This window comes from Nuphar pumila, chromosome 2 (genome assembly GCF_984573655.1).
Source record: "Nuphar pumila chromosome 2, dmNupPumi1.hap1.1, whole genome shotgun sequence".
NCBI classification, from domain to species: Eukaryota; Viridiplantae; Streptophyta; class Magnoliopsida; order Nymphaeales; family Nymphaeaceae; genus Nuphar; species Nuphar pumila.
Genome location: NC_143250.1, coordinates 39,034,125 through 39,093,274, shown reverse-complemented (window position 1 = coordinate 39,093,274; position 59,150 = coordinate 39,034,125). Strand labels below are relative to the sequence as shown.

Here is a 59,150-nt window from a genome sequence, read left to right as displayed (position 1 = left end):
TACCATCTGGAAAGATAAACTTCCGGACCGGTTTCCAACCAGTCTATAAAAGTAGGTGTTGACTTTGATTCAATGAACAGGTAGGGGCCTCCCTAACCCCAACTTCATTATCAAAAAATAAAAAAAAAATCTAGTTTTTTTTTTCGACAGGGAAAGCTGGGGTTAGGCTGACCCCTACCAGTTATACATCAATAACATTTGGGGATTAGAACTTGCAACGTCCCATGACAATGTACATTCGTTTAAGGGTTTATATCCAGGACTATCTCCATTGCTTTTCTAACAATCTATTGAGTGTTTAATCGATCAAACCCTACAGATGTGATCATTATAGTTTATTAGAAATCGATAGCCCACAATACACCAAATTGTACAATATAAAAAAATTGGTTTTTATTTTGTAACAAACTGGATCCAATGTCGAGGAAAGACAAAGTATAGATCTAGAGATGTGAGAAATAATTAGGAAATGTAAGAATTTAAGAAAAGGCAGAGAATAGATGAAAGTAACTGAAAATATTAAATTTAATCTCAATTTTGAATTCTCTACTTTACTTTCTAATTTCTTAGGCTTTATATTTATAAGGAAAGAAATATAATCTTAATAGACTCTCTAAATTGATAACCTTCTAAAAGATAACACTCATCCTAATCTAATAACACTTGGATCTTGGATTCAAGATCCAATACAAATGATTCAAATACTAAAATAACCAAACTAAATAATATGGATCTCAAATGATCCAAATACTAAAATAACCAAACTAAATAATATGGATCTCAAATGATCCAATGAAGGATGTGGGCTCGAATATGTATCGCTTCACTCTTGCATCATTCTCTTCGGGTTGGAGAAAGACTTGCCTTCAAGTCTTGGTCTCACTTACGCTTCTTTCAATCTCATTCTACCGTGTAAGTTCTAGACCTACAATACAAAAGTAGATATCGATGTGGGTCCACAAAGTGAGTAGCCCGAACTGTTCGGGTATGCATCTGAAAGCCCAAAATAATATTTTCGAATCATTTGTAGTCTTTTGGATCCTTCTGCTGACCTAGATCAAATAGATCCAAAGGCTCTAAGGTTGGTTTAATCCAATGTGAAGGAGTCCATGAGCAAAATAAACTGGACTCTTTCATCCCATGTTTCAAATGCTGGTTCAAAATATAGCTGTGGATAAAAAAACTGAAAGTCATTAGGTCGATCGAAGAATGAACCAGAGTTTGAAGGTCAGAACTGAAGTGTCTGACCTGAATATGGTATGAACTGGCTTAAATCAGCCTTGAGCCAATGTGTGTGGTCTCTGACCTGGCCCATATCTGCTCCGAACCCGTTTGAATTTGCCTTAAACCGACCAAAAACTCTATCGAACTGGTCTGATTCAGAGATCAGACTGGTGTGGTATGCTGCAACAGCATTGAACCGGTTCAGTCTATTAGTTCAGAAAATTGTAAACAGGTGTTTGGGAAGCTAGTAGAGGCACCCCCTTCTACCAGGGGCGTAGCTAGGATTCATGCGAGGGGGGGGCAAACAGGGGTGTAGAAAAAAAAATTTGTGTGATAGTCGGGGGTTCGGGGGCAGCGGCCCCAATTTTTTTTTTTAAGTAACTGAAAAATACTAAATTCAATCTCAATTCTAAATTCTCAACTTTGTTATCTAATCTGTCAGGCTTTCCCTGTATTTATAAGGGAAAATTTTCAAACATAATAAACTCCTTAATCAAATAACCTTTTAAAAGACAAAACTCATCCTTTTTCTTGAATCCAAGATCCAATACAAATGATTCAAATATTAAAATAATTAAACTAAATAATATGAATCTTAAATGATCAACAAAAGGATGTGGATCCCGATATGTATAGCTTTGCTTCTGCATCAATGACTAAGCAATAAACCAACATCAAGACAGAGGAGAAGGGTCATCCTCAAATGATCATAACAGTGCAAGGCAACCCATAAAGTAAACAGCCACAAGAACTCTGATCATCTAGTAGGGGCGACTAGTAAGCATCACTAAGTTGACAGGATGTTACAAGTTCGAAACTCAGGGAGGGTGTCCCTTGCTGACGGTCAAAGCTTTCATGTGTTTTCCTATGAGCTGGGGGGCCCCTTCAACCAAAACTATAGAGACAAAAAATTGCAGGCACTGGCATTCATAGAACTTAGGCACAGGCTTCTGCAATTTTAAAAAATTGCAAAGTACGATTAAGATATCATTATTTTTCTTAATTCAATATGGCTAGGACCTAATTAAGGAGTAAGGGTACACAACATGAGTAATGGTATGTTGTGTCCCTTACTTTCTTTTTTCATATAGGAACGGGAAAACCGCCCAGGGGTGTAAGCCCGGGCGCACCCCTTGATCCCTGGGAGCTACCGGCTTCGGCTTAGGGAAGTAACGCCCGCAGAAATCGAACCCTGATTGCCCCTCTCTTAACAGTCGAGGATCTTTCCAACTACACTACCCCTCGGGTCTATGTTGTGTCCCTTAAACAGGCATTTCATGAGTTGCTTGAAAGGGAAGGCAGGCCACATGGGATGCTTCATTTGTGGACCATGCCAACAACTTGGAGACTTCCCTTTGGCATGATTTGTCCTGTCAATGATACCATTGAATTGCATGGCCTACATGTAAGAGCCATCATGTCTTTTTCATGCCCCCACTTCTGACGAAAATGATCTAGAGGCAAGTGGAAGAAGGAAAACTTTTGATGAATAAATAAACTCATCCATGGAAAAAAGTTACAATAAAAGACTGTGTGAAACTGTGAATGCACACTGCAAAAACGATGATGGTTGTGAGAGAGATAAGATCATACTGGATTTTGATACACTTGAACCAAGATTGCTATCTTAATTTATGTAACACATTTTGGTACTAAATTATTATCATCTTTGCTCCCTCCCAATCAACTTGTAATCTATCTAGGTTCTGGGTTGTCAACATCAATAAATAAATCCTTGATTGGATAGTGCTATTTGGCATGGAAAGTCATCAAACTGTATAATCATCCTATGTTGGTGAGTTGGAAACACAACCTGCCAATTAGCTTAAGGATTTTTATTGAAGCATATGATGGATCATGTTGTTCAATTAATATAGAAAGAAATTGATGCATCAATTTTAATATGCTTTGCTTGAAAGGGATCCCTAATCTTTGGGATGACCTAATCAGTTGTTGATGCTTGAAAAGGATCCCTAATCTTTGGTTGTGTGGGTGGTGATAGAATGACCACACTTAAAGCTTTTATTTTATATATATATATATATATATATATATATATATAAAATAAAAGCTTTAAGTGTGTGTGTGTGTGTGTAAACTGAACATATTAGGCCCTCTTTTCTTAGAGGGGGGTCATGATGCCTTGGGAAGATATAATAGAGGGGTATTCATCTTTTGCAAAGCAAGCTTTATGATGGGCAGATAAAGTTTTTTTTTTTAGAGATGATGGTCTGATAAAGTTTGTCTACTTGTTTTAGATAGCTTTCCGTTTACCCAAATTATGGGTCTCTATGGGTACTAATCATGTCCCATGAACATCAGGCCCAGGCCTGTGCTGGCCCGGGTGCAAACTCTTATATGACTTAATCGGGTTTTGGTTGGCATCTGACTTGAATGGTTCAGGTCTGGCAGTTCTATTGATACATGTGGGTTCTGTGTATTAGTGCTTTACGGGTCTGGGTCAGTAGTCATTTCTCCTTGCTCAAGTAAAAACCATCCATGTTCATGGTAGCCAACTTTATAATAAGAATTTCTTCTTGAAGATGGTCACTCTCCCAATTCCAATCCTTTTTAGGACTTGGCTTGGATCCGTATACATCGAAGCTATTCCAACAGCTCAGACTTGGACTATGGGGATCGCTGGAATGCTTGTTGTGAACAAATACTTGGTAGGGTCCCTTCCCAGATCCAGATCCAACCTGGCGTTCCCTTGTTAAATTCAAGGTATGGAGTATGGACCCAGATGATCGAGCGTTGGATCCTAGCCTAAGAAACAATATTTTTGGCAGGAGTTACTAGATGGGTCCAGGTCTGTTCATATCAAGCTGGACTTAGTTCAGGATCCAACCAATTCAACGAACAAGCTGAAGATGGCACCTAAACCTCTTTTTTCCCAAGTATGGCAAATTTATATTTAGTACCTCAGGTTCCAAATATTTAAGATAAACACCTAACCTTTTTAGAAATTGCTCATATGTGCCTGAATTGCTTTTTTTCCCCTAAAATTACTCATCAGATCTACAAAAGTGGCATTCAATGGTTTAAAGAAAAAAAATGGTGGGCATTGTCATTTTCGAAAAGTTAGCCACACTTTTTTTTTAAAGGCAAACTGGGGTTAGTCCGACCCCTACCAGTTATACAACGATACCATTGGGATTTGAACTTGCAACGTCCCAACACAAGGTGACGTTCACTAGCTGTTCCTACAAGACAAGCGGAGCCCCGTTGGTAAAATTAGCCACACTTAGGCGAGTAAGAAAAGCAAATTAGGTGGTCATTTGAGAAAGTTAAGAGCCTATCATATATATTTGAATGGTCATTTGAGAAAGTTAAGAGCCTATCATATATGTTTGAAACCTGAGGCTGGTAAATGTAAATTTGTCATATGTTATGTTAGGCGCCTATATGTAAATTATACTTTTTTCTAATTATTTCAATTCGCCGAGTTTCTTGGTTTGCTCATTTGAAGAAGAGTAATGGATCCATTCATCAATAATTGCAAGAACCCCATGAGAGGGAGCAGAAGGCCCCCTCCTGCTCCCCCTCTAAGTCCTCCATAATTTCAAGGTCTTCACATGGAGGGGAGCAAATGGGCAGCTCTGTACTTCTTTTTTGGATCACCCCTCAATTATTTTCTTGATGTTCACGCATCTGAATTATTCCAAAGATTAATGGTTGTAGATTGTGAAGAGTTATGGTGAACCATCGCATATTTGTCTGTATATCTGCTACCAATTCTGAATTCAGAACATGGAGGCACTGCAGTGCCTGTAAAATTTCTGCAACTTATCTCTATATCATTGCTCTTTTCCTCATCTAATGGTTTATATGGGGAACCATTTGTGGATTCATAAAGTTATTAAATTTAGTTTGATTTAGGAAACTGCATGACCAACTAGTGAACCAAGGCTCATTTGATTGTGTTTTGCCTTCTTAGTTAGTGGTGACTTGGTTGGTCGTCTGATATGGGACGACCATGGTTCGGAACCCATGGAAACTGTCCCTTGCCACAAGGTCAAAACTAGGTGTACTCCCTGATAAGCAAGGGATCCTGCCAATGCGGGGTCACTGATAGGGATTTTCCCTTTGGCCTAGCTTGAAAAAAAAAAGGATTAGTCCGTGATGTGTGTTCATTACAAAGTGTCCCAGATTCCCAAGGGAATGTTCTTAAGCATGTGAAATGAAACTAATTTCATGACCAACGGGAGGAGCAGCTAGTGCACGTCACCTTGTGTTGGGACGTTGCAGGTTCAAAACCCAATGGTATAGTTGTATAACTGGTAGGGGTTTGCCTTTCAAAAAAAAAAAAAAAACTAATTTCATGAACTCCAGAAATCCTGCTGCCAAGGAAAAAACACAACTCCCATGACCTAAAATACAGAGGGGTGAGTTTGGAAACATGAACAAGTTCATGAACCCCTATGTTTCTGCTTCTATTGTAGAATTTGGTCCATCAACTGGTCATGCTTCACATGATAGAAGTGGACATATTATGCTTCACATGGTGCCCATAGCCTGCATGCCCAGAAGTTTGTACCTCAATGATCAAGGCATCTCTAGTAGCCCTTTTGATTTTTTACCTCCAAAACTACCAAATTACAAGATAAATTACCATGGCTTTTTCTTGACTTTTTTTTTCAGTCATTCAAGTCGGGATCAGGTTTTGTTTATTGCCTTGGTTCTCATATCCGAGGCACCTGAGATTGGATCTCTGATCCACGGTCGGGCCAGAGATCTCACAATTTGAGGTTCTCGGATCATCGAATCTAATGCCTCTGTTTGGGAAACTGAGGACCAAGCATGAACCCCACACCAGATCTAGATGTGAGAAGCAAGATGATCAAAGGGAATAGATCAGGTGAGTGGCACCCCAATGCCATTCATCCATGTAATGAACGGCACCTGAAACATCATGGCCAGATAGCATACCATTTAGATGCCCCCCACAAAAATTTTCAGTGCCGTTCATGATTTAGATGAATGGCATCTGAAGCAAAGAGAACAAACGGCTGAAACCAATGGAAAAACAATGGGAGTTGGGCTGCTGTTCATCAGATGCATAAGGTTGTGTTTGGAAACCTTGCATTGCATTAAGATGGGAGAAGTGGTTTCCGTGAATTGGTAAAACATGGTTTTGGATGCCATGAGTTGTTTGGAAACTCTTTTATTTTCAAGTGGTTTTGCCAAGCAATTGGCATTGGCTATCAAAGAAGCTTGAGCACCTCACTGCCAAAAAAAATGGAAAAAACGAAAAAAGAAAAGTAGGCCATCAGCTGGCCATTTCCCGGCAACCCATTGGCCCAATGGGTGCTCGAGAAATGGCCGACCACAAGAAAAAAAAAATGAAAAAAAGAAGCCATCAATCGGTCATTTCCTGGCCACCCACCAACTGAAAAATGGTAGGGATGGTGTCACCCAGTGTGGGTGGTCGGAAATTTGCCAAAATATGTTTGATGACCAAAACTGCAAATACCCAACTTCGTTAGGATCTTTTTACCCTTTGCACGTGGGAAACTCATGAAGTTCACATGATATATTGTTTCACTCATTGGGTATCACAAACTCTAATTTAAAAGGAGGTCCGCAGGGTTTTTTTTTTCAGTCTTTAAGAAGCGCACAAAAAATTGTTATTTATGTGGTCTTCTATTTTAATCATAAAATCTCAAATACCTTAATTGTATATTCTATACCAAAGTTGCAAAAAAATCATGCGAACATCTTTTATTCTTTCTTTAACTGTAATTTAAATGCATGTTCACACATTTTTTTGCGGTCTTCACAAAGCGTGCAAAAATAAGTTTTGTGAACCTCCTTATGATAGTAACTTCGCAAATACCTTAGGAAATTTGCATATATCTTGTACCTATAAAATGCAATATTCTTTCATGTTTGCAGTTTTTTGTGGTATAAAAAGCGATTGTATGCACCCCAGGACTATTTTCTCACTTTCTTTGTGGTCTCTAACTTGCTTGATCTTCAACAAAAAATATTAACGACAACTATATCGAGTGATTCATCGGCGACATTTCATCATTGCATTTCGACAAGATTATGATATACTTCTGGGTCTAAAGATGAGTTTCATACAAACAATATATATATGTGCATCTTATTTTATTTTTATTTTGAACTTTTTCCTTTTTGTTAGAAATGAGAGTCCCATGTGTATTTGTGTATGGTTGTTTGTTTGTCTTGTATTTTATTTAATATTTTTTACGTGATTTATCATTTAGGGATTACTATATTTAGAGTTTTTTGATATATATATATATATGTGTGTGTGTGTGTGTGTGTTGTAGATGACTTATGTGTGTTTGTTTGTCCTTTACTTAATTTTTGATGTTTTTGTGTTGGTATAATGAGGCTAGGTTTGACTGTACTAGTCTAATGTGTATTTATTTTTTGCATAGATAGTTAATGATAACCTCAGTATTTGTTAAACTACACTATCGTCTCGCAGATGATCGTACCTAAAGATCTTTAGTGGTCCCTTAAAACATTAGTTTTTTTCAAACTTTAAGGATATAAATTATGAGTTCCACCATTGTTTTTTAAATATTTTAGGTTTAATGTTATTCAAATTTTGTATGTTTAAAAAAGGACAAGAAATTAACATAATTAGGTTAAAATCATATAAATTCGTCATTGTTTTGCAAATCTGTATTGATGGTTTGCGAAATCACAAATAACCGGAGGAAATAAGCACAAATAACATTATGTTAGAGTATTGATGGTTTGCAAAATCTGTATTCATTTGAAGTTGTTTAATGAATTCTTTTTTTTTTATGTAGACATTTTTAATGAATTGCTCCAATGTCTTATGTCTTCTATGTATATCTTAGATAGTTCATGATGATTACTTATAAACTAAAAAGAAAACATGGTAGCAGAAAGTCATTCAAACCCCCATCCCCAGCTCCAAGCAAGGAAGCAATTGTGATGCCCGAGGTACTTCTAAATACCATGAGTTATGTTTATGTGTTTATATTTAATTTCAGGTAGTGATTTTGACATGTATGCATTTATATTCAATTTTAATTGTTGATGAGAACAGGTTGGCAAGGAAAGTCAAAATGAGTTGAAAGAGTATGAATTTTACGAAGATACTTTGATGGATAGTGGCGTAAGTGTCAAGTTTGCACGTTCATTTGTTTGTTCTCTTGTTATGTTTGTATGTATACTCAAATTAATGAATCTAATACGAATGTATCACATATGTAGTATTTAGCAAAATTCATAGAAAAACTAAAAAACCCATAATTGAGACATGGAAAAAGAAAAGAATGTCAATGACCCTTTACCTTACCTCTTATTTATTTGCGAGTGTGAAAATAGATGTTTCATTTGTTTAACTATTGACTAACAAAAATAAACTTATAAACATTGACTAGTCATAACAAATGCTCACAACTAAAGGACAGTAAGAAGGGGCTTGCACACATAACAAACATAAATTTAGGGTGCCCAAAGTGACTTTAAACTCGATTTATGTTGTAGATCTTATTTCATGTCAACTGGGGAAACATGCATTGGGTTCTTTGGGAAATGGATGTGGAGGTGAAGGAATTCAAGTTGTATAATCCAATTCATAGCACAACTTGCACAGATAAGAACGCCAACAACATAGTAAGTTAAGATTACTTATTTAAACATGATCTTATTGTTCTCTTGTACTTAGTAGGTTTAATATTTTATTGCATGAATAATTTTTTGCAGCATGAATGAGCTATGATTGTTACTTTGAGTGGATGGCCTCACTTATAGATGATATTTCTTAGTAAAAAATGAGTAATTACTTTGCTTATATGTTTGTTAATTCAATTAATGTTCTTTACATGTTAACTTGGAATATGTTTATTATAAATATGATTGTGGTATATTTATCCTTTTGTATATATACTACTTAAGCAAAAATGAGGAATTGACCTTTATCTAGGCACATATTTATATGTCTTTGTTTATGATGTTTATGAGAGGTAAACTATATTAGTTGTTTGTTAATAATCATTTTTTCATAAAGATGTCACAAAGTGCATGAATCATATGATCTCATTCTATAAGAAAACGAGGAAGGATGTTAAGAATGAGGTAAAGAACAAAAAAAGACTGCAACAGAAAACAATGGATACCAAAAAGGCAGAGGCTGCAAAGACGAATGTTGTAGAGACAGATGTTGCAGAGATGTGGGCAATTTTGGGGATTATATGTTAATTAATATTATAATTTATAAATTGTCAAACTTTAAGGATGTAAATTAAGAGTTTCAATTTGTTCTTTAAATATTTCATGTTTAATTGTGTCAAAACTTATAGTTTATTAAAATTTTCATGTTTAATGAGTATAAATTTGTCAAACTTTATGAATTATTAGACATAAGGATGTAAATTATGAGTTTTGTCATTGTTCTTTAAATATTTCAGGTTTAATTATATGCAAATTTTATATGTTTAAAAAGGACGTGCAAAACATAGGAAATTACCATAATTAGGTTAAAACCACATATATTTGTCATTATTCACAGTAATTTTATGCAGAGTTCTGCATGATTGCAACTCTTTGTTCGCAAAACTGTTTTGCGAAAGTCCTAAAATTTTTTATGTTCGCAAAACCGTTTTGTAGAGTTTCACATCCTCTCAACTCTTTGTTGTGAAACATTTAGGTTAAAATCACATATCTTGTGTTGAAATCCCATGTAAGACCCGTAATTTTTCAGTAAAAATTCTGAATAAAACTAAGAGATATTTTATATAAAATTATCATATTGACCCAGAATGTGAAACAAACTAATTTCATTGAGCCAATTATACTTAGGATATATATATCCTCAAGGTGCTCAAGTAATCAATGAGCTATAACTCTTTTCCCGGACAAAATTAAAAGATTTCACAGAGCCAATTTGCTTTGTCTCGTCGAGATGAAAAAAATGGTGTACTCATATTTTTTTCACAAAAAATATCGACGAAATCCCAAAAATATACGGACCCCACAAAAATATTTCACCAAAAATATCTTATGGCCCCACATAAATATCTCATAGAAATATCAAGTGGGCCCCATAGAGATATGGATGTCATTTAGTTACTTTACCCTTAAGTTTTGATCTTAGATCAGGTGGGCTATCTAGATCGAAACTAGACTATATGTGGATCCAAGATCCACTTTTTTAAACAGAAGGAGACCCTTCTTAGAAAATTGCCCCCCCCCTCTCTTATTACATTTTCACTCTCTAGCCTCTCTCCCCTCTATCCACTTTCTTGGTTCTAGCCTAGACTAAGCCCACTTGCAGTGAGCTTAGACCTGCCTAGCCTAGGCTGATCCCAGTTGGGTTAAGTCAACTTGACCTACCAGGTTAGCCTTTCTCTCTCTTTCTTTATTTTGGTCTTAATCTAGGTCACGCTTACTTAACCTAGACTGAGCCTACTTGAGGTGAGCTTGTACCCACCTGACCTAGATCGAACCTAGTTGGGACATGACCCTTTAGCCCTGACTGTTTGACCTCCTCTACCATTTTCTTGACTATGTCCAGCCCATCTAACGTATCCTAACCCACTTGAAGTAGGTTTAAACCTAGTTCTACCAAAACTAGGTTTAATCTGATTTTGGTCTAAACCTCATCATTTTGTCGCGCAGTCGAGTTCTGCAAGAGACGCACTTGGTTGTGACCGTACCAGATATAAATGATATGTCGGCCATGACCTAAGAGTACCTCAACTGCTGCGTTGAACCACCGCCGCTGATTCTTGTTAGGTTTGCAGGCCGATCCCTCTCTTTCAAGTTATTTTATAAAATAACTATCGTGTATGGTAGGATTTTCCTTCTCGTACACCTTTCTAAAATAATATTTGGTCCTAGTTCTTGGTTCATGCCCTCTAGTGCAACGCAAGCTTGCTTCGGTATTCACACTCGTAGCCTTGTGACTATCGCTCGATATTTATGGTGAACTAAGTGCCATAGAGTCTTAGTCCTTGGATTACGCCCTCTACAACATCACAATCTTGTTTCGGTGTCTACACGTGTATCCTTGCAACTAATTCGTTATTTACTATATATGTATATATATATACTTTGCTTATGTATTTTGTCTTGTCATCGCATTGTATGGCGTGAAGGCTCCTGCTTTCCATAATATATATATACTTTGCGTATACATTTTGTCTTGTTGTAGCGCTGTATGACACCAAGGCTTCTGCTTTTCGCAATTTACTTGGCTCAGTGCATGGTTTCATTCACCAGTTCTTGCTTACGCATTTTACATCGTTGTCATATTGTTATGTGCACAGGCTCCTGCTTTTACTAAATACAGCTGCACTATAATAAGCATACAAATGACGACTGCTCTCTATTGCCAAAGTAATGCCAAATGCCCTCCCTCGTTCAAAATATTGTTTGGTGAAAAAAACCCTATTGTAAAGGTTTTACAATTTGTGCAAAACTGCTTTTACGGAAACATCTAAATTACCAGCATATGATCTAACTAAAGTCTGGGTTTTCAATAAACCATGGAAGATACAAAGTACGCACAATGGTGCACATCTATCCCAAAACGAACGTAGTGATTTTCTCCTCAATTAGGGAAGATGCTGCCAAAATTTCTGATAAGATGCTCATCGAGCTTAAAAGAGTGTGGCACTTTTTCCGTTAAATGGAGGAGATGCTGCTAAAATTTCTGACAAGATACCCTCCATAGCAAAAATAAGCGTTGTGCTTTCTCCATCAAAGAGATGAGATGCTACCAAAATTTTTGGCAAATTACCTACCTGAGCTAGAATGAATGGTACGATGATGCCCCTGTTGTAAGAACTTTGCATGAATAGCTTGTTCCACTCCCACCTTCAAGGGAACCATACTCGTAAAGGTTGATGCACCAGAGTGGTCGTTGTGCCTTGTTAGGCCAGTGCTCGATGCGGCTAAAGTCGCCGAGCAGTCGATTCAAAGTGATCCTTGTCTATGCATGCCCATGTGACATATTGTATTACTACAACACTCGTAAGGGCCATTGTGCTAGAGTTGGTTGTCCACCCGTAAGGGGTGAAGCACTCGTGAATGTCGTAAATGCCAAGAGTGAGGTCCTGCATGTGAATAAAACATAATAGTAGTTCTTGACCACACAGAAACCAACCTGTGCTTCGTAAAACTAAGTGGGGTTTGGGGTATATATTTTCTTGGTACAGAATGCACTAGATTGCTTATATGACACTCGACGTCCTAATAAGAAAGATTATGTTGTTGAACCTCTTCAGGACTTGAGTTCACTGTGGCATGACAGTGTTGGTACCACCTTGAGCGACATGTATGATGTTATGGACCAAAGAGTTCAGGTAAACTCCTGTCACTTGAAGGTTAGGAGGTTGGGTTATCCTTAAGATCTAGGAATTGAACCTTGCTATTGTAGTAGAAGGATGCTTCCGAACTGGTCTGATGGGGGTCTCCCGGCATGAAAACTGTTGCCCCACTACGGACAGGGTCACTGAGGCCTCTGAGGTATACAAAATACATAGCATAATAAACCTCTAAATGACTTTGTTTGATGCCGAAGTTAAGTTCTCTCACATACCAAGGGGCGAACAAGTAATTATCGAAATAATGCATTAATAATAGGTACAACAATGAATGAATATGTGTTAGTGTTACGCATGCATCACCTTGTGCAAGTTATTGATATTGGTACACTGCTGGACCAATCAGGCAAAGGACCCAAGTTGTATCTACATGACTAAGCTATGCTCGAGGAGCTCTTGCATTGCTTCATGGGATACCGTTATGCTAAGTCGTGCAGACTTAAGCTACAATGTTCCAACTGTGGCCCTAAAGCGACTTCTCATGTTTTCAAATTTTATACTTATTAGAATTGAAATGCTTTCCTACCAGACCACCAATGGTTCTAACCCCATTTTATGGGGGATACTGGTATTGAACCTGCGGTGTGATATACGGAGTAGGATGGCATCGAGATCCATGGTTTCTCCAAACTATGTTAGATATTTCATTTATAAAACTAGTTCTATAAAATACTGCTTTACCAAGGAGTGTTGTTTGTAATAAATAACTCATTTTGGCTTGCTTATATAGAATACTTTGGTGGTCAATGAGTGCTTGGCCACATACCTGTGACTTGCCCGGTGTCTTCTAAAACCGACAACTAACTATCGTCTATTTTTGCTGCTAAACACCTTTTCTAAATTTTGCTGCAGAAAAAAAAAACCATGAATTTTTTACTAAGTTTTGTTTTGGAAATCTAGGGCATTACATCACATATGAGAAAAAAATGCTTATTTTGTGTTGTGAATGTCACAGATTTCTTTAAAATCGCATATATTCATCATTATTCGCGATAATTGTTTGCCAAGTTTTGCATAATCACAACTCTTTGTTCGCAAAACCTTTTTTGCAGAGTTTCGCATCCTTGCAACTCTTTGTTGCAAAACATTTGGGTTAAAATCACAAGTGTTGAAATCGCACATAAAGGAAAACACTTATTTTGTATTGTGAATGTCCCAAATTTCTTTTAAATTGCATGTATTTGTTATTGTTCGCAATAATTTTTGCAAAGTTTCGCATGATTGCATATTGTTTGTTGAGGGGGTGACTGATGTTCGCATATTATTTGTTGCAAATTTACCAAAAATTGTAACTCTTGATTATTATTACCAATAATAATTTATGGAGTTCCCTGAAATCGCAAATCTATTAATTTATGTTAGAATTCACCTGTTATAATTCAATTGATATTTCTTTTTATAATTTAGGAGACATTTTCTTTTATAATTCAATAGATATTTACAATTCAGTAGACATTTTACAATTCAACAAACATGTTATGTTATAATTCAACAGATATTTACAATTCAGCAAATATTTTCTATTACAATTCAACAGACATTGACATTCAAATTTAAAACTATATACAATTCACCTTTAATATTTAAAACTACATACATACATTCTCAATATACATTTAAATTGTTATAGTTATTCAAAGATAAACTGTGAAATTGAAATTTAATTATAATTGTATTTACAGACATTTACAAAATATTGTTTACTTAATTGCAATGCTTTTACAATTACAAAACACTATTCAGTTTACAATTACATTGATTTACAATAAACCACTCTTACATTCAAATGTTTACGATTACATGGATTTACAATAAATCACTCTTACATTCAAATGTTTACGATTACCTTGATTTATGATGAATCATTATTATATATATATAATCAAATACATAAGTCATTATTGTGGATGCATTAAGCACACTCATAGGTCTTCGATGACCCAATCCTTGTTAGCGATAAGGTTAGCTTGAGTTCTTATAATGGACTCCTTTGCTTGAAGCAACTCCATCAGCATGCGTATTTCAGCTATTGCAAGAGTCAACTGATCATCAGCTCTAGTTGTAATCCTTACATACTTCAGACTCCTCGCCCCAAGTTCCTCCTCCTCAATAGCTCTCTTTGCGGAGGGACTACTTGCAAATTGGATGTTGGCAGTAGCTACATCCTCATAATCATCGACAAGTACCATAGAGAACAAATCGATGTCTTCATCGCCAATGCACCAATCTTCAAGTTCAGAGATGAATAGGATGGGGTAATCATTTGTCCTATCCTTTTTATCAGTAGGACAATTTTGTCAACTGCGCCAGGGCGACCGTTGGTTGCTGAATATAGCCAAATTACTAGACTACTTGGTTGGACATTTAGCGCTCAACTTCATTCATGTTGTGCAACAAAATGTCCATTCTCACGATGGCCTTTGCTTGCACAATCATATCCTGATTCTCCTCCTCCTCCTTTGTGTTTGCGTAGGGGCACCACTTTACTTACATAACAAAGTTTCATTCATGGTTAGTCCTATATTGCATTGCTTATAAACAAGTATGAAATATTATAAAAAATACTTAAATTTTTCCTGTCGTAGTTCACAATAATTTTAAGTAATGGCATTGACCATGTGATGACCAAACACTCTGCGATTAGTCCCTTCTTCATTGCTTGACCGACTCCACATTACAACACATAAACTCAGGGAGAATATGACCTCTCATAGGCCTTCCAATAGATATGTGTTGTCATATCTAAACATGCAGAGATTCATACAATGATTAACACATATTAATACATAATATATTACATAAAAATGTTAAATAATATTTTAATTTAAATCAATAATTTAGGTACAAATAAAAGAATAACTACCTCCAACAACACTAACATGCTGGTGATACTCATTCTTTTAGTCATCATGCTACTTAGACCTGCATAGAGGTGTGCAAGTGCGCCTGCTCCCCCATACGTATTGTACGATGTAATTAAAGTCTCTCGCCAGTTCAATATATGAACTATAGACCGACTTTTCACCACTATCGATGAATACACATGTACCCAATAAGTAGAGCAAGAATGCGCTTAGAATTTTTTTTCAGATATTAATGGTTTTCCCTCTAACACACGATAGTTTCTCCTTCAGTCTTCTCATCCTGTTAGGGTCAAAGTGATTCATCAACCATGATAACCTTAACTTTTCTCCTAGGAACACATCATCCTTTGCTCTAAATAAATATACATATATGCTTCAAATCTCTCCATCGATGTTAACTCACTAGCTCCTCATGATACTTAAATATGGTGATTTGTGTCACGTCCTCCAACATGATGGTTATCTTAATATCTTTGAACTGAAATGTGTCATTTGTCATATTATAAAACTGCACACTGACCTCTATGAGGAAGTGATTGATGTTTCATGGTGTGATCTCTAAGAATTTTTGAAAATATATATGATCAAGCATGTCCTTTGCATCCTCTGATAGAGATAGAAACTATTGTTGTGCTTGAAACAAGTAGAACCAATGCATATGGCATGTATGACCACTCTCCTCGCCTTGCAGCTCTTATAATATATATATATATATGATAATTTAATAAATGATCAAATATAAAATAGAAAATGATTGCAAACATCATAGAAATATTTATATATAAAATAACAAATGACCAAAGTACCTCTTCAGGAGCACCGTGCTTTCTTTTCTGCTTCAATCACTTCCTTGAAGTTTGCACTTTCTTCTCTACATCCTCCTCTTTTTTGCAGAGTTTCTCCTCCCCTTGCCGATGTGCCTCTTCCCCTTACTGAGGTTCCTCCTCCCCTTGATAAGGTGTCTCCTCCCATTACCCTTGTTGTGGTGCCTCCTCTGCCCCTTTATCATCCACATTCTCTATGATTGTGTCTTCATCTTCATCTATTCGATCATCGAAATTAGCAATAACCTCAAAGTAAGTGCATGGGTCAAACTTCTTGTTCATTGAGTCTCCTCAACCTCTCCCTCCTTAGATGCTTCCAAGATGAAAGACATGATTGCGGCAACAAACTTTTTATCTTATTTGCACATTCTGCTTTAGTATTTGCATCAGGTATGAGTTGTTAACTGCAATTTGACCAATATTTTAGATGTTTTTTGTTACTTCTTTGGGGGTTACTGATAATTGAGCTTGTATTGTTTGTGGTAAATATCGAACAATCAGTATTTTGGCCACGAATCAGACTCTCTCTCTATCTACGTGTCAAGTTTATTACATACATGATATTATATAGAATGACCCAGTAAATAATTTTTATTCTATGACAGTTCTTGTTGGGCTCCAACACTAGCAGACAATATGGGTGTGGGCCCATCAAACATAGACTTCTCAATTGCCATATTGTGTGAAACTTTACAAACTCAATACTAAGAAGCACAAAATTTAACCTTTGACATTAAAGTATACACAACACTAAGAAGCATAAAATTTATTCATTAATGAGAATAAGTTATTAGTTGCAGTTGTCATTACTGTACCAAGCAACAACAACACTGCATACAAAATAATTTAAAGAAAATTAAGCATACCAGAAAAGCTAAACTAAAAAACATGCTTAAAAAGCATCAAATGATGTTTAATTGTATCATATAAGATTTTTTTTTTTGCAATGCCTTAAGCTATTAAACCAATGTATGGTTAACTCGTTGTCTCATTGTAAAAGCAAGAGCCTCAAGCTATTAAACCAAGTAGTTGAACCACTATCTAGTTGTGTCAATAAAACCTAATGTTTAATGGTAAACTAATATTGATATAGTTTCCTATATTTTTCAAATGGTTGTAGGCATATTTTATGTATAAAGGATAAAGCGAGGTACAAGAGAAGATGCAATAATATAGAAAAAGTTGAAATATATAAACTCAATGATCTCAGTATTTTATAAATACTGAGAAAAAAGGTTATCGAAAAACTCATAAAAATGTTGTGCTTACTAAAAAACTCGTCGTTAAGAATGTGCTTGCTGAAAAATTCATTGTCGATAAATCTGAAAAACTCAACGATGAAGTACTGTCGATGAATCGCCGAAAAAAGTGGCCGAAAATAGTTGTTGAATTTTTTTGGAGAAGATAAAAAAAATTGAGAACCACAAAGAAACCCTAGAATATACGAAAATAGCCATGAGTATGGACAATCACTTTTTATACTATCGAAGAGTCACATTTATTATAGTAAGAAAACCGTAAATATGAAAGAACATCACATATTTAGATATGCAGTATTTGTGTAGTTAGTAACATATTTGCGTCTATCCACACAATTAGATATGTGATCTTCTTATAAAATATATGATTTTATTATGTTATTTGCAAAGTTACGATTAAAGGAGGTTTACATAAGTTATATTTGCACTCTTCGTAGGATCGCAAAAAACAAAGTATGAATATATGTTTAAGTGACGGTTAAAGAAAGAAAAAAGTTTTCTCAGTCTCTAATGACTTTAGCATAAAAATATACAAAATTTTTAAGGTATTTGCGAAGTTACGATCATAAAGAGGTTCACAAAACTTGTTTTTGCATGCTTCGTGAAGACCGCAAAAAAATAAGAGTGAAGAACATAAAGAAAGAAAAAAGAATGTTCACACGGTTTTTTGTGACTTTGATATAAAACATGTGATTTTATGATTAACAAAGAAGACCGTAAAAATAACATATTTTTTTGTGCATTTTTGAAGACCGCAAAAAAATGTGATTATGCCAATTAATAAAAGAGGATGAGGAGCTTCTCTATGTTTTATGACAATTAAAGAAAGAAAAGAGAAAAAGTTGAGAGAGAGATTCATATTAAGTGGCAGAAACATATATATATATATATATATATATATATATATATATATATATAGAGAGAGAGAGAGAGAGAGAGAGAGAGATTTATGGGAAGTGGGAGAGACATTTTAGGTAGGAGAATTGGCAACTAGAGAGAGAAAAAAAAAACTTGAAAATGTTAAGATATTGTCATGTAACACTTTCAGTTTTTTTTTAACATGGAGAATACCCAAACAAAATTTTACTTACATCATCAACATTCATTGCAAGTATATCATTTAAAAAAAGTCAATATGGCATCTGATTTTGTCACTTGTTGCCCTCACTTCTGCTTTTATAATATTTAGGATTCATGCAGGTACTCTGCTTGTTGTACTTAAAATCTCACTAATTTATATGCAGTTTAAATGTCACATTGCAGTCTTAAAGGGGTGTTTGTTACACGAAAAGCCACTTTCCCTTGGAAAGGACGTACATGAGGGAAAGTGCTTTATGTATGAACCCATTTTTTACAAGAAAAAGTTTTTTTCTTCATTCATTATGTGGGACCCACCACATTTCTTAGAAGCAAGGCCTTATTTCTTATGAAAGAGAGCTACTTTCCTAAATAAAGTGGATGAATGGAACAAATGCCCCATTAGGTTAAAGGAGCACAAGTGGTGTTATCCCCACCTAAGATGACGAGGGACCAAAAGTGGTTATGGCAGCCTACTTTTCGTATAAAAGAAGCAAAAACAAGACCCTGTAGATGCACGCAATGGGGAATTATCTATAATGAGTCTAATTGGTTGTATTGATTTCTATCATTATATTCCCCATGACTTTGACCGAGTTTGTACATTTTTCATACAATAGGACACAAGAACACAGATTTTTTATTATTTCTGATTAAAATTAATAAATAATAAAATATTGTCCATATATGTCGAGGTGCGTCCCATCGAACCTGATTTTTTTTTAACTCAAGCTAAGGGATAGCCTCCTCAGTATACGAACTCAAGACCCTTCAGTTCTGTGCGACGACCTAACCATCCAGTTATCTCATTTGATTCCAATGGTATCATGAAGTATAGAAGAAGAAGCACAAGAGGATTCCAAAGGAAGCAATTTTGACTAGGGTTTCATATTCCATCATCCGTACAGCACCCTATAAAGCTCTCATGCGGTAAGGAAACTCTGGCCTAATCACCAATGAATGATGTGTTGAACTTCATATATCATATGACCATGTCATTGAAGTGGGAGGCACAAGAAGAAGACTAGATCAACAACAATGGAACCACTGTTTATTAGGGAGGAGACTTGACACATGGATAGAGAAGAAATATGTAAGACCCGCGAATTTGCTGAGAAAAAAAAATTTAATACATGAGATTTTTTTTAGAAAAAAAATGTATATTTATGTGGATCTCTCTCTCTCTCTCTCTCTCTCTCTCTCTCTCTCTATATATATATATATATATATATATATATATATATATATATATATATATCGTAATTACATTGAATCCCTAAATTTTATTCAAAATGCATATATTCATTTGAATCGAACCACCAAAATTTTTATAGGGCTTTTCATTATAGACATTGTTACATTAAATGAGTTTTTAGAAATGTTTAAGATTTATAGGAATTTTAGAAAGATGAATTATAAACACTAAGTATAATCTCAAAAGAATATGAATTTTGGAAAGCAAGGCCAAATGAAATTTAATGAAAAATAAGAAGGTTTTTAAAATTTTTGAGACATTAGTATAGGGCCAACGTCAGCCTAAGGGCACGGACGCACTCTAGAGTACAACCCACGCCATTTTGAAGTGACCACAAAAAAATAATAATTTAAAGCTTTGAAAACCGCCCAAGGAAGGGGCGGTGGCAATTTTGAAAGAAAGATAAAAAATATTTGAATGTTATAACTTCGTAAGGGGCGTGGGAGGCAAACTTGAAGTATTTCAAGTTTGCCCTTGCCTAGAGGGGTGTGAGACTCACCCCAACCGTTCCTTTCTAGGATTAAATCCTAGCCCTTCCTTGCTAAACCCTAGACTATTTAGCTTTTGAGAAAGGAAGAGACATTTTTGGGCTCTCTCTCTCTCCCTTCTCTCTTTTCTCTCTCTCTCCCAACCGTGGACCCTAGAGGCTCCACCTTGTGCGTTGACCATACACTTCCTCTATCATCCGAAGGGAAGAACACCACATGGTTCTAGGTGAGAAACTTGTTCTCCATGGCTCCCTTTTTGTGAAAACCATGTACCTCTCCATGAAGGCCATCCTCCCATGGTAGGCTATGCCATGTGTGGAAAATGGCTGAATTAGATGTTTTCATGCCAAGTTTGTTCGCTTAGCTTATGCCTTTGATGCACGAAACATGCTCACACACGTATGGCACCGCGTTTCCTTTTTATAATGTTTGTTGCAAATCGTATGGTTGAGTAATGGTTTCCTTGCGGTAGTGGTGCTCTTCACGGTGAACATGGGCCAAACCTCTATGGTTCGGTCTCCCTAGTTTCGGTTGGGTTAACCCTCCCTCTTGAAAAGACCTAACCGATGATGCCAATCCATGACAACAATCGTGGGTAGGTGTTTCCAACCAGTTTTCGGGTGTCCACATGCCTGTCGCGTCGGGAAAAGCTTGCAGCACTCACCCAACAAGTTGGGTCGGCTTTGGTCTAGGGGCTGCAGCCATACCCCGGGCCAGACCTAGTCAGCACCCCCGGTTCTCTTTTTTCTCATTGTGTAGCGCAGTCCAGGCCAACCCAACCCAGTTTTCCCCTTTTTAGTCTCGATGCCTTGCACTTGGGCACACCCGAGCTGCTGCCGACCTTGGGCTAGGGACCCGGGATGTTGTCCTTCCACGACAGCATGCCCAGCCCCTTCTGATCGACATTGCAGGTTTGCTGCAATTTTCTGCAGCAATGCCTTATTAGATGGGGACCGACCTGATTCAAATCAGACCAGTCCGTACCCAGTGCATCTGAACCACCCCTTGTAGTTTCGCACGCAAGACCAGATCTGGATCGTGCTCGGTCTAGACCGATCATGTGGTTGGTCGCGGGGACCAGTTAGGTCTAGCTTGCGGCTTGGTGGCCTTGATGCCTTGCGTTCTGGGCGTTCGGTTCCCCAGAGAAGCAGTGGATCAACAACTATCCTCCTGGCAGCCCATGCCGCCTCCCCCACCCCTAGTGTTGATAGACCTGGGTTCTGTCTTGTTCTGGCAGCAAACCCGAGCCTGTTCGGTTGGCAGTCTGGGTGCTGCAGAGGCGTCCCTGGCCTAGGTGTGCTGCAACAACGCTTTGCACCCACCTGTTCGGGGGAGTTAGAGCCGAGTTGCAGGCTGGAGGGTTGCTGCCTTGCTAGCGCACCCATTTGGCTAAGCTGAATGGGGTGCAGTCTGTGCAACTGCCCTATTTGGTTCCTTGTTGAGACAACCCGAGTTTTGTCCAACAGTTTTTTCGAACCCCCACTTATGCCAAACCGGCATGTGCCGGTATGCTTTTTAGTTTAGGGAATCCGACCCTTGGTCAGTCCCCTTCACCAACCGCAAATCCCCACATTGATGGCACCTAGGTGACAACACCTTAGGTGCTGGTTTTCCCTACAGACTAGCGCTTCGTGTTAGCACCTTATGTGCTGTGAAACCCTGCAGTAATGGGCGGTATAGCAGCCAATCTCTTGTTGCGCTTGACAGCAAGCCTATTGCTGCGAATGCCTGGTAATTTGGACATAGCTGGCAGCACTTTGTGCACAACATATGTTTCTCCCACATCTTGGCACATGTTTGAACTTTGTTTCAGCACTAGGATGTTGTGTTGGGCAATATCCTTAAAATGTTTGACAACAAGCCTATTCCTGTGATTTACTTACTGCACTTTCATTGTATATGGCAGCATATAGTGCTGCGATCTTTTTCTGCACACTTTTTACTTAACCGGCAGACGCACCCAATCATAGTGTGATCCATGAAATTGAACCAGAAAAAAGGAGGGGGGGGGGGGGTCTGCCCGAATTTACATGTGTATATATGTAATATGTACCTATACAAAATTTTTTGTGAAGGGTTTATGGTCAAGAGCTTAACCGACCAGCTCTTATTGAATCACCTCAATCGGTAAGTTCGTGTTTAGCACAACTATCTAATTCTCAATGTTTCAGCAAAGTCGACTCATAAGATTTCTGTTATAATCAACCAAAAAGATATATATTGCACTTCCTAATTTAGGAAACTGAATGTATGCGAATATATATATATATATATATATATATATATATATATATATATATATATATATATATATATATATATATATATATATATATATACCCAAGGGGTATGGTTGTAATGAATCCTCGTACGACAAAACTTAGTTTTGAAACCCAGTTGAGCCAACTTTCAACTTATGAAGGTAGTCTAATATATTCATATACATATAAATTGTGCCTAAGAGTTTGAATATGAATGCATATGATAAAGAAGTGCTCAATCAAATTAAGTTCAGTATCAAGTCTCACTTAGATGTTTGAATATGAATACATGATTTACAAACAATTATTTTCAATGAATGTATGATTTTCATTGAGATCTATTTCTTAAGTATTCGGGGTAAGGTCAATAATGCAAAAGTGCTTTGATCACCCAAACTGTGCATTGGTTGCACTCTTAATTATAACACTTTATGGATGGATTTCTCTCATGCTCAATTATTGTGAATCTTATTGTGTGAACGTCCTAAGATAAAATCGCAATATACAAGGTGTTTGAGCATATGTGTAGAATAGCATGTGACTTATTAAGTGATATAATTTGAAACACTTGTAGCATGCTTGGCAAAAATTGAAAGTTCACATGCACTATTGGCACATCCTGTCACTGAACTAAAAATATGAGCATGTTGGTGTCATAATAGCATGATTATGCCATGAAATACTTAGATTGTTTTGCATGCTATCTTCTCTGAAAAGAAAATAATGATATGTATTATATCTTGACACTTGTTTTGTCCCAAAAATGAAAACGGGACCTACAACACCACGATAGGGATTATGACATATTGTTTGGGATCTTGTGGAATGTTGAAACTCCATGGCGAGTTATATGTGGGTGATGGACCCACCTCATGAGTCGTGCTTACTTGTTTAAGAATGTCATGTACCCCTAAATGTTGAATGTTGATGTCGCCTTCACCGAAGAAGTGCTCCCCTTGGCTTTGTTGTGCCAGAGCACGTGAATGGACATGCATGACCTCGTCATGTTGTTCATGTTGCCCTGCGGGGAACACAGGGCCAGGTGGGCTCAAGTACCTCGGAAGGAAAGAATGTTGCTAAATAAGCCTAATTAAGATAACCGTCCGGTTGCCCATTCATAAAACGGTTCACCTTGAAGAAGGTGGATGGTACAGCTCGAAGTGATGCGGTTTGTAGGTACCCCGGTTATCACATAAAAGGAAATAGCAGACGCCAACGATATTTTTTCATAGAATGTGAGGTTCCTTCGCGTACCCGAAGGAGTAATCAAGACAGAACAATTAAGCAAACTTGTTAACTGCTGACTCATGAACTTGATGATTTCAGCCATAGTTAATTGCCTAGTTGCTTACTTGCTCAATTGCTTAATTATATAATTGCTTAGTTGTTTACTTGTTCAAATGCTTAGCTTCACTATCTAAAGCATGCTAGTTGCTTGATGTTGTCACCTATTGCTCAGTATATATATTTTGCTTACTGTTTCTTACTTATAGTTGCACTTGTTTAATTATTGCAAATGTTTCTAACTGTTCCATCATGCTAAAATTACTTATGTGTTTATAATGGTTAGCCATGTTGATAGTTGTACATCATGCTATTACTGCTTATGATTTTTATAAAATGAAAAGTTATGGATTGTATCTCACCAACTCGCAAGAGTACTGACCCCGTTTTATGAAGATACAGGTGATGATTGCTAGTGGTGTGATGGCGATCGATGCACGGCCGAGACTTTGGACCCACACTTTGAACATATACGATCTTGGCAGTTGGTTTTGGGAAAATCTCCAGTTTTGGGGAGACATTTTGTAAAGGAAAACAATGTATACCTTTTAGTCTCATTTTTGTAAACCAATAGTAATGGAACGTTTCTACTTGTTCATCCTGTAACTTGCTCAAAATTTTCAACTGTTTTCCCTTATGGTTTTTCGTTTGCACAATATTTCAAAAAAAAAATTACTCAAAAATCTAAAGATTTTCCAAGTTGGGATTTTGGGGCGTTACAAAATCTGCTATGTGGCCAAAAGTATGGGTGACCGACATATACCACAATAAATCCAGCATGAGTAAGATGAAACTCAAAAAGTTATGCTTAAATAAGAAGCAACCAAAACCTTCAATGGGCAAAAATATTGCAAAAGAAAATATTGAAAAGCATGTGGCCAAACTCATGTCTTTCATCCTGGAAGCATCTAAGGAAGAAGATTAATGTATGCAGACAGTAATGAAGAAATTGGAGTCATTCATTGTGTCTAAGGTTGTTGCTAACCTCAATGTCCGGTTATAGGAAGCAAAAGATGTTGCCACCTGCAATGGTAGTAATGAGATGCAAAGAGATAGTATAAATACTGTGAGAAAGTGCATGCTCCGAGAAAGAGGTCACATTGGCAAAAAAAGGTACAGTGCTAGTGGACAAATACTTTCTTTATTAGTTATTGTGTGCAATATGTTTATAAGATATTTGCAATCAATTTTAATGTTACATTCAATCATTCACTAAATTGTCATATATATGTGTTTGTGTTAATTCTTGCAATTCAATCTTTAAAATGTTATATGTGTGTGTAAAGCATGTATGTACGATCACTGTTTTGAATAAACAATTCATTGATTAAGCTTTCTATATGTGTGAAGCATATTTTTAGGATAACTAGTCTGAATATAGACATACATTCATTAAATTATCGTATATGTGTGTGTATGCATGTGAAGCATGCTTATAAGATAACTAGTTTAATTCTTGCAATTCATTGATTAATTTAGGTGTGAATTTGAGTTTGAGTTTGAATTTCAAATAAATTTTACACTCTAAATTGAATATATAAGATAGTTAGCTTGTAAGATTATAATTTGAAGTTCAAGTTGGAATTGAATTATGAGTTTGGAGTTGAAATTAAAACTAAATTTTACAAAACAGATATCTAGAATATGAACTTTGTATTTTACAGAGATTTTACTTAAATTTGGATTTTAAATTTTAAGCTTTGAATTTTGACTTTTAAACAATTTAAGTTTGAATTTGATTTTCAAATAAATTTAAAACTTCGAATAGAATTTGAACTGTGAGTTTAGATTTGAATTGTAATTATGGGCTTGGATCAAAATCTAAATGATGAATATGAACTCAAATTCATTTTTGAATTTAAATTTGATATTGAGTTGAGTTTAGATTTTTATATGATACTTGAATTTAAATGTGTATTTTAATTTAAATTTTAAATTTAAATTTTGAAACTGAGTTTGAATTTCAAATTGAATTTTTTGCTTAGATTATAATTTGAATTGTAAGTTTGGACTTGAAGATGTTATTTTTGAATTTTAAAGTTGCATTTAAAATTGAATTGTGACTTTAAATTTGAATTTGCATTTAGTATTTAAATTAAAAAATTGAGTTTAAATTTGTATTTTGAAAAATTCCTGCTTAAATTTTACAATGTGAATTTTAAGCTTCAAAAAAAATTGAATGGTGAGTTTAGATTTGGATGTAAATTTGAATTTCAATTGTATGCTTGGTTTTAAATTTGAAATATAAATTTATATCAAAATTTTAATTTTAAGTTATATATTTTCCTATGAGTTGAGATATTTGACTAATTTTATGCAAATTTTATTGCGATTGCACGATTCATAGGCTTAAGAGTATTATGATCCAACACCCCTTGTGCATCGATTTTACTAGTTTCAAGCACATTCGTGGTTCTTAACACTATAGGAGGAAGTGACTTACTAGTTGAATCAAATATATATTTTTTAAATTCTTGGATTTCACACCATGACAAATTCATCATAGTCTCATACATTTTATGGTGCAATTATGAAACCTGACAACTGACATGTTTAAGATCATCACCTTGAAAGACGTGACACACATCACCGAACTAAAGTACCATGAGCTAGTGAATGCACCTCGGTTTGGAGATTTGAAACACCAATGTAAAGTCTTATTTGGATCACTCAAAGATGCATTCGAAGGTGAAAGGTTGAAGTTGTCCTGGTTAAGAAAAACATATAACAACAAGTCCAGAAGAATGAAGGGAAAGATACCCTGTGTTGGAGAGAAGACTGGTTATAGGGTAGAGAGAGAGGGAGTTAAGGGCATTTTTGCTCTACTTTTTGGCACCTGTTTATTTATCGACAGTGGTGGAAAGTCAATTCATGCATCATATATGCAACTGCTGCAAGGCCTCAATAACATCGTTGAATTTGCAATGGGAGCAACTTCTCTTACACACTTTGTATGCAACATTGAGTCAAGTGAAGAGTGAGAAAAAAACTTGACCAACACGTTGGTGTTGTTGGATGTACAAATATTGATTTGATTTGATTGATATAAAAATATGATTTTGTTATCTTTATGTACTAATTTTTGTATTAATTTATGTATTATCCTTGAAGATTTACAAGAGCTTTCACAAACTCATACAACATTGTTCTCTAGAAAGGATAGAAAGATCTCTAGTAAGGATAGGGAACTTGAAGAACTAAGAGCACGAGGGCAGTAGTTGTGGCCTCCATAACAATCAACTCTATTGGTTTCTATTGTATAGATACATTTACAAACAAATATAATTTGTATATTTTTTCGTTTGTATAAACTTTTGTTTCATTGTTTGAATGTATATACTATGGATATGTTGATGTATATACTATAGAGGTGTTGTTGGAGGTATGAATATTGATTTGATTTGATTGATATAAAAACATGATTTTGTTATCTTTATATACTAATTTTTGTATTGATTCATGTATTATCCTTGAAGGTTTACAAGAGCTTTCGCAAACTCATACAATGTTGCTCTCTAGCAAAGATAGAAAGATCTCTATCAAGGATAAGGAACTTGAAGAGCTAAGAGCATGAGGGCAGTAGTTGCAGCCTCCACAATAGTCATCTCTATTTGTTTTTGTTGTATAGATATATTCACAAACAAATACAATTTGTATATTTTTTTTATTTGTATAAACTTTTGTTTCACAAACAAATATAATTTGTATATTTTTTTATTTGTATAAACTTGTGTTTCATTGTTTGAATGTATATACTATGAATGTGTGGATGTATATACAAATTATAGCAAGAATGTATACAATGTAAATATTTGTAATAGGTTCATTTTGAATAAATGAATGAAAGATTGTATGGATGAGCAAGTTCATTTTAAATAAATAAATGAATGATTATAGGAGCATGTTCATTCATTTTGCAATACATGAATAAATGGTTATATGTGCAAGTTTATTTTTTAATGAATGAAATGAATATATGTATGAGAATGTTTATTTTATAATAAATGAATGAATGCATGTATGGATGTAAATACACACCATAGTGTGTAAAACCATGGACATTCACACATCAGAGTTGCGAGCATCAGATCATTCGCAACTAAGGACAACCTTATCAATTGGACAACATTGCACATCAGAATGGTGAACCTCATGACATTCTTAAATGAGGACAACCTTATCAATTGGATGACATTTGCACATCAAAATGTGTGAACATCGTGACATTCACAACTGAGGACTTAACATTATCAATTAGATGATATTCATACATCAGAGTGTGTAAACCTCAGGACATTCACACATAAGATTATGCAGAAATTCTTTTTTAATAGAAAAAAGGTTCACATATAATCAACACATATTTGCGAACTTGAAACCATATTTGCGAATGTGGACATGTATTTACGGATATCCATCTTTGAGAGTTGTGAAGGTCGAGACGTTCACATAGAATATTTACGAACTACAACATGTACTTGTAGATGTATTTTTTAACTTTGAATTATTATATACTTAAAGTAGATATGCATGAAAATAAGGTGTGAAGGTCTCCACATCTGCAAATATATGATGCAAACATGAGGACCTCATCCTCATCGCAGACTTGCAAAGGTCGAGACATTCACATCAAATATTTGAGAACATAGGCTTGTATTTGCAAATGTACTCATTTTGTGAACTATTGTCTATATTTGTAAATATAGGCTTGTATTTGCGGATGTACTCTTTTTGCAAACTATGATGTATATTTGCAAACATAGGCTTCTATTTGTGAATATACTCATTTTGCGAACTGACTTATATTTGCGAACATAGGATTTTATTTGTGAATGTCCTCCGTTTGCGAATTATGACCTATATTTTCAAATGTACTCATTTTGTGAACTATGACCTATATTTACGAACATAAGCTTCTATTTATAGATGTCTTCTATTTGCGAACATAGGCTTTTATTTGCGAATATAATCCGCTTGTGAACACAAGTACATAAATCTTTCACGGCAACAACCAAACACAAATATTGCAAGTAGTTTTATATATATATATATATGAAACTTACTTTAAAACCTAACTGAAAGACAAAGAAGTTGACCAAAATGATGTTGCAATCTCATATGAATGTTGCAAGATGCTTTCACAGGAATCGCCACAAAGGAAAGAGGGAGAGAGGGAAAAGTGTTAGGGTTCTAACGAGAAACAAACAAAAAATGGAAAACAATATCTTTATATATGAATCAGCAAGCATACACATTCACAATATGTACTTTGTGATTGTCAGTAGATATTTGTGAACCTCATCAGAAGTATTTAGTTAAACAAGGTTTACATGTTATATTGGTGAAGGTCGTATTGTTCATATGAATGTCATATTGTATTTGCGAAAGTCTCTTCAGAGTGAGAACGTGAGAAACATTCACAACAGGTGTGAAACTCCTTGAAGAGTATTTACTTAATTGAGGTTTGCAGGTTATATTCATGAAGATCGTACTGTATCTATGGATGTTCGCAAAATCTCCTTTTTATTAAAAGGTTATAAACTTCTTACAACGTGCCTATATATCACAGAAACCTCATTATGTTCGCATGTGCAAATGAACAAAAATATCGTAAAAAAGTCAAGCATCAACGATTTTTGGATATTCAAAGATTTTATCAAATTGCTAGGTATTTCAAGAAGCACGCCATTTTGCTAAGACAGTCAGATCATTTTCCATTGAAAGAATGCATCTATTTTGTAAACAAGCAAGTTTGAACTTGATTCAATAGGTTTAAAGTTCAAATTTTATTATTTTTATTTTTGATTTTTTTTTTATGAACCAGCTCAAATTCATCCATTCAACCCGGCTCAGCTTGCCATAAGAACAGCCAAAGCTTGAACACCCTCTCTTTGGTTTGTTTGGCTAGTTTACCAACCCTAGTACAAAGGTTGCAGAAGTGGTTTGGCAATAGGCTTGCGGACTTGATCGGGTAACCTGATAGACACTGCAGGGAAACATATTCTTGGTGACATGCAAGTATAAAGGTGTGTGTCAAGAATGCGCAGAACAGAGTTATGTTTCGACCCATAAAAGGGTCATACCCAGTGCAATGCCATACCCTGCAGACTGGACAGGATTCTGAACTTTTAAATTTTGCATAAACTAATTATTTTCAAGACTTAAACTTGAGTTTCCATTGATGGTCATCCGGTAGAGGCGCCTTGTGAATGTCACCAGGTTGACGAAAGCAACAAGTTCGAAACCCATGGGTGGCACAAGGTCGAAGCTGCGTGTACTTCCCTGTAGGCAGGGGGAACCTCGAGGGTTTTACCACCCGGAGGTGATGAGGGGGTTTCTCCCTTGGACTATCCAAGAAATAAAAACAATTTTACCATTACACCAAAGACAGTATTCAAAGAAAATAGGACCATCAATAGGTCGGGTTCTTCTTCAACACAGCTGACCTGAGTGTTATATATTTTTATACAATAATTATTTTTCCACATTAAAAACCGTCTCACAAACCAGTGCACACCAAGTTACAGCTCAACAGATCAACCATGCAAAGCATTTTTTAAATTGTTCTTTACTTTGTAATAGGGCATCACACGGAAGAGTTTTGCATCTTCAACCATAACAACGAATAGGGTCATTGCAGCCCTTCTCTGCAGACTGTTTAGAACCAAAACGGCCACCCTTAGCAAGGTATTGTTGATGGTATTCCTCTGCAATGTAGAACTTTGTTGCAGGCAAGATCTCAGTAACAATCCTTTTGTTCAAGGCCTTCTGATGTTGTTCCAGCGATTCACGAGCAGCTTTCTCCTGCTCTGGTGTGTAGAAATATATCCCAGACCGGTACTGGGTGCCCACATCGTTACCCTGAAGCCAAATCCAAAGTTCTTAGCAAACAATGAATGTTTTTTTGACAGTTAAACAATGAACTTTTATAATGCAAATAAAACCTATCACGAATGTAGTTAAGCTATTGCTGGAAGAATTGAACGTCTTTTCTTTAAACTCAGACCAAGGGTCTTTGCTCTATCCCTTGTATCAGTTACCAGTCCAAATTGTAAACTCGTTGTCTGCTGGAACTTGAACAGGAAACAAGGAGACAGGGAGTTCAATCAGTATGTCCTCTGTGATTTTCATTTCAGCTCAAAATGATCAATATTGGTTGCCTATCAGAATCTCAAATGGTAACCACTTAACCCTTTCATATATGGATTCTTCAGTGAAGTTACATGAGGGTGTTTGTAATCATCTCGTAACAAAGTCATCCATCATAAAAGACGTTGAAATGAATGACAGTAACCTTCCCTCTTGGAGCCAAACTTGAATGGTTCAACCTGCTCCTTTATGTTTTACCCCTAGTCTTTCATCTTCTTTCTTTCCTCTCTTTGAACCCTTAAGTTGTCCATTTCTTTTTTCTTCTTTAAATCCATTGTCAAGTCTTTCATCTTCTTTCTTTCCTCTCTTTGAACCCTTAAGTCGTCCATTCCTTTTTCTTTTTTAAACCCACTGTCAACAACGCTTCCTCAGCTGTAAAATGAGTTGTGCCACAGGGAAGCCTCTCCCAATACACATCGGCGTCGAACCCACTCCATTGTCTCACCTATGGTTGCCATTTTCATTGCAAGTAATACCAGTCTCAAGATCCCATCAAAATTTTGAGAATTATAGAGGAAGATGAAAATCACAGATCAAGGCACTTGGTGTTAGAACATTTTAGAATATTTCTTGAATTTTTAGCAGCAGCTCCTTGTCTCCAAGAGACACTTTATCAGTATAATTTTCACTACAGAAATTGACTAAGATTAACTACAAGTTTGCAGCAGATTGACTAAAATGATCCCGCTACCAACAGACAGCCTAAACGCTTTTTTCCTTTCTCCTCTTAATTTTGTCCTCTTATTATTCTTTCTCCTTCCCTTCTTTTCTTCTTTTCTACTTTCTACTCGACATGTCAAGTCTCAACATGTAACTAGAGACATCACCCTCGCTTGGAACTAAACCTTCAAGTGTGCTTCAGAACATGAAGCATGCAGTTTCAGAAATCTTCCTGGTCTGCTTCCTAGTTCATTCCCTGCCTCATGCTTCACATTAGAGTTCAAAAGCATTTTCTTCCTGCTTCAGCTTCCATATAGTTTTCTAATTCCGTTACCCTTCCTAGCAACCTTGGTCTCAACATCGTACATGTTAAGTACCTAGACCCCCCATCAAGGTGACCAGACCATTGTACTCTGGAGAGTCTGGACCAAACAAAGACTTTGCATGGAGAACTTGGCGAGCAACAACCTATTGAGTTCATTCATATTGCCTCAAGCACAAGACTGAACACTAGTTTTATGGGTAATGTGAATCTCTGTAAGTCTATTTAAAGAATCAAGACAGCTGAACCTAACTAATGATTCAACTTTCAAGGAAACCTACAACTAGATCCAATTGTTTAAATTTTCAAGTAGACCTACAGGCAAAACATTCAAATTATGTGTGCAACTAAGATGCTGCTGAACTACCTAAACCAAGGTTGTAAGTATCGTATCATTACCCGTATCGGTCGGGCCCAAAGTAACACCGTATTGTATCATACTGTAAATGTATCGTTAAAATTTTAATAAAAAAATTCCAAAAATATAAAAAAAACAAGAAAAAACAGAAAAAATTAGTAGAAATTCTAAAAGAATCATATAACATGAAACAATGATGAATTATACCAAATACAACCATAAAATCACATATGAAGCATTTATGTCTCTATGATCCGCATAAGACATCATTAAACATCAACTAATATAGAATCATAGATAATATTGCATGCATATCTCACAAGAACAATGCAAAATATTAAATATCTTGCAATTAATAACATGCCACAAGACCCCTACTTTCATATTACATAAATAAAAATATTATGTCAATAGTTGCACTCAATTTTCAATCGGTTTCCACTCATTACTTGAGTGCAACATTGTCATGCCGGATCATCTTATGCCATCTTTGTTGGAGGAGTGTAGAGTTTGATTTCTACCTTAACCCATTTTCTTGAATGAAAAAATGGTGCAAAGGCACTTTTTTTACCTTAACCCACTTCTTTGGGTGAAAAAATGGTGAAAATGCACTTCTAATGGCCTCTAGACAAATGGAGAAGTCGGCCCTTAAAAGGTATTTAAAACCCAAAATGAAAAAAGTAACTTTCGCCCTTTTTAACGCGCGTTGAAGGTGTATCGTATGATACACCTTGTATCGCACAATACAACATGATATAGGAGTGTATCGTACAATACACCTAATACAGGTATGATACACACTCGTATCGCGATACGAGTCGGTATTGTATCGCAAAACCCAAAAGTAACAATACATATCATACCGTATCGTAAGATATGGTACGATACTTACAACCAGTGTTGTGAAAAGCGTTGAGGCGTAGCGAGGCGCTCCACCAAAATCTGAGGCGAGGCGTAAGCCTCGAGGCGTAAAGCGTAAGCCTCAAAGTTTTTTTTTTAAAAAAACTTTAAAAAAACTATAAAAAATATCTAAAATTATAAAAAAATAAAAAAATCTTTATTGATGAAGCAACAACCAATATGAAATAAAAAATCTCAAATAAATACTGAAAAAATATGAGATTAACTTGTAAAAGTAACATTAATGCAACAACTTGATCTATATAAGTATCTAAAAAATAAAGCATGGGCATTTATTAAATTAAAAAATAGCATTAACAACGAAATGCATCTTAGCATTAACAATACAATGTCATAATTAGAAAATGCATGTTAGCATTAACAACCAAATGTTAATATAATTACGACACCATACAGATAGCAGGCACAAGAAGGAAGACTAACACAGATTAACCATGAGATGATGAGATAATAAAATTACTAAATTGCATAGTAAAAATATACAGAACACTTTTTTTTAAACAAAAGTTTAAAAGTGATATTTTGTATGGATTTTAACCATTAATTAATTTCAGCTTTCTGTTTGACAGCTCCAGTGGAAAGTTGCCTTGAAATGTGTTTTCAAAAACTTAGTCGTTTTTTGCTGCATTCTCAGAAATCAGGAGATCCTCAGAGATTACACTTTGAAAAGGACACTCACCATCTTAGGAAATTTGCGACTTCAGCACTTGTAGCTTGCTGATACAAACTAACGCATTTGATTTTGACTTGTTTGCATTTCTTGTTCACCCAACTGAACCAACAACCAGACACTCAAGCAACTCGGCCTACAGTCCAACCCAGCAGATGGGTTTCAAGCACCAAGAACTAATAGTTCATAACCAGAGGGTCTCAATGAGGCAGTAGCCAAGAATCCTCTTCCTCTCCGTCTGCACCACCGCACCCCTTGAGGAAGTAGCCAAGAATCCTCTCCACGCAATCGATGTCGTAAAGGGTCTCAATGAGGTAGGAGTAGCTCGGCAGCAGCAAATCGTCCAGCATCGCCTGGTCCAGCTGCCCGGCGATCTTCCTCTCCAGCTTTGTCTGGCACAACTCCGACACGCTCAGGATGTTCGTCGTCAAGAGCAGCCGAAACAGAAGCCTCGTCGTCGTGGTCGAGCTGCTGCTCTTCCTCACCAGCATATGGCTCACCACCGTCTCCAGCAGCTTCCTCTGATCGTCCTCCGTCGCGACGGAGACGGAGTGCGAGGACGGCACCCTGTTCCGTCGTGACAGGCCTGGAATGAACTTCTTGGCGTAGCACACCAACAACCCCTCGATGCTCTCGATGCACAAGTCACGAGCTTTCATGGCGGAGATGACCCTCTTGTAGAAGGGTAGCCCCAGAAAGGTGAGCTCATTGTACCACCAGTCGAACCTCACCGGATCCCGGTGCCGAAGGCCTGTCTCGATCTCATTCCAGAGGATGCTGGCGCCGGGGCTCGCCATTAGATCGCCGGCGACGATGGTCCTGTTGTCGTGCACAAAAACGAGAGGGAGGGAGATAGGTAGGAAAAAATAAAAACAGGTCGGTTGGGCTTTGTTTAAGCCCTATTTTTTAGGTCGAATGAGGGTTTTGACCCTCATTTGACCAAATAAATGGAGCGTGTGCGCCTCAGTCCGAGGCGCGCATCGCCTCAAGGCGTGCACCTCAAGGCCTATGAGGCGCACACCTCAAGAGTATTGCGCCTTATGCATGCGCCTCAAGGCACAAAGCCCCTCGCCTTGAGGCGAGGCGCGCTTTTTGAGCCTTGAGGTGTGTTTTTAATAACATTGCTTACAACACTGACCTAAACAATCTTTCGGTCTCCTAACCTCTTATCTTCACTGAGCCATTAGACTCCCCGGGCCTAGCCCATCCCACCTTCTTACCGTTATAGACATTGAAGTCAAATTTCACCTTGATACTACACAAATGAGTAGAACTACAGTCTATACTGACTTGATGTGTATATTGAAACTATATTTTCCAGATAAAAGTTATTTAAACAATAATGTATCTCAGAAAGCAAGCTGGAACCCTTCTCTTAAGTTGCAAAAAATATAACAATGGTATCAGCTAAAGCATGAGCCTGCAGATGTTTCAACTCTAAATTGGAGAAAGACACAAACACAGTTTGCTCTATGCATATTCATTTTGACTTATAACGGAAGCTTCTACATCTATTCAGCACCCATGTAATTTCTTCACAAAGATGCCTACCTTGAACACAATACCTAAGCCACTACAGAGAAGGTTGGAATGCACAAGTACTTGGCAGAAGCATGATTAGGTGTTACGCACTCCCACAACATGGGTTGGACATCTAGACTACCATTGACAATAGATGTTTAAGTGATTATTTCTTGTGTGATGTGTCATGCCTTTTGGAAATTTAGCATCATAATCTCCATATAGACGAGAAAATTACCATTCACGTACTCATAAAGCCTTACCTACTTGCTCATAATGGACCAATCCGGAACCAAGATGTTCATACATGTAACTTCTACGATGATTTGTTCCATTTCATTAGACAACTTAATTGTTTTAAAATAAACTTAGTTTTTTTATTGAGAAAATAAAATTTCAGTTTCATCAAGTTTGACTTGAAGCAAAATTTATGCAGTTAGAACCTACACTCAACAGAATCAAACTATGATGGTCACCTATGGACTAATTTGAGAGAATTTAAACCATCAAGAAGTGTTCTCAACCAATGGCTATTTATGCTCCATTGGGTTTATTATTCATTTTAAATAAAACCTGCATCCAGTTGGTGTGTGGCCTGTTTGTCTGATTCGGGTTTTCTGAGAAAAAGCTTCTTGTTTACTCATTTGCATTGACATTCCTTCGAGAACAATAGACTATATTTGGGCTTAAGCAACTTCCATGATAAAGTATTACAGCAACCAATACATAAAGCAATAGATGATAATGAGCTACAATAGCTTGGCTATCCTAAAGGAAGAAGATTTAATTAAGGGACCATATATGTTTTAGTGTTACCCTCCTGCCCCAGAACTGATATTAAACAATTCAGCAAGTTACAGATATATATTCGAACAATTTGAATCCACTACACATTCCTTTGAATTGAACAATACAGATTCTTTTGATATAATATAGGCCAGCACCATTACCAAATTAATAAGTTCCCGATTGACTCTTGACAGGAGAAAAATAAAAGAAACAATATTATTTAAAAAAACACTCATGATCAACCTCTAGAGACGGCCACCATAACACCGCACTTTTCGAATAAATAAAAGCCTTTATAGCAAGTAACTCTAGAGACCCAACCAAGTTAACAGCTAAAACCAGATTCTCTCTGTTGCAACAATTAAAATTCAGAGCAAAAAATCAAAACTTTAATCAATCCATAATAAGCAAAACTTCTGACCAGCAAAAACCATCAAAAGAACTTCCATAAAAGATCCAAAAATAAAAATCCAAAAAAGCAACTTCTCTAATTTCAAAAATAGAAACCCATTCCACCCCCTGCCCCCCCCCCCGCCCCTTTTAAGAACCTTCCCAAATTTCAATAAACACCATAATCACAAACCAAACAATCACGTTCCACCAATCAAGCATAACAAATAAAATTTTCTCAAAGTAACGCTTGCATCCAACATACAAGCCAACAATCACAAAAAAGTTCCCCAAAAAATGGCGGAAAAAAAAGAAGACTTGAACGATACCTGGCGATTGAGCGCGGTGGGATCGTGGCGAGCCCAGAAGACGTCGAACAGCGCCTCGTAGGCGCACTCCCGGGGGTCGTACTCAACCCGGACGACCTCTGCGTGGCCGGTCGTCCCGGAGCAGACGTCTGTGTAGGTGGGTCTGTGGAGGGTACCCTGGCTGTAGCCCACCTCCGTCTTTGTGACGCCATGGGACCTCTGGAAGGAGAGCTCGACACCCCAGAAGCATCCGGCCGCGAACTGGGCGAACTGGTGGCCCGGAGCAGGGGCGTCGTCGTCGGGTCCCTGGGCCAAGGAGCCCTCAGGGGACGCGTTAGCTTCCCTAGGGCTTCCGAACCCTAGCTTCCCCAGCCAATTCATGGAGATGAGTGTTTAGGGTTAGGGTTTTTCGGGGAGGGGGGCACTGTCTCAGGAGGAGAGAAGGCGTGGGGGAAGGGAAGGCCGAATGGAGAGGTCCTGCATTTATATTTATAGGTTCTGTTGAAGGGTGTTGTGCTCCCTCAAAAAAACAATATATATATATATATATATATATAAAATTCCGTAAATATGTATTCTAGAATCTACCAAAGCAAGTGAATACCCTTGTGCTTTTCTTGGTTTTGGTTATTTGGGCCTTTTAAATTAAAAAATATTAATAATAATAACTAATTCAAATTATGTCAGAGTTAATCGAACGTTAAACTCTTTATATTAACTTTAAGGGCATTCAGTTTATTAAAGTAAACAAACCAATCTCAAAATCGGAATGTGACTTATATTCTTGACAATATGTAGTTGTTTTTTGTTATATTAAAGAGATGGTATTCGCTTTTCAATTGAATTATCAATTATGAATATACTTTTGTTCCTTTTCTAAATTTGCTTTTATCCTTTTTTTGAAAGAAAATGTATAATCTGTCCTTAAAAGTAATTACATGTTTTTTAACATGTCAGTGTTTAAAATTTACACTAAATGTATGTATGTTTGGATAAGTAAATGCTAATTGGAATCGTCAGTGTTTAAAACATGTCAGTGTTATTCTGATTTAAATTAACAAAGAAAACATTCCTCTTTATTTTCTTTGTTTAAAATTAAAGAAAAACCATTTAATAGCAATTTATTGCTTTTTTTATAGGAAAAATTTATTGCTTTTATTTCAAAAGATATCACGGTTTCCCACTAACATTTATAAAACCCAACAGTTAAAAGTTTCCTGCAAACATTTAATGACGGATTATTGCCATTTCATTTGAAAAAAGACAAAATGGTTAGTTAAATTGGGGAATGCATTTATTTTATTGAAGTCTTTTAAGGTTAGTTAAATTGGGAAATGTCTTTATTTTAATAAAGTCTTTCTCATTTTAGGAGATTTTTTTTTGTGCAATAGGAAACATTTCATTAAAAAAACTTCTTTGGTCTTAGTTCAGGTATTCTCTAGGTATTTTAGTTCAGGTATTCTCTAGGTATTTTATTGTGATATTTTCAATTTTAAAACTTCTTTGGTCTTCTTTACATGAAGAATAGAAACTCCTCATTTATTTTGGACAGGAGGAAGTTGGAGAGACTTGGGGGAAAAGATAACTTATAATATTGGTGGATGCGTCTTGCGGTACAATTCACACTCTCCACTCAAAAAAAAAAAAAGAATATTCCCTCAAAAAATCCAATTCATTATGTATGGACAATGACAAGTAGGATAAAGTCAATAATGCAATAATAAACACGAACCTATATTTTAAAGTATAAAATGATGAAAACATGTAAATTAGATCAAAATTGGCTTTCGGCATTTTTTCACAATTTTGATCTTGCAGATGTGTTCATGAATCAACACCTAAATCACATTCTTTTGATCAAATTGTTTTTTTGAGCCTAGAAAGTTAGAGAGAATTTTGGACCATTGATTTTTCAAACCATATCAAATTTACCCACCATACATAGGAATTGAAATCAAGTGCATATATCATATTTATATGGTCAAAATAAAATAAAATAAAATAAAAACACACTTTTGGCGTGTTTCTCTCTCTCTCTCTCTCTCTCTCTCTCTCTCTATATATATATATATATATATATATATATATATATATATATATATATATAGAGAGAGAGAGAGAGAGAGAGAGTAATGAAATCCACAAATGTTTTTTGAGATAAATGGTAAACTCGCACTATCATGATTAAGAGATCTTGAATTGGAATTCCACAAGGTCCATCTTTGGCTTACCTTAAATAATTAAAGGAAAAAGCAGGAAGGAATGCTTCCTTTTCTCCCTTTTCGTAATTATGTCAACAATACACTAATTATTGTTATATATAATGTTCACATCAAGTCTAGGAGACTATAATTTAGATTTTATTCTACCAAAATAGTGTTTCTTATATTGGTAAACAGTTAATATTATTATTATACAATTAAAACACCATCTTCTTCTTCTCACTTTGTCTTCTTTATCTATCCATGGTTGTAGATTTTAGTGTTTTTTCTATAATCTTTTCTTTTGAGAAGTGAATTTTTTCTATAACCTCCATTCTTCAAACAAACAAAAAAAATGAAGGTTCATCCCAAGGTTGTTAAATGCGATGAGGTGAAGCGAGGCGTTGAGCCTGCACTTCGCCTCTGAGGCGTTGAGCCTGCACTTCGCCTCTGAGGCGTACGCCTCAGGTACTGGTATGGAAGTGAAGCGGTGGGAAGGGAGGCATTAAGAGAAGGACCACGCGCCCAGCTGGTACGGAAGCGAGGGATATGCCGGTCGTCCGGTGGTCGAAGAAGACTGAGCAGCAGCTGCAGCACAGCAACTCCGGTGGTCGGTGGTCACAACTGGTCGGAGGTTGATGAGGGGCACATCACAGCAACGCCTCAGTACCTTGAGCGTGCGCCTCGCCTCTGAGGCATACGCTTCAGGTACTGAGGCGTAGGCCTCTCACAACACTGGTTCATCCTCATATTAAGAAAGAGAGAGAATCAATTTAGGTGAAAAAAAAACAAGAATAGAAAGTTCGTTAATGATAAGAAGATTAAGTGCTATATTTGCTTACAATAAATACAAAGTCATCAATGGGTAAGGACTTTCCTGACTAGAGGTGACATTTATAAGAAAATAATAAGATATAGGCTCTCCAAAGTAGGTCCAACTAGATAAGCAGATTAAAATTTGGCACTAATAAAGGTACATAACTAATGAGCTGAAAATTTCATGAGCGAGCATAATACTCTTATGAATGCTTCTTCAGAAAAGCCCCTTGTTTATCCAATAACATACGACCCAAAATTGGCCTCATAAGAATCATCATCATTCTCGATATGACTTTATACAACACATTACAAAGTCTTGAACTTATTTGGAATAAGAAGGTGGTATTTTTCAAACAAAATTTTCTTTCTTAAAACAGTCTTGAACTACCTTAGTGAGTCTATGATATCTATGATAAAAACTAGTAGGAAACTCGTCCAGACCGGGAGCTTTGTCTCCATCGATTTGAAAGACTGCATCTCTAACTTCTTTGGATTGAATTGGTTGAATGATTTTCCTCATAAGAAACCGTTAAACCCTTTGGCATTCCTTCAAGCATACAACCACTACAATTCTCTTTAGCAAGGATATTTTGATAATAATGCAGGAAGCCTGCTGAATATGTTCAGACGATGACAAAACTAACCCATCATGATCAAGCCTCCTTATGGTGTATTGCTATCGGCGTCCTCAAACCATAGCATGTATAGGAGGTATTACAATCATTATTATTGAGTCATTGCACCCTTGGCTTTTGTTTCCAATATGCTTCTTCCCGAAGGGTTGTATTTATAACTCATTCCTGAGAAGAGATGTTTTTTCTAAAGCTGGCAAATGGGTGTATTGAACTCATTCCCAAGAAGAGATTGTACAGGTGACAGATCCATATCGGGTCCGGAAAGCTTCCAAAGTGAGTGCAGAAGAACTCTTCATGAAGTCCCATGTTGATAAGAAGTCTCACATGGATGAGGTTGAGATCATCTTAATGTGAATCTCCTACTCAAACACGAGTCTCAACATGTTTTGAACTCTGAGAAGATAAAGCATTGTAAAGTCCTTAACCAGGTTGGGAACCCTCTTGTAAAAAGCCTATATAAAGGAGGGATCGGCTCCCCCTATCAGTGTGAATTGAAAGAAAGAGAGAGAGCCTTTTCAAGGACGTAGGTCAAGCTTGACTGAACTACGTTATATTGTGCATCGTTGTGTGAGTGTGTCTCTTGTTCCTGTGTTTTCATGGTATCATAGCCTGTCGGATCCTTTGAGTAATTATGCTTGTGTTGTGCGCTTCAGTTTGTCTGTTAAAATGGCATTAAGCTCATCCTCCCTGTCTACCAATCTGGCAGTGCAATGGAATGTCTTTTCGTCTATGGTGTCTCTGAAGCTAGACAGAGACAATTTCTTATTATGGCGCTCCCAAATCGAGTTCATAGGACTTTATCAAATATGTTGATGGCTCCTACCCTCCACCAATCCAGTTTATGACTGAAGGAGACTAAGTAAAATCTAATCCAGAGTTTGTTTCATGGAAAGATCAACTCACGTTGAGTAGGATCAAGGCCACTGTTATGTGCTGGGACAAATTATCCGTGTCCCTTCTACCAGAGAAGCATGGATTGATTTGGAAAAATTCTATGAATCACATTCAAGTGTTAGAATCCTTCAATTAAAATGTGATCTTTAGAACGTAAGAAAGGAAGAAAAGTGCATGATGAAATATTTGAATCATGTAAAGTTTTTTATGGATTCCTTATGTGTTGTCAATGAACCGGTCTTGAATGCAGATCTGGTTCAATTTACCCTAAATAAATTACCCCAGGAGTATGAAATTTTATTACTACTTCCTTTCTTGAAAAACTTTTGAAATTTTTTGAGATTTATGATCTCACTACAAGAAAAATGTCAATTAACGACGAAAATTTGCGACAGAAATAATCCATTACAATTTAGCGACGAATTAGCGAGAGAAAATGAGATGTCCCTAACATTGAAATTTGTTTTGGGATTAGCGACGGAATAATATCCATCGCTACTTAGTGACAGATATTATTTCATCGCAAAACATGTCGAAACTTAACGATGGCATAGCGACGGATATTATTCCGTCGCTAATTAGCGTCGGTGTTGGCGACAAAATTGTTCTATCACTAATCTGTCGCTAAGTTTCGATGTAAAACGCTCATCTAGGGTACAAAATTGTGTTTGCTCTCTCTCTCTCTCTCTCTCTCTCTCTCTCTCTCTCTCTCTCTCTCTCTCTCTCTCATCTGCGTTGCTCTCCTCAGTCACCTACCGCTCTCCGGCGACCGCCCCGGTCACCTACCACTCTCCGACGACAGCCTCGGTCACCTACCACTCTCCGGCGACCGCCCCGGCCACTTCCCGCTCTCCAGCGACCTCCCCGACCACCTCCCACTCTCCGACGATCGCCCCGGCCACCTCCCTTTCTCTGACGACTGCCACGACCCTCTCCACACCTGTTATTCCCTTTACCGCCCCTGCGTTGCTCGCCCCGGCCACCTACCGCGCTCCGGCGACCGCCCCGACCACTTCCCGCTCTTCAGTGATAGCCCCGGCCACCTCCTACTATCTGACGATTGCCCCATCCACCTTCTGCTATCCGGCGACCGCCCCGACGATCTTCGCACCTGCTCTTCTGCCGATCACCCCCGTGCTTCTCTCCGGTGATCGCCCCGACCATCTCCGCCCCCGCTCTTCTGTCGACCGCCCCCACTCTCTGGCGACCCACTGATAGGAAAGTATGCAGGTGAGCTCACCTCTCGTACTCACGCCTCCCCTCTGTCCCTCTTTCTAACTTGTCGGCAGGGGACCCACCCCCTTGCCGCTGGTATTTTTTGGCAGGGGATCTGCCCCCTCTGCCGTTGTTATTTTTCGGCAGAGGGTTGAACCCTCTGCCCTTGTTTAAGCAAGGGCAGTAGGGGATCGCCCCCCCTACCGCTGTCATTTTTCGGCAGGGGGGCGGACCCCCTGCCCTTGTTTAAGCAAGGGCGGCAAGGGATCCCCCCCCTGCCGATGTTATTTTTCAGGCAAAGGGGCAGACCCTCTCCTTTGTTTAAGCAAGGGCGGCAGGGGGGCGGACCCCCTGCCCTTGTTTAAGCAAGGGCGGCAAGGGATCCCCCCCCCCCTGCCGATGTTATTTTTCAGGCAGAGGGGCAGACCCTCTGCCTTTGTTTAAGCAAGGGCGACAAGGGATCCGCCCCCCTGTCGTTGTTATTTTCCGGCAGGGGGGCGGACCCCCCTGCCCTTGTTTAAGCAAGGGCAGCAGGGGGGATCCCCCCCTGCCACTGGTATTTTTCGATAGGGGGGCACCCCTCTGCCCTTGTTTAAGCAAGGGCGGCAGGGGGATCTTTCCCCCCTACCGTTTTGTTTGCTCAGCTGGTAGGGGCGGGAGCCTCCTTGCTGCTGGTATTTTCCAGCGACAGGGGGATCTGCCTGCAAGGGGCGGAGCCCCCCTACACTTGTTTAAGCAACAGCGGCAGGAGGATCCTCCCCCACTGTCGTTGTGTTTGCTCGACCGGCAGGGGGCCCCATACCCCTGTCGCTGGTACTTTCCAACAAAGGGCTCCTGCCTCCTACCCTTGTTTAAGCAACAACGGCAGAGGGATCCGCCCCCTACCATTGTGTTTGCTCTGTTGGGCTCGTACTTTTTTGTATTTTTGTCTTTGACAGGCAAGAGTAATGTGCATTGCAGGTGCGTAACAAAGCAAAATGCTCGATGCTTAATGCTAAGCATCGCATGCGGCTTAAAATGCTATGCGAAAATAAATAAACAAAATGCAAATCGGGTAAATACCCGTGGTGAGTAAGTGATGCAAGTGCATCACATGTTATTTAATTTCTTGGATGAACACTTTTATGTTCACACACTAGTTGTGGATATCTAGGACTGCTTTGATGGAGTTTTGAGATCATGCTGAGCATGATTTTAATATATAAAAATAGAAGTGTTCTTATTTTTGGAGTACGGATTTCATGCTAGGCATGGTAGTAGTTAGTGTGATATTGAAGTGTGTTTGTTGCAGGTACATGTTTGACATTGTTTTGATATGAGTGATTTGAATGTATTGCAATGTATGATGTGTTTGTATCCATGCCTGCATGAAGTTATTTTTCATTTGATTATGCCTTCCATGTGAAATTGTAATATGAAAACATTCTTCAAATGAATGTATCATTTTATGGAATGTGATTTCATATTTCTAAATATCCTCATGATGTGTATAAATATGATGTGATAGTGTTACAACCGAAAATATTGAATTATCAATGCATGCATAATAGTTCATGAAATTGCATTTTATGTTAAACATGTTTGTGGTATAAAGGGGAAGAAAATTTATGCACTAATTGAAACAAAAAATTGCTCACAAACAATCATTAAACAAGAATTAGTGACTTACTTAGGCACAAATAATAGTGTAACTTTATTCAAGTGTCATTGGTTTGATCTCATAACAACAAGAGTCGACAAAGCCTCAGGCATTGTGGAGGTGAATTATAAATCAAGGTTTGAAACATATAAACCATTCATATTAGTCTGGCAAGCTCAACAAGTTTACTATACTTCATATCCGAGTACAAGGAAGTCAAATAGAAATGAATGGTGGGCAGTTTGTAAGGTGAAGTCTAAACTATACCCCGAGTATGATCAATTACATGAAGACAAGTTAACTAAAGAGAGTGATTATTATCAATCAGATGATATGTATGACTTTCTTATGGTCACGATGTCACACATGGTTTGTATGTCACGTCTCCATTATCCGATGGCACATGTATGAAAGAATGTGATCCAAATGATATACCAAGTGGATGGGCACCCAATTAGAAGAAGATGAAGAGGAGGAGGAAGAAGAAGAATATGAAAGTGAAACAAGTGATGAAGAAGCATACTCGATCTAGTGAAATACATGTTTGAGTGCTATGAAGGATTTGAATGTATTGCCATGTTTGATGAGGTAGTAGTTAGCAGGATATTGGAGTGTATTTGCTGCAGGTACATGTTTGACATTGATATGCTATGCATGATTTCAATATATTGTCATGTTTGATGTGACTGTATTCATGCTTGCATAAAGTTATTTTCGATTTGAATTTGTATCCATGAAATTGTATATCATGTAATTGATCTAAATAACATTTTTATTTGTTAGAATATGGTTCGTGGAGGTCACAGTGGTCGAGGACCAAGTAGAGGCCATGGAACATCATTAGGTAAATGTCTTTGTGTTATATTTAAATATAGGCATTCATTATATTTTTGCTTATATGATTATATAAATATTGTTACTTGTTAATCGTCTTTATAGGATCCCAGCTCAGTGATAGGCAGACTCAACCTTCGTCTTCACGCAATGCTTCAATAGGTATATCATTTAAATAATTGTATACTTGATTAGTTTAAATATGCATTGTGTGAATTTCTAACTCATTGTTCTATAAGTGATGTTTCGCCTACACATGACCTATCTACACCAGCTACTCATACACATCACGAGACAACGCCAGATGCAGGGTCTTCTCAGTGTGACACACGATGACTCATTCAAATAGTGTATATTGATAGTCGACCGTAAGTATTTTATTATCACTTGTCTAATATTTATCTTATAAATAGTGTATATCGACAGTCTATTGTTAATGTGTATCAATTCATGTGCAATGCAAGGTTCGAGCAACAAAAAGAAATACAAGAAATTAGGAAGTCACTACTGCAGCATCTTCCAGGACCGGTCGTGCAATGGAAAGAGTACCCGACGGAGGTGTTGGACAAATCAATGTTCTCATTCATGGTATGCAATCGTTTATCATAACTAATGTGTTTCATATTTAATTTTTTGTTATACTCATGTGTGCTAACTTTCTGAAAGTATTTGTAAGCTTCCCATCGCTTTGCGACTACGAATAAGGAGAAAGACGCTAGGGTAGTATGGCAAAAGGTGGTTGCCAATCGATTTGCCAACATATTGCACAATATGAAGACTACAACAACAACAACTATGCCGTCATCCCAAAACAATTGGAGTCAGCGATATGAACCAAAAAAGAAAATAATTCTGGGTCTTCCACATGAATCCTTCTCCTCTAATCATTTCTATCCAATGTCATGTCCTCGGTGAGGTTCAAAGCATTCATATTCTTTCCTATCATCTCCATCCAAGTCTTCCTAGGCCTACCCCGACCTCTTTTAACTAATATATTTTCCCATTTCTCCATCCTTCTAACTGGCGCATCATTTGGCCTTTGCCAAATATGTCCAAACCACCATAAACGATTCTCTCTCATCTTATTTTCAATGGGTGCAATGCCTACCTTCTTACGTATCTCCTCGTTTTGAATCTTATCTTTTATTGTATTTTCACACATCCATCTAAGCATACGCATCTACACTCATTTTTTGAATATGATGTCTTTTGGCAGCCCAACATTCCGTACCATATAGTAAAGCATGCCTAATAGTCGTCCTATAAAACTTTCCTTTCAACCGCAATGGCATTCTACGATCGCACAATACTCCAATTGCACTTTTCCATTTCATCCACCCAACCTTTATCCTATGATTTACATCTCCATCAATTTCTCCATACTTTTGAATGATAGATCCCAAACATTTGAAACAATCATCCACCGGTATTTCTTGCTCACCAAGCTTCACTACACTCCCATAACTACTTCGTTACTTACTAAACCGACATTCCATATATTCTCTCTTACTCTTACTCAACTTAAAACCTCTTGCTTCTAATTCTAATTTAGCATTAACCCCAGCTCTAGACTCATCAATCAAAACAATATCATCAGCAAACAACATACACCACAAGACATTTTCTTGAATTGATCTCGTAAGCTCATCTATCACTATAGCAAATAGGAAAGTGCTTAAAGCAGATCCTTGATGTAACCCAACCGTTATAGGAAAATTGGTTGTCACCCCTCCACAAGTGCGGACATTGGTTACTACTCCTTCATACATATCTTTAATTATACTAATGTACTTGAGAGAAACACCTTTCTTCATCATTGTCCAGTAGAGAACGTCACTAGGTACTCTATCCTATGCCTTCTCCAAATCAATAAAAACCATATGCAAATCTTTGTTCCTCTCTCTATATCTTTTAATAAGTTGTCTAAGAAGATGTATAGCTTCCATAGTTGATCTCTCAGGCATAAAACCAAATTGATTCTTCGATATCATGATAACCTTTCTCAACCTAGACTCAATCACCCTCTCCCAAAGTTTCATAGTATGACTCATGAGTTTTATACCACGATAGTTTGTGCAATCTTGTATATCACCCTTATTCTTCTATAGAGGCACCAAAGTACTCTTTTTCCACTCATTAGGTATCTTATTTGTCTGTCAAATCTTGTTAAAAAGATTTATCAACTATTCTAAACCTTTCTCTCCCAAGCATTTTCAAGCCTCGATAGGTATACCATCTGGGCCAACTGCCCTTCTTGATTTCATTTTCTTCAAAGCCTCTACAATTTCTTTCTTTTGAATCTTGCACATGAAGTCACGATTCATCTCATGAAAAGGAATGGAGAAGTCTCCATGATCCTGAGCATGACTTCCATTAAATAGCTTATCAAAATAATCTTTCAATCTCTCCTTAATCTCCTCAACTTTGACTAAAACTCTTTGCGTTTCATCTTTGATACATCTAACCATACCCAGATCCATCGATTTCCTATCTCTCATCTTTGCAAACCTATAAATATCCTTCTTGCCCTCTTTGGTATCTGATCATGCATAATATTTGCAATTTAGTAATCATTATTTATGCATGATCCATGTTAAAATTACTATAAAAACCCATTTTTATCGTTAGTTTTAAGAAACTGCATTAAATTGAATTTTATCATAAAATCAAGTTTTCCAAAGCTTTCCCTGCAGTTTTAGTGTTTTTATTAGATTTAGATTTTCTTAATTGTAGTTCAATTAGTTTAGGCTTGTATTAGCTAAATTTTAATTAGTTTAGTAAGTTTTGATTTTTTAAAAAACATGTTTTTCATAAGAGACCTTGTTTTGGAAATTAGCAAAAATCTTTGCACTCTTTTTGAAAAACCTGTTTTAACCTAATTAGATTATTATAAACTCATCTTTTCCAGCCACGGAGGTTGTTTTTTCAGCAGCCTTCACACCCCCTCCATCTTGCCTCTCTCTTCTCTCTCTCCCTCTGTTGTCGATTTCTCCTCCTCTCTTCTTCTCCCCTTCTTCTTTTTCCTCCTCCGTTTCATCAAACTTTGAACCCCTTCGTCATCGGCAACTTCTTCTTCGTCGAAGCAGCGTAGATGCAGCTGGATCAACCATCTTCTCTTTTCAATCAGTCCATTGAAAGCGAGCCGCAAGGTGATCTTCTTCTCCCTCTTCTTCGTTGTTTCTCTTATTTCTTTTTTTTTTCTGTGTCTCATTGTGGCATATAGCATAATCAGTGTTATTTTGTTCATATACATCATACTCAACATACATAAACTAGTTGCATATTAGAATAGGTAGTTGACGTCGTTCTTAGTGTTTATTGATTTCATATGTTAGATAATATCTCATTAGCTGTTTATTGATTAATTTATTTTATATGTTGTTAGTTATTAGTTGTTTATGTGAATAATTATTTTACTTCATAGTTGTAGGGTAAGACATTAACTCATTGCATAGATTAGGTATTCATGTAGTTTATATTTTATAGATTAAGCAATCATTGTTTTATTTTTTTAGGTATTGCACACAATATTCAACATCAATGAAATAGTTGTGTTACAAACGTTGAATTATGCCAACATTAATTCATAGGTCATAGGGTAAAGCTTTGATGGTGGGCATGTCTGCGTTAAAATCTTTAGTCGGTTGCATGTTTATCGCTTTATTCATATAAGTCATTTTTATTAGCATCAAACATCAACGTTTTCCCCTTATGCACTAATGCATGACCTATTGTTTTATTACTTTGGTTGGTTCAGCAGTTTGTTAATTCAGCCACAAAGTTTTTTTTGTTTGTGTGTTCAGTCTATAACTCAGCGTCAAGAAAGCATCCAGCATGAATGATGCTAAGCTAGATCTTAGTTAGTTTTTGTTATGTGATTTACTTGTTAGTTGACATTGCAGTGCCTAACTATTTCGTTTAGAAAGTTATTTTGTTTAGTTATGATCGTGCACTTCTGTAGATGGGCATCTAGTAATTTATTGTGAGCAACTAATTAGATTAATATGTCTTCAGCCAACTGGTAATATTCCATTAGAGTTTTAACGTGTTCTATAGTAGTAAGAAAATTTTGTTCTTTGTTAATAGTTAATTTAGGTAAGAATTTTGATATTCTCGTCAGCTCATAGTAAGTTATGTTAGTCAGAGTTTAGCAATTAAGGTAGTTAATTAGATTAAGATTCATATATTCATAGCATAGTTAGTTTCAAGTTGTTACAAAGTGTTCTTGATTAGTAGTTAGGTGGTTTTGGTAATTTGTCATTTAGTGGCTTGATGTTAGTTACCTTAAATCTAAGTTTTTGTTGATATTTAAGTTTACATTTGGTTTAGTTTTCGTCGTACTGCGTTGTTTTTGTGTTTTTGTGTTTTATAGGAAAGCATTGGAACGTGCGGTAGAGCCTTTTTCATGCCCTAAAAGTACCCTCTGAGGTCCTCGCAGGCTCTCAGAAGTGCTCTTAGGGAGCCCTCAGAAAAGCAAAAGTTCAAGAAAACATACATTACCTCAATAAGGGACAAGAAGACTCGAAGCACTGAAACATTTTCTTTTCTTTTTAGATTAGGGTTTTATTTTATTTTATTAATTGTTTATAATAAAACCATTTATTTATTTTGTTTAAGCCCTCTGCATAGGGTCGTACTCCTTTAATTAGTTAATTATTTAATTATTTCTTTTTATTTTGGCAATAAAGAGTAGCATAGTTGTGTGTTTGAATACGAGTATATCATGTTCCCTGAGATCGATCCGGACTCCACCACTTGTGCGAGCCAGTTTTTATTATTTGGTGTCTAGCTTTCACATTGCTTTCATATAAAATACGCTTTTCAAAACCATTTTCGTAAAACTCACACCAGTATCCAACTTGTCATGAATCTCCTTATATACCTTATCCCTCGCATTTCGAACTACTTTTTTAGCTTCCTTCTTTACTATCATATACTTCTCCAAATTCTCATTATCACGACTCTTACTTAGATTTTTATAACACTCTCTTTTAACCTTAATAGCTAATTTGACATCCTCGTTCCACCATGATGTATCCTTACCTAGCGGTGCACCGCCTTTAGACTCACCCAATACCTCCTTAGCCACCTTTCTCATGCCACTCGCTATCTTATACCACATTGATTCTGAATCATCCTCGAGACACCAATCAGCTTTCTTAATTACCTGTTCTACAAACATTCCTTGTTTAGCTCCTTTGAGTGCCCACCACTTAATTCTAATATCTATCCTATGTCTATCCCTTTTGCGGTATTGTTTAATTCTAAGATCTAAAATTAAGACTCTATGTTGTGTAGCTACACTTTCTCCCGGTATAACCTTACAATCAATGCAACAACCCTTATCTCTCTTTCTAAGTAGGAAAAAATCTATCTGACTCGTATTAACCTCACTTTTAAATGTTAGTAGGTGAGACTCCCTCTTCCTAAACCAAGTGTTTGCTAAGATCATATCATAGGATAAACCAAAATCTAAAATCATTTCTTCACTTTCGTTTCTTTCTTCTATACCATAGCCTCCATGGATACTCTCAAATCCATCCCTACTAATGCCTACATGTCCATTAAGGTCGCCGCCGATGAAAAGCTTTTCTCCATAAGATATCCCTTGTACTACTCCATCTAAATCTTCCCAAAATTGGCACTTAATGGAATCATCTAAACCTACTTGAGGTGCATAAACACTAATAATATTATTAATATTCATACCTAATACTAATTTAAAAAGTAAAATCCTATCACCCTTCCTACGGACCTCAACTACATTATCTATAAACTCACGACTCATAACAATCCTTACTCCATTCCTATTCCTATTTATTCTTGTATACCAAATCTTATATCCCCAAGGTTCTAGCACTTTTGCTTTCTCACCTACCCATTTAGTCTCTTCTTGACATAAAATATCAATCTTTCTCCTACACATAACATCTACTAACTCTACCAACTTACCAGTTAAAGACCCTATGTTCCAAGTGGCTAACCTAATTTTATGGTCTTGGACTAACTTCTTTACCCCCACCCGTCCAACAAAGTGAGGGAACCCTTGTCTATTTGACACCACATCCGGGTGCCGGTGTGACGCGTCGCTTCTGGGCGACGACCTGGCAACCCTTGCCCATTTATCACTGCCTCCGGGCTTATAGAGTATAATGTGTCGCTCAGTAGAGAACGCCCCAACGAAATTCTCATATTAGTTCATATTCATAGGGTATGACTAAGTTTTATGTTGTCTATCACTGGCCTACCGCAACCCTCCTTTATCTGGGCTTGGGACCGGTAGTGTATAACTAAAGAGTTATGCACAATATGAAGACTGCAGCAAAAAAAACAGTTGGTGGGATAGATGATCCACTGTAGTGGAAGGGCCATGGGTCTTCTACTATCAGAAGAGATTATTGAGAGGGCATGTGCGACAAGTGGGCGAGCAATGAATTTTGAAACCGCTCAACAAAGGCTGCACAAAACCGAGCGAAGATGCCCGATGCCCATCTACACAAAAGTGGATCTAGGACTTTTGGGAGCCACCAGAAGAAAATGGTAACTCATCAATATGTATATATATATATACATATATATGTATATATATATGTATATATATATATATATATTGTCAAATTTGTAAGTATTTTTGTATACTTATTAATCAATTTTTTTATCATTTAACATTGCAGGAAGTAGAAAAAGAAGACATTGTGCCTTACAAAGATATGTTTGTTGAAACACATAAACGTAAGAGCACGAGAGATTTTGTATCAGAGAAGGCAAGAGCGACATCGGTATGTATTTATTATATTAATAAACATTATAATATACAAGTTACTATGAATTACGTTATCATAAACATTGTAATTCTTAATTATTAATTCATATTCTAATAATTACTTTGTAGGAGTCATACGAGCAACAAATGGTACAGCAATATGACGATAACTCAACTCAGCATCCACCTTTTGATCCTGCAGCATGGGTGACTGCAACTGCTGAACCTAAAAAGGGTTGTGTGTTCAGGTTTAGGAGTAACATGAACACCACAATAGTCATTGCCTCCAGCAGCCATGACTCTCAGAGTTCTCCCACTAGCATCAACTCTCAACGTCTGATTGACCCTGCTATGTTTTGGGATGGTGTCTGTCAGCGTCTTGAGGACAAAATACAGTACTTTTTAAATGAAGTCATTCCCAACATTGTCTGTAATGAGTTATGCAACTTTTTTCAGGACAAGAGAATTTTGTTTGCATTCAACATGTGCTCCGGTGCCCGTCAGGTATAAAGATTCATGTCATTTATTTTATGTCGTTAGATTTTAAGCTAGTATATGCATGATTGAATACATATATGCATGATTGCCTTACTATGAATTTTTTTGACACCTTATAACACATATATGCATGATTGATTCACTATACAATTTTTATGACACCCTTATAACACATATACGCATGATTGAATCACTATGAAAGTTTTTTACAACCTTACAACACATATCACTACAAAATTTTCTTAGTGCCTTATAACACATATATGCATAATTTAATCACTATAAAAGTTTTTTGATAACCTTAGAACACATACAAGCATGCTTTCATCACTATGACAACCTTATAACACATATGAGCCTGATATTAACATATATGAAAGTTTTGTAATGCCTTATAACACATATATGCATGATTGAATCACTATAAAATTTTTTGACTACCTTAGAACATGATACGCATGATTCAATCACATATAAAGTTTTTTGATTGCCTTAGAACACATATGAGCATGATTGAATCACTATGAAAGTTTTTTGACTGCCTTATAACACATATGAGCATGATATTAGCATATATGAAAGTTTTTTTACTGCCTTATAACACATATATGCATGATTGAATCAATATGAAAGTTGTTTGACAATCTTAGAACACATATATGCATGATTGAATCAATAAGAAAGTTTTTTGACAACCTTAGAACACATATATGCATGATTGAATCACTATGAAAGTTTTTTGACAACCTTAGAACACATACAAGCATGCTTTCATTACTATAAAATTGTTTTACTGCCTTAGAACACACATATGCATGATTGAATTACTATAAATTTTTTCTTAGAACACATTTATGCATGATTGAATCAATATGAAAGTTTTTTGACTGCTTTAGAACACATATGAGCATGATTGAATCACTATGAAAGTTTTTTGACAACATTAGAACACATATAAGCATGATTTCATCACTATGGAAGTTTTTTGACTGGCTTGTAACACATATATGCATGATTGTGATACATAACACATTTATTTGACAGCCTTATAAACCATATATGCATGCGTGAATCACTGTGATATTCTTTGACAACCTTAGAACACATATCTGCATGATTGAATCACTATAAATATTTTTTCCAGTCTTAGAACACCTTTGAATTTTGTTAATGTCCTTCAGTTTATTGCTAGTCTATGTGTCATTCAGCCATTTACTTTGTTGCATTAGATTAGGTGCATTGCATATAATTTATTTTATTATATTTTGTTTATAAATACTAACATTTTGGTTCTCTTATAGGATGCTAGAGATGATCAGCGTAGAGGAGTTGATAGAAGCATGGAGGGAGGGGCAGATCGAGAAAATGAAGAGGATGATGCCCAGAATCTTGGCGAGGATTAGATTCATTTGCTTAATTTGTTTGATGTACTTGTAACTAATTATAACTTGTCAAGGACTGTATTTGGTTGTTAAAGTTTGTTTAACTTAGAACTTGTGTTAAATTTGTTCCACCTGTATATGTATTTTTTATGTGTACTTTGTTTTTTATAAGCAGGTTATATGAATTGTATAACGAGAATTTTTTCTCGAGTTTTAGAATATTTCAAAAAAAAAATAATTTTTTTTTTTAAAATAGCGACGGATTAGCGATGGATATTATCCATCGCTACTCCATCGCCAATTTAAAGCAGTCGTTGGTTTGCGACGAAATTTAAGCTATCGCTAATGGCCGTCGCCAAATTGGCGATGGATATTAGCGACAGATACGTATCCCTCGTTAAAGAGTAGCGACTGATTAGCGATGGATTAAATTCTGTCGCATAACCAAATCAGTCTCTATTTAGCGACGGATTACCGATGGACATGATCCACCGCTAATCCATTGCTACTTAGCGACGGATTGGTGACAGATAAATTTTGTCGTAGTTTAGCGACCAGGGTTATGCGATGGATGCTATCCGTCGCTAATTCGTCACAACATCCATTGCTAACGTGTTTAGTGATGGATTAGTGATGACTTAGCGACAGATAGCTTCTGTCGCTAATACACATTTTTCTTATAGTGTCTCTTGCTAAATCAAGAAAAGAGACTTCAAATGTTAAATCCGAAGTCTCTTTAGCAATCTGATACATCAGTCAGTGTCTTTTTCTCTCTAAGAGGGCGGGGTCGTGGTCGTGCTAGAGAGGAAGAGGGTCTGGTCATTCCAATCCTTCCAAAATTTTTAGAATTTTGGTGTCAAAGATAATCAGGGTCTGCCTAGGCCACCTCAACGTGAGGGTGGACAGGTGATTTCTCAGTTCAGTGGTTGCAAAAACCATATTTCTCAAACATGTTATGATATTTCCAAAGCGTTCTCAACTACGACATTGAATAGCATGCAAGACTCTACATGGTATTCAGATACAGGAGCTACCCATCATGCTACCTTTGAGGATCAAGGTATGACTAACAAAAGTGAATACCAAGGGAAAGATGGTATTATGGTTGGAAGTGGGACACACCAACCTATCTCCAGTTTAGCTAATCTTTCATTGAATTTTGAAAATAAGAACTTTAAGTTGAATGGTGTTCTTCATGTCTCTTCTATTAAAAGAAATCTTTTATCAATAGCCAAGTTTATAAAAGATAATCATTGTCTATTTCAATTTGATATTAATAGTTTTTGTGTAAAGGATCTATAGAGTGGGACTACTCTTCTAAAAGGATCGAGTAAAGGAGGACTCTATCTGTGACCAATTGGTCATCATGGAAAAGAGAACAAGTTTCCTAAGTTAGTTTTGCTAAAATTAGTAATAATAAATTTAGATTTTCTCATGAAGTTTGGCATTGTCGTTTGGTTCATCTTGCTTTTAAAGTTTTGGAAACTCTTAGAAAAAACCAATCTATTTTATCTTTGAATAATAAGGTTGATTTATGTTCATCGTGTGCTATAAGCAAGATCCACAAATTGGCCTTCTCCTTTGGAGCTAATTCATGCAGATCCTTGGGGTCTCGCTCTTGTACCTTCTCATAAAGGGTACAAATTTTATCTGATGCTTGTTGATGAGTTTTCAAAGTTTTCATGGCTATTTCCTCTATTTGAGAAATCTTATGCATATTCATGCTTCATAAATTTCAAAAATATTGTTAAAAAGCAAATTGGCAGTCAAATCAAGATTTTTCATAGTGATGGAGGTGGAGAGTTTGTAAGTGACACTTTTACTGATTTTTTAAATAATTGTGGCATCAAGCATTGGTTGTCGTGTTCTCACACTCATGAACAAAATGATGTAGTAGAAAGAAAACATTGACATGTTGAAATGGGTCTGACCTTATTATTTCATGCCTCTTTGGATCATAAATTTTAGATAGATTCCTTTAAAACTGCAACACATCTCATTAATCATCTCCCTACACCAAATCTCAATAAAAAATTCCCATTTGAGCTCCTTTTGAATCGTGTCCCCAGCTATGAGCATCTAAAGATTTTTAGATGCACATGTTACCCATATTTGGTTTCATATACAAAGTCTAAACTTGATCCAAAATCCAAACCTTGTGTTTTCTTAAGTTATGGTCAAATAATAAAGGATACTTGTGTTATGACCCTATAACCAAGAAAACCTTTGTCTCAAGACATGTCATTTTTTATGAAGAACGATTTTTTTTATGATAAAAAGAAAGAGCCCTCTACCTATCAAGAAGTGTTCACATGGATTCATAATCAAAGAGTCAATCTTCTCAAGAGTCATATTGGTCATGAAACGGTAGAAAAGAGTTATCTGTCAGTCCTATTCTCTTAAATAACCCTGAGGTTGCTACCTTTAATCAACTCATTAAGTCATCACATGATCCTAATCTTGAGATCACTACCTTTAGTCAACCCATTGAGTCATCCCATGGTCCACTATATCATATCCCAAAAATTAAGTTTAACCAACTCAGTGAAGTAGCCAATAATGATATTCCTTCCAGTCCTATGTCCCCATGGCTAAACCTAATCCTTGATCTTACTTATCAAACGCCTATTAGATATCACCACACGGTTACCATATCTCAGGATAGAACCCTAAAGCCAAGACTATTCTACCTAATCCTTGATCTTCTTTATCAAACCCCTATTAGATCTCAACACACGATTACCAGATTTCATGATAGAACCCTAAAGCCAAGACTATTCTTTGGAATCAAATGTCTTATTGCCCTTCTTAATGATATGAATCAAGAGGAACATGAACCCTACTAATTCAACCAAGCCCTTACTGAACCCAAATGACGTCGAGCTCTGGAAGAAGAAATTAAGGTTTTTTATCAAAACCAAATGTGGTCCATGTTTCCTCCTAACAAGGCCACCAATCTTGTTGGATGCAAATGGATCTACAAAATTAAGTGGCATGCAAATGGATCCATAGCCAGGCATGTCTCGTAGCTAAGGGTTATAGTCCACAGGAGGGAATCGACTACTTTGAGACCTTCAGTCTTGTTGTTAAACCCATGACAGTGAGAATGGTTCTCTCTATTGCAGTCAGTTTGGGATGGTTGATCCATTAGTTGGATATAAATAATGTTTTTCTTCATGGTATCATAAAAGAAGAAGTGTATATAAGTCAACCTTCTGGTTTTGAAAATAAGACTCATCCTAATTTTGTGTACAAGCTTAGTCATGCTCTCTGTGGGTTGAAACACGCTCTCAGGATATGGTTTGAAAGGCTACGTACGTACTTAGAGAAATTGGGATTCTCTAAGTCCAAAGTTGATCCATCACTGTTTATTTGAAATGGTCATGGATTATATATGTTTGTTCTAATTTATGTTGATGACATTATTGTTACATGAAACTCTCTTTAAAATGTTAATCACATTATTCAGAATTTTGAGAGAGAAAATTTTATTAAAGATTTTGGTACACTGAACTATTTTCTTGGGATAGAAGTTATTCATGAATCTTCAGGACTTGTGCTTTGTCAGAGAAAATACATATTAGACCTATTGGTTACGACAAATACGATAGATTGTAAACCAGTGGTAACTCCAACAACGCCAAATGTAACTTTGTCAAAGCAAGGAAGATAACTTCTTAAAGATGCCACACAATACAGAAGTGTTGTTAGAGCCTTGTAGTATGCCATGTTTACTAGACCCGATATAGTATATTCAGTTAACAACGCCTATCAATTCATGCATGAACCAAGTCAAGATCACTAGGCCCATGTAAAAAGAATCCTGCAATATCTCAAGGGCACAATTAATTTGGGTCTACAAATAAAAAAGTCTCCTTCACTGCATTTTCTAATGTTGATTGGGCAAGATGCCTAGATGATCATAAAACTACAAGTGGTTACCTGACCTATTTGAGAAGCAACTTGTTGTCTTAGAGCTCAGCTAAGCAACGTACAATTGCTAGATCTAGCACAAAAATAAAATATAAAGTTGTTGCATGTGCTATGTCTGAGCTAGTTTGGTTCCAACGGTTACTATCAGAGCTGGACATCCTCTCCTATGAAGTTCCCACCTTATGGTGTGTAATACCCATAAAATTTCAATAATTTATTAAAGAAATAAAGATGAATTTTGTGTGAAATTATGGCTCAACTTTAGTTCATATTTAATCTCAAATTAATGTTGAATTTCTATCTAAGTTGAAATTAAAGTAAAAGTGAATATTGATTTAAATTTGAATGTGTAATTATAATTTGAATTTCAATGTGAATTAAATTAGGACTGAATTTAGATTAATTGAATTTGAAGTAATTTAGATTTAATTTAGAGTCTTGACCCATTGGGTGGGATGCCTCCTTTATGGGCCCCACTTAGATATTGGATCCCAACGTGGGGTGGATCCAATTAAGTCAAAGCAACCTAGTAAGGTGGGACATCCCCACCAACTTGCCATGTTAAACAAAAGATAATCAATTAATTAAATTGAATTTTTACTAAATAAATTATGTAGGAACCCTAATTAACTAGGGTTATCAAAGTTAAGTTTACAATATATATATAAGAAAGCTACCTACATAACGACTTTAATAAGGTAAGTTAGACTCTTCTCCCTCCCACACATTTTTGAGGGAATAACCTAAATGAATAAACGTAAAACCCAAGATTTTTCTTTGATCATTAAATGAATAAATGATGAATTATTGGTGCAATTATGACTATATTATAAATTCTAGATATTCTTGATTTCCTTGATTTTCTTGATCTTCTTGATTTTTTTTATTTTCTTGATTTCAATTAATTATGAATCTTCATATCAAGTTATGAAGAATATTGCAAGAATAATTGAAAATTTTAAAATTGAGTGGTTTTAGATCTTAAACCTTGGTTTTGGATCTAATTTCAGCATATGGATCTAATATGGATCTAAGGTATTATTTGGATTGAATCTAATTTTAAATATTAATTGGATCCAATGGTTATGGATTAGACCCTCATAGGGGACATCCTATGTGGACTCCCAATAGGATCCAGGAGTTCATATGAATTAAAATATTATCTAGTTTTAATTTAGATAAATAAATAAATAAATAAATAAAAATAATAATTAAGATTTTAAATTAGAAAATTTAATTAAATCACTAATTAATATATTAAAGAGGGTGGGAGATCCCACACCTCTTGAAGAGATAATATTAGTTAGAATTGTTAGTGGTTAGTTGTAGAATAGTCAAACCTAATAATCCTAATTAAATAAAATTTAAGAAAAA

The 59,150-nt window shown here is 36.4% G+C and overlaps 1 protein-coding gene across 1 annotated transcript; it reads right to left on the bottom strand.

Annotated features, from left to right (window-relative positions):
* Positions 1-30,301: 30,301 nt before the first annotated feature.
* On the bottom strand, positions 30,302-37,433 carry LOC149845299 (peptide methionine sulfoxide reductase-like). Its single transcript, XM_089997556.1, has 2 exons — positions 36,985-37,433; positions 30,302-30,736 (listed from the first exon to the last, which is right to left on the bottom strand). Exons 1-2 carry the CDS (start codon positions 37,342-37,344, stop codon positions 30,485-30,487), a joined length of 612 nt encoding a protein of 203 aa, XP_089853682.1. The 5' UTR covers positions 37,345-37,433; the 3' UTR covers positions 30,302-30,484.
* Between the last annotated feature and the right edge of the window lie 21,717 nt (positions 37,434-59,150).

Excerpts from the sequence above, each read along its gene's own strand:
- LOC149845299 (XM_089997556.1), bottom strand. The coding sequence starts at position 37,344 with ATGAATTGGCTGGGGAAGCTAGGGTTCGGAAGCCCTAGGGAAGCTAAC. Across the intron at positions 30,737-36,984 it reads CCACCGCGCTCAATCGCCAG|GGTAACGATGTGGGCACCCA; the intron begins GTATCGTTCAAG and ends ATTTGGCTTCAG.